This window comes from Panthera tigris, chromosome C2 (assembly GCF_018350195.1).
Source record: "Panthera tigris isolate Pti1 chromosome C2, P.tigris_Pti1_mat1.1, whole genome shotgun sequence".
NCBI lineage: Eukaryota > Metazoa > Chordata > Mammalia > Carnivora > Felidae > Panthera > Panthera tigris.
The window spans coordinates 123,129,845-123,201,933 of NC_056668.1; the positions used below are offsets into that span (position 1 = coordinate 123,129,845).

The 72,089-nt window shown below is 41.2% G+C and overlaps 3 protein-coding genes across 3 annotated transcripts; all 3 read left to right on the forward strand.

The window, feature by feature from the left end:
- The first annotated feature begins 21,425 nt into the window (after positions 1–21,425).
- Positions 21,426–22,552, forward strand: LOC102957701 (proline-rich protein 23A-like). Its single transcript, XM_042956685.1, has one exon. The coding sequence runs from the start codon at positions 21,426–21,428 to the stop codon at positions 22,176–22,178; it is 753 nt and encodes a 250-aa protein (XP_042812619.1). The 3' UTR covers positions 22,179–22,552.
- Positions 22,553–45,579: 23,027 nt separating this feature from the next.
- On the forward strand, positions 45,580–46,332 carry LOC122230733 (proline-rich protein 23A-like). The gene has a single exon (XM_042957106.1). The coding sequence runs from the start codon at positions 45,580–45,582 to the stop codon at positions 46,330–46,332; it is 753 nt and encodes a 250-aa protein (XP_042813040.1).
- A 9,965-nt stretch (positions 46,333–56,297) lies between these two features.
- LOC102957411 (proline-rich protein 23A) lies at positions 56,298–57,050 on the forward strand. Its single transcript, XM_042957118.1, has one exon. It carries the CDS (start codon positions 56,298–56,300, stop codon positions 57,048–57,050), a length of 753 nt encoding a protein of 250 aa, XP_042813052.1.
- Positions 57,051–72,089: the final 15,039 nt, after the last annotated feature.

Here is a 72,089-nt window from a genome sequence, read left to right on the forward strand (position 1 = left end):
TTTCTGCATGTCTTATAAACAGAGACGCTGACACTTTTTGTTCCAGACTATCCTAGTCAAATAAAGGATGCATGAATAGAGAATAGCCTTAGAAGACAGTGTCTCCCTCCAGGAGTAGAGAGCAAGTTTGGCTGGGTTCAGTACAATAAAAACAATGTCAGGGGGCCTGGGTGGCTCAGTTGGTTAAGTGTCCAACTCTAGGTTTCAGCTCAGGACATGATCTCACAGTTCATGGGATCAAGCCCCACATGACACTCCACGCTAATAGCTCGGAGCCTGCTTGGGATTCTCTCTCTTCCTCTCTCTCTCTCTGCCCCTCCCTCACTCCAGCACACTCTCTCCCCTTCTCTCTCAAATAATACGTAAACTTTTTTAAAAAGCTTAAAAACTTTAAACAACTTTAAATAAATTTTAAAATAAATAAACTTAAAAAACAGAAACATTAAAAAATAAAAATGTCTCCCTTAGGGGCAAAGACTGAGCAAATTTGCTTGTAGCCATTATAAAAGATTGGGGCTCCCTAAGTACATGGTTCTTTAGCTTTGACACCAACCCACTACTGGGCAGCATCCACGTGAACCAACAGGACTTGGGAAGTGAGGGGGAGAGGCAAAAGAGAACTGGCATGCAATGTAGTAAAGCCATTTGTCTCTGATTTAGGAGTCTCGTGTTTTCTGCAGCATCCATGAGACTGTGGCAGATTCACTTGTGAGCGTGTAAGTCGGGTAAAATCTCAGACCTTCCCAGTTCTTGACAAAGAGGCTTGAAGCAATCATCTGGGTAAATGGTCAGGGAGGCCAAGGAAAGAGCAGCCAGATGTGTCGTCCTCTCCTTCATCTTTTAACCTGCTAGTACCAGGCAGTGAGTGACACCTGGCCCAAGTGGGGTCAGTGAGGGAGACCACAAAAAGAGGACAGTACAGAGAGTCTGGAGACTCTGAGGAAGAAGTGGAAGCTCCAACAGCTAGAGACTAACAGTGACACATCCCCTGAATAGCACCCTCCTCCCACATAACCACAAAGTGCAGTTACAAAACTCAGCATCCACAGGCTAACTCAGCCTCAGACGAGGGAAAGGGAACAGGAAGGAAGGAGATGCAAGCAACAGCTTTCCTTTACACCTGAGAACATGAGAACATGTAATAGAAAAAGAAAATGTCTTATTCATGAAAGAAATAAATAAAATAAAATAAAATAAAATAAAATAAAATAAAGTAAAATAAAAACAAAACCATAAAAATCAATCTAAAAAGAAATTCACAAGACCTATATGAAGAAAGTTTTAATACTTTTATATTAAAAAACTAAATAGGGGTGCCTGGCTGGCTCAGTCAGTAGACCATGCAGCTCTTGATCTCAGGGTTGTAGGTTTGAGCCTCATGTTGGGTATAGAGATAACTTAGAAATAAAATCTTTAAAAAATTTTTTGGCTGAGTCACTTAAGTGTCTGATTCCACTCAGGTCATGATCTCGTGGTTCATGGGTTCAAGCCCCACATCCGGCTCTGTGCCAACAGCTCAGAGCCTGGAGCCTGCTTCAGATTCTGTGTCTCCCTCTCTCTCTCTGCCCCTCCCTCGCTCATGCTGTGTGTGTCTCTCTCTCTCTCTCAAAAATAAACATTAATTTAAAAAAAATTTTTAACTAAAATTGTTAGGTGTACTGTTCTTACACAGGAAGATTTGAAATTATAAGGACATCAGTATCCTCAAATTAACCTATCAACAATGCAATCTCACTCAAAATTATAACAGGCTTTAAAAAGAAGCTAATAAGCTGACTATAAATTCATCTCAAGGAAAACACTGCAGAATAGTCAAGACAATTTTGAAAGAGAAGACTAATAAGCAAATTTGCCCTACCTGACATCAAAAAGTTAGTAACATGGGCACCTGGGTGGCTCGGACAGTTAAGCATCTGACTCTTGATTTTGGCTCCGGTCATGATCTCATGGTTCATGGTATCGAGCCCCACATCAGGAGCCCTGCTTGACATTCTCTCTCACTCTCTCCCTCTCTCTCTGCCTCTCCCCTACTCATGCACTCTCTCCTCTCTCTCCCGTTCCCCCTCTCAAAATAAGTAAATAAACTTTAAAAAGAAAAAGAAAACAGTTAATAATACAAATAGTTTGGTAATTAGGAAAAATACATTACAGATTAATGAACATAACAGCCTAGAAGCAGATCAACAAATATAAGAGAATTTTATATAAAATAAAGATAGTAACTCAAATAAATAGAGAAACATTTCACTATTCGACAATGGCGTAGGGATGCCTGGGTGGCTCAGTCAGTTAAGCGTCCAACTTCGGCTCAGGTCATGATCTCACAGTTCATAGGTTTAAGCCCCTCATCCAGCTCTGTGCTGTCAGCTGAGAGCCTGGAGCCTGCTTCAGATTCTGTGTCTCCCTTTTTTCTCTGCCCCTCCCCTGCTCACACTCTGTCTCTCTCTCTCTCTCTCTCTCTCTCTCAAAAATAAACATTAAAAAAAAAATGGTGTAGAGACAATTGGCTATCCATTTAAAAAAATAAAGACAAAATATTTGTACACAGTATTAATTAAATTTTGTTTCAGCAAATCTACCACCTAAAGGTAAAAGGGGGGAAATTTTATGATGTTATTAGAAAAAAATGATTAAATATATATTCATAAAACTGGTATGGGAAAAATCCTATCAAATAAAGTGAGATCAAAATGTAAAACCAGTGCATGGCAAAAGATACCATACTCTAAGGTAACAGCGAAACAACAGATTTGAGAAAATAATTAGCAAGGATTAATGTCCACAACAAAAAAAAATTGTACAAATCACTCGAAGAAAGTCCACATAATAAAAAACTACACAAAGGATAGAATTGGGGCAGGTTAGGTACAAGATGAGCCTGAAATATCTTGTTGTGTCAGAAAGTAAGGAAGTGCTTGTTGGTGGGAATGCAAATTGGTACAGCCACTCCAGAAAACAGTATGGAGCTTCCTCAAAAAATTAAAACTAGAATTATCAAATGATCCAGTAATCTCACTACTTGGTATTTACCCAAAATACTAATTCAAAAGGATATATACACCCCTATGCTTACTGCAGCATTATTTACAATAGCCAAGATATGGAAGCAACCCAAGTGTCCCTCCATGGATGAATGAATAAAGTATATGTGGTACACACACACACACACACACACACACACACACACACACTGGAATATTACTTAGCCATAAAAAGGAATGAAATCTTGCCATTTGCATAACATGGATAAACCTAAAGAGTATAATGCTAAGTGAAATAAGTCAATCAGAGAAAGACATATACTATATGATTTCATTCATATGTGGAATTTAAGAAGCAAAACAAATAAAAAAACAAAGAAGGAAAACACACACAAAAAAAAACCCAGATCTTAAATACAGGGAACAAACTGGCAATTGCCAGAAGGGAGGTGGGTGGAGGAATGAATGAAATAGGTAAAGAGGATTAAAAGTACACTTATCTTGATAAGCACTGAAAAGTGTATAGAACTGTTGAATCATTATATGATCTAATGTAACACTGTATGTTAACTATACCTCCATTAGAAAAGTAAAGGAAGTAAGAAAGTGTTCCAAAACAAAACAAAACAAAAATGACAGAGACATATCAAAAAGACACAAGGCACAATCTGAAGAAACTCCCAGTGGCCAAATCTGAACACTTTTAGCATCCAAAAAACAAAAGGTAGTAATAAGTTATAACCCAATGAATAGAATAAGAATGTGTGCATCCATACTGATAACAGATGGAGACATGGATGGAAAGGGAGAGAGAGAAAACTCTTCCTCACAATACAATGCCAAGTAGAAAAGTCACCATTTTGCTGCCATAACAGTAAAATTGTATCAGTCAGAAAATACTAATGAATGCTAAATAAAGGAGGGGTTTGATAAGGAACAAAATCTGTATATATTCTCAAAGTCTCTGTACACAAATTACTTAATTACATGAGAAAAACAGTAAATGTACAGTGAAAAAACATTTTGGCGAAAGACAACATCTTAACCAACCAATGAAAATTAATATCATCATTAGACTTCTGGCTATGATGGCAATGGCTCTGGCTTCTGGCTATGATTGGCAAATCCTCTCTTCTCCCCCAAAAGCACCTTTAAAGTTAGACAAAATTGACATAAACAATCATTGCACTCTAAAAATTAACATAGGGCATACAACAATCAGAAGTTTTTATGATTTTTAAATTGCTGTAATTTGGATAAGAACAATGGGTATCCATAGCATTCTGGTCTAGGGCTTCTCTCCCTCCTCCTACAAGTTCAGATGACGGAGGTCCAGAGTGGCACAGACTAGAACAACCCACAGCTTTTCTACTACAATCAAAGGAGGCTCACTAAATCTAGCGTGGTAGGTGACAGCCCTGCCCAACAGCTGTCAGCGGAAGTAACAATCTCAGAGGTAAACAAGCAGGGAGGGCTAAATGCTCTACTAGTTAAGTCTCCACTCATGGTCAGAATAAGCAAATTCCTGGCTGAGCCTCCACATGTGTACAGCAGAGACTAGAGGGAGCCCAGTTTTGCCACATACTCCTGGCCAACCCTAAGGTTGTGCACATACTCAGAAGAGATTTGAAATAGTCTAGTGGAATTAAATGCCAGCTGCTTGAAGACAGCCTGAATATGGAATCTATTCTCCTACCGACACACATTCATAAAGAGAAGATGGAAACATTATTGGCGTGAGGCGTTAGAGAATAATTTCTGTCTAAGAAGACAACAAAGCTATTCAGAAAGAGAGGAAACTCTTAGGAAGCAAGTCTTAAAAGGAAAAAATAAAAATTTTAAACACATTTTTTTAAAAAAAGAGCAGACACATCAGTAGCCACACCACAAGGGAGAGAAATTTCACAGATTAAGCCCTGGTGAGTTACTAAAGAAAAAGCACACAAACATACAAATAGCAACCACAAAAACCTTCCAAAGAAAAAATAAGAATCCAAAGACGGTACAATATATTATTTAAATGTTCAGTTTTCAAAAAAAAAAAAAAGAGAGAGAGAGAGAGAGAAACAGAGAGACATTCAAAGAAACAGGAAAGTGTGACCCATATTTGAGTTGAGGGAATGGGAAGCAGTCAATAGAAATTGCCTCTGTGTGACCCTAGACATTGGGTTTAGCAGACAAATATTTCAAAGTGGCTAGTATAAATATGCTCAAAAAGCAAAAGGAAATCATGCTTAAATAATAAACTAAAATGTGACAATGAACCAATACACAGATATTTTCAAGTAAAAGACAGAAGGAACCAAAATGGAAATTCTGGAACTGAAAAGTACAACTGAAAAGAAAAATTCACTAGACAGAATCAACAGCAGTGTCAAGATAGCAGAAGAAAGAATCAATGAATGTGAAAACAGATCAGTAGAAATTATTCCATCTGAAAAGCAGATAGAATAATGATTTCAAGAAACATGAACAGCATCTCAGAGATCTGTGAGAAAATAGCAAATGTACAAAAATACATGTAATTGAAGTCCCAGAAGGAGAGGGAAGACAGGAAAAGGGGAGCAAAATAACTTCTCAAACTTGATTAAAAAAAAAAAAAAAGAACAATCTACACATCCAATAAGTTTGATGAACTCCAAGTAGGAAAAATACAAAAAGTCCACACTTCGATACATCATAGTCACACTCCTGAAAGCCAAACCCAAAAAGAAAGTTTTGAAAGCAGCAAAAACAAAAATGACTTTTTACCAATTTTATGCCAATTTACAAATGGCATAAAAATATGATAAACAGCTAATTGCTCATATTAATCAAGGAGTCCAGAAGACAGTTTAATGACATATTCAGTGTGCAAAATGAAAAAAAAAAATGTATCAAATAAGAATTCTATATTCAGTAAAATCATACTACAAAATTGAAAGCAAAAAAATATATCCCTTATAAACAAAGACAGAGAATTTATTGCTGGCAGACCCACCTTACAAGAAATCCTGAAGTCTTTCAAGCAAATGGAAATAACAGTGGACAACAACTCAAATCCAAAGAAAGAAATAAAAAGCACTAAGATGGTAAGTATCTAGATTAAAATTAAAACACCACAGAGAGACTTCCAGTTTCCTATCCAACATACTAGAAGCTTAGAAGTTGTTATTCCACCCTAAAAACAAGTAAAAACTGAACAAAATGAAAATCAACAACTCTTCTTAAATCCATCAGAGAAGTCACAGGGAAACTGCTGCCACCAAAATTGGAGAGAAAGAAAAATACAGAGAATCACAACTTAGGGAAGTGAATCCACATTTTTGTGGGTTTTACCTCCAAGACCTCTATCGGTAAAAATTGGAGAAAATTCCCCTCCTGCTTCCAGCAGAAGTAGGGGAAAATAAACATTTTTAAGTATCCCAGAGCATTCTATTCTTAACAAGGCATGACCTCAAAGAAACTATTTTACCAGAGCTTAACTTACTGCATTTCTCTCAGAGCTTGACTAACCTGGAGAAAGGGAAATGCCCAGCTCATCCCCCTCTAGCCATCCTGTCCCACCCTGGAGGAAATTGAAAAACATGTGTGGAGTTCACATCCCAGGAATACAAGCTCACTAAAAGATTGAGATCTTAATCATAGGACGATAGCATGCTTCCCATCCTCCCCACACCTTACCACCACATCACTGAAGGCCTATTTACTATAGTTCCTTTTACGTAGTATATCATGCCTGGCTTTCAACAAAAAATTACAGGACATACTAAAAGGCAAAAACACAATTTAAACAGGACAAACATCATAACCAAACTCAGATATAGTAGTCATGTTGGCATTATCATACCAGGAATTTAAAACAATTATGGTTTATATACTAAAGGCTCTAATGGGGGGAAAGTAGACAACATACAAGAACAAATAAGTAATGTAAGTAGAGAGAAAACTAATAATCAAAAAGCAATAGGTAGAGAGGCTGGAAAGATGGCAGAGTAGGAGGACCTAAGCTCATCTTGTCTCATGTATATAACTACATAACACTCACATCAGCATAAATCAGGAAATGACCCAAAGGTAGAAGAAACTCCACAACTGAAGACAGAGAAAAGGCCACATCAAAGAAGGTAGGAAGGGCAGAGATGCAGTTTAGGAGCAAAATGGATCATGGCTGTTCATGGTTGGGAGTCAGCTGGGGGCACAGTGAAAGGCAAGAAACAGACTCGTACAACAGGGAGCCCTCACAGGGAAGACGAATCCCCATAACATTTGGCTTTGAAAGTGAGAGGGGCTGAATTTCATGAGTTCTTACAACCAGCGGGACTTAAGCCTGGAAATTTCAAAACCAGAGGCTCGGTAGAAGACCATGGGGGAAGGGAAGGGGAAAAAAATAGTTTCAAACAGAGAGGGAGGCAAACCATAAGAGACTCTTAAATACGAGAACAAACTGAGGGTTGAGGTGGGGGGCTGGGGGAAAGGGGAAATGGGTGATGGACATTGAGGAGGGCACTTGTTGGGATGAGCACTGGGTATTGTGTGTAAGCGATGAATCATGGCAATCTACTCCCGAAGCCAAGAGCACACTGTATACACTGTATGTTAGCTAACTTGACATTAAATTACATTCAGAAAAAAATAAAATAAAAACAAAAACCAGAGAGAGGCTCAGCTCTAAGAGAGCCTGGAAGGCCATAGGAAACTGAGCTCTTGCCCTTAAAGAGATAATACTGCAAATAGCCCACGGAGATACAGCAGTTAGAAAAACGACCAGAGCATGTGGGAGGAAGAGTTATTTACTCAGCTCAGAGTGTGGCTGGAGAGGCAGAAATCACAGGGAATGCCCCTTCAAGAACAAAGGAGCTGGCAGGCACCATTTCCCTTTCCTACCCCCCAGCATAAACACCAGGCTACCTGCAGGAACCAGCACTGTGCCAATGCTCCCCATATAACTTGCTTACACCAAGCCCCGCCCCTTTGTGCTTCAGCAGATCCATCCTTCCTAGTCACCCTTGCTTCAGTCCAGGTGTTGCAGGTCCCCTTCCTCAGAAGACCAGAACAAACCCCACCAACACCCCATCTTCAACCCATGCATTCTGTGGGGCCTCGGTTCTGGCAATAGCCAAGGCAGGTCTCATTTCACAAGCAGACCAGCATGCACCTTGTTAACACATACTCCAACCTGGCTAGGATAAAACACTGCCCACAACAGGCAAAGAGGGCCTTTACAGATGACTGAAGGAAAAAGCAGTATACACAACAGCAGGGCACAGACAACACACATAGAAGACACTCCCGAAGCACCAGGTCCTGAGGAACAGGGAACACTGCACTACAGAGCATTATAGAACCTCATCTTTATACAGACATTATCTTCAAGAGCATGAGATATAGCTCACTTTCCTAGCACACAGAAACAGATACAGAGAGTTAGACAAAATGAGGAAACAAAGAAATATGTCTTAAATGAAAGAATAGGACAAAACCACAGCAAGAGACCTAAGTGAAACGGATATAAATAATATGCCACATAGGGAATTTAAAGTAATGATCATAAAAACACTCACTGGACATGAGAAAGAGTGGAGGACATCACTGATACCCTTAACAAAGAGATTTAAAAAGAACCAATAAAAGATGAGTTGACCATATAGTTGTGGGTCCATTTCTGGGTTCTCTATCCTGTTCCATTGATCTATGTGTCTGTTTTTGTGCCAGTACCATACTGTCTTAATGACTACAGCTTTGTCATATAGCTTGAAATCTAAAATTGTGATGCCTCCAGTTTTTCTCTTTTTCAGGATAGCTTTGGCTATTCGGGGTCATCTTCTGGTTCCATACAAATTTTAGGATTGTTTGATCTAGCTCTGTGAAAAATGCTGGTGGTATTTTGATAAGGATTGAATTAAATATGTAGATTGCTTTGAGTAGTACAGCCATTTTTTTTAAACTTTTTTTAATGTTTATTTATTTTTGAGAGAGAGAGAGAGAGCAGGGGAGGGGCAGAGAGAGAGGGAGACAGAATCCCAGGCAGGCTCCATGCCGTCAGCACAGAGCCCGACGTGGGGCTTGAACCCATGAACCACGAGATCATGACCCAAGCCGAAACCAAGAGTTGGACGTTTAACCAACTGAGCCACCCAGGCGCCCCTAGTACAGCCATTTTAACAATGTTCTTTTTTCCAATCCATGAGCATGGAATGCTTTTCCATTTCCTTGTGTCCTCTTCAATTTCTTTCATAAGTCTTCTATAGTTTTCACAGTATAGATTTTTTACCTCTTTAGTTAGGTTTATTCCTAGGTATCTTATTGTTTTTGGTGCAGTTGTAAGTGGGATTGGTTCTTTGATTTCTTTTTCGGCAGCTTTGTTATTGGTGTATAGAAATGCAACAGATTTCTGCATGTTGGTTTTATATCCTGCAACTTTGATGAATTCATGTATCAGTCCAGCAGTATTTTGGTGGAGTCTCTCAGGTTTTCTACACAGGGTATCATGCTGTCTGCAAATAGTGAAAGTCTGACTTCTTCCTTGCTGATTTGTATGCCCTTTATTTCTTTTGTTGTCTGAATGCTGAGACTAAGGTTTCCAATACTAAGTTAAATAGTAATGGTGAGAGTGTGCATCCTTGTCCTGTTCCTGCCTGTAGGGGAATGGCTCTCAGTTTTTCCCCATTGGAGATGATACTAGCTGTGGGTCTTTCTTATATGGCCTTATTGATGTTGAAGTATGTTCCAACTATCGCTACTTTCTTGAGGGCTTTTATCAAGAATGGATGCTCATCACTGGATTCTACTCCTGAAAGCAATACTGTACTGTATGTTAACTAACTTGAATTTAAATAAATTATGTACTCTAAAAAAAAAAAAAGAATGGATGCTGTATTTTATCTAACACTTTTTCTGCATCTATTAACAGTATCATATGGTTCTTATCCTTTCTTCTATTAATGTGATGTATCACATTGGTTGCTTTGTGAATATTGAACCAGCTCTGCAGCCCAGGAGTAAATCCCACTTGATCATGATGAATAATTCGACAAAGCAGGAAAGAATATCCAATGGAAAAATACAGTCTCAACTGAGAACAAACTGAGGGTTGATGGGGGGTGGGAGGGAGGGCAGGGTGGGTGATGGGTATTGAGGAGGGCACCTTTTGGGATGAGCACTGGGTGTTGTATGGAAACCAATTTGACAGTAAATTTCATATATTAAAAAATAAAAAAAAGAGAGAGAGAAAAAAAAGAAAGAAAGAAAGAAAGAAAGAAAGAAAGAAAGAAAGAAAGAAAGAAAGAAAAATACAGTCTCTTCGACAAATGGTGTTGGGGAAACTGGACAACAACATGCAGAAGAATGAAACTGGACCACTTTCTAACACCATACACAAGAATAAACTCAAAATGGATGAAAAACCTAAACGTGAGACAGGAAACCATCAAAATCCTAGAGGAGAACCCAGGCAGCAACCTCTTTGACCATGGCCACAACAACTACTTACTAGACAGGGCACCAAAGGCAAGGAAAACAAAAGCAAATATGACTATTGGGACCTCATCAAGACAGAAAGCTCCTGCACAGTAAAGGAAACAATCAACAAAACTAAAGGCAGCCTACAGAATGGGAGAAGATATTTGCAAACAACATATCTGATAAAGGGTTACTATTCAGAATCTATAAAAACCTTATCAAACTCAACACCCAAAAAACAAACAACCCAGTTAAGAAATGGGCATAAGACATGAATAGACATCTTTATTTCCAAAGAAGACATCCAGATGGCTGACACATGAAAAGATGCTCAACATTACTAATCATCAGGTAAATAACAAACAGAAACCACAATGAGCTACCACTTCACACCTGTCAGAATAGCTAAAATTAACAACACAAGAAACAACAGGTGTTGGCAAGGATGCAGGAAAAAGGGAAATCCTTTTGCATTGCTGGTGGAAATGCAAACCAGGGCAGCCACTCTGGAGAGCAGTGTCGAGGTTCTTCAAAAAAACTAAAAATAGCACTACCCTATAATCCTGCAATTGCACTCCTAGGAATTTATCCAAAGGATACAAAAATACTGATTCAAAGGGGTACATGCACCCCAATGTTTATAGCAGCAGCATCAACAACAGCCAAACTATGGAGAGAGCCCAAATGTCCATCAACTGATGAATGGATAAAGAAAATGTGGTAAAGGGGCACCTGGGTTGCTCAGTCAGTTGGGCATCCAATTTCAGTTCAGGTCATGATCTCATGGTTCATGAATTCGAGCCCCATATTGGGCTCTCTGCTGTCGGCACAGAGCCGCTTCAAATCCTTTATCCCCCTCCCTCTTTGCTCCTCCCCTAATCTCTCTCTCTCTCTCAACAGTAAATAAACATTTAAAAAAATAATAGAAGATTAACCAAAACACTTCTAGTTAATATATGGGTCAAAGACAAATCTCAAAAAAAAATTTAATATTTTGAACCATGTGAAAATAAAAATACAACTTATCAAAAAACTTGTGGGATGCAGGGAAAACAGTGTATAGAAAATTTATAGCATTGAATGAATATGTTAGAAAAGAAGAAAGATCTAAAATCAAAAATCTAATCTTCCATTCAGAAAACTAAATAATAAGAGCAAATTAAATCCAAAGTAAAAAGAAGAAGAGAAAAAATAAAACTTGGGTCAGAGATCAATGAAATTAAAAACAGGAAATCAATAGATGGGGTGCCTGGATGGCTCAGTCAGTTAAGAACCCAACTGTTGATTTTGGCTCAGGTCGTGATCTCATGGTTTGTGAGATCAAGGCCCACTTTGGTTTCTATGTTGACAGTGTGGAGCCTGCTTAGGTTTCTTTCTCTCCCTCTCTCCCTGCCCCTCTCCCACTCTCTCTTTATCTCTCTCTCTCCCTCTTTCTCAAAAATAAATAAACATTTTTTAAAATAAATTAATTAAAAAAATAAAAATAGGAAATCAGTAGAGAAAATCAACAAACCCAAAAGCCGGTTCTTTGAAAAAAAAAATCAATAAAATTGGCAGACCTCTAGCAAGACTAAGAAAAAGAGAAAGAAGGTACAAATTACTAACATCAGAAATAAAAAAGGGATATCATTACAGAGTTCATGGACATCAAAAGAATAATAAAGAAATATTATAAACAACTCTATGCCCACAAATCTGACAACCTAGATTAAAGAGACAAATTCCTTGAAAGAAACAATCTGTCGAAACTCACCCACAAAAAAGAAATAGACTATCTAAATAGACCTGTATCTACTAAAGAAATCAAATCTATAACTAACCATCCCAGAAAGATAGCACCGGACCCAGATTGGTGAGACCTACCAAACATTTAAGTAAGAAATTATACCACTTCTCTATAATTTGTTCTGGAAGATAAAAGCTGAAGGAATACTTCCTAACTCATTCTATGAAGCCGGCGTTACCATAATAGCAAAACCAGGCAAAGATATTGAAATAAAACAAGAAAACTACAGACTTATGTTCTCTCATGAATATAAATACAGAAATCTCAATCTAAAAATTACAAATAGAATCTGACAATGTATTTTAAAAAAGGAACTATAGACACACCTGGGTGGCTCAGTCGGTTAGGCATCTGACTTCAGCTCAGGTCATGATCTCACAGTTCATGAGCTCGAACCCCACATCAGGTGAGCTTGAATCCTGCTTCAGGTGAGCTCCAGCCCCGCTTCAGGCTCTGTGCTGACAATATGGAGACTGCATGGGATTTTCTCTCTCCCTGTCTCTCTCTGGCCCTCGCTCACTCACAACCTCTTGCTCTCAAAAATAAGTTTTAAAAAAATCACACACACACACAAAAAAAAGTATACACCATGGCAAAGTGGGATTTATCCCACATATACAATGCTGGATGAACATTTGAAAATCAACCAATGTAATCCACATCAAAAGCTAAAGAAGAATAATCACATGACTCCATCAATAGATGGAGTAAAAGCATTTGACAAAATTCAACACCCAGTCATGATTTTTTTTAAACTCACAACAAATTAGGAATAGGGAGGAACCTTCTCAACTTAATAAGGAACATCTACAGAACCTACAGCTAACATCGTAATTGTGGGTTAGAAACTAGAAGCTTTCCTGCTAAGGTCAAGAACAAGACAAGGCTGTCCCTTCTCACCACTCCAATTCGACATCATATTGCAAGTCCTACCTAGTGCAATAAGGCAAAAAACTAAAATGAAATGAAATAAAAGGTATACAAACTGAGAAAGAAGAAAAAAAACTGTCTTTGTTCTCAGATGACATGATTGTCTATGTAGAAAATCCCAAAGAATCAACAAAAACACTCCTGGAACTAAAGAGCTACAAAACTCTGATGAAAGAAACCAAAAGAGAACTAAATAAATGGAGAGGTATTCTATGTTCATAATGAGGAAAATTCAATACTGTCAAGATTTCAATTCTTCTCAATCTGATCTATAGACTCAACAAATCCCAGTCAAAACCCCAGCAAGTTATTTCATAGATACAGAAAAAATGATTCTGAAGTTTAAATGGAGAGGTAAAAGACCCAGAATAGTCAACACAATGCTGAAGGAGAACAAAGTCAGAGGACTGACACTACCCAACCTTAAGACTTATTATAAAGGGGTGCCTGGGTGGCTCAGTCAGTTGAGCTACTGACTAACAATTTTGGCTCAGGTCATGATTCCAGGGTCATGGGATCAAGCCCCATGTTGGGCCCAGTGCTGAGTGTGGAGCCTGCTTAAGATTCTCTCTTTCTCTCCCTCTTGCCCCCTTCCCTGCTCACGTGTTCTCTCTCTCTCTCTCTCTCTCTAAAAGAAATAAATAAATTTAAAAAAAAATTTTACTGTAAAGATACAGCAATCAAGATAGTGTAAAACTGGCAAAAAGAGCACACATACAGATTAATGGACAGAAAAAAACAGCTCCAAAATACTCACATACAGTTAACTGATCTTTGCCAAAGGAACAAAAGCACTCAAAGGAGAAAACACAGTTTTTCAAGAAATCGTGCTGGGACAACCAGACATCCACATGCAGGAAGAAGAAGAAGAAGGAGGAGGAGGAGGAGGAGGAGGAGAAAGAGAAGAAGGAGAAGAAGAAGGGGAGGAGGAAGAAGAAGAAAAGAGGAAGAAGGGGAGAAGCAGCAGCAGCATGTAGACACAGACCTTACACCCTTCACAAACACTAACTTACTAAACATAGACCTAAGCATAAAATGCAAAACCTATAAAACTCCTAAGAAGATAACACAGGAAAAATCTAGATGACCTTGGGTTTGGTTACGATTTTTTAAATAAAACACTAAAGGTGTAATCCATGAAAAAATTGATAAACTGGACCTCATTAACATTAAAAATTTCTAGGGTGCCTGGTGGCAGTCAGTTAAGTGTCCGACTCTTGATTTCCGCTCAGGTCATGATCTCATGGTTCATGATATCGAGCCCCACATTGGGCTCTATGTTGTCTGCCCAACACTGACAACAACAAAACATTGATGAGATAAATTAAAGAAGGTCTAAATAAATGGAGATACATTCATTAAAGTCGTGTTCATGATTGAAAGACTCAATATTGTCAAGAGAGCAATTCCTTTCAAATTTATCTATACATTCAGCAAAATCCCTATGAAAATCCAACAGGTGTTTATTAGAAATTAACAAGCGGATCCTAAAATTCACATGAAAATGAAAAGGACCTAGAACTGCAATAACATTTTTTAATTATATATTTTGAGAGACAGTGTGAGCAGGGGAGGGGCAGAGAGAGAAGGAAAGAGAGAGAAACCCAAGCAGGCTGTGCACTGCCAACGCGGCCAGCACTGCCACCACAGAGCGAGTAGGGCTTGAACTCACCAACCATGAGATCATGACCTGAGACGAAATCAAGAGTCAGACGCTTAACCAACTGAGCCACCCAAGCACCCGTGCAATAACAATTTTTAAAAAGAACAAAGTTGAGGGGCGCCTGGGTGGCTCAGTCGGTTGAGCGTCTGACTTCGGTTCAGGTCATGATCTCACGGTCCATGAGTTTGAGCCCCACGTAGGGCTCTGTGCTGACAGCTCAGAGCCTGGAGCCTGCTTCAGATTCTGTATCTCCCTCTCTCTCTGTCCTTCCCCCACTCACGCTCTGTCCCTCTCTGTCTCAAAAATAAATAAAATCATTAAAATTTTTTTTAAAACAACAAAATTTTTCTTAATTTGATAATGGTAGTAAAGATATGTAAGAGAATATTCTTGTTAGGAAATATACACTGAGCAGCAACTTCTTACTCAACACATCTCTAGAGGCAAGGGAAACAAAAGCAAAAATGAACTATTGGGATCTCGTCAAGAGAAAAAGCTTCCACACAGTGAAGGAAACGATCAGCAAAACTAAAAGGCAACCAAAAGAATGGGAGAAGATATTTGCAAATGACATATCAGATAAAGGGTTAGTACCCAAAAATCTATAAAGAACTTATCAAACTCAACACTCAAAAAAAAATAATCCAGTGAAGAAATGGGCAAAAGATATGAATAGACACTTTTCCAAAGAAGACATCCAGATGGCTAACAGATACATGAAAAGATGCTCAACATCACTCATCATCAGGGAAATACAAATCAAAGCCACAATGAGATACCACCTCACACCTGTCGAATGGCTAACATTAACAATTCAGGCAACAATGGATGTTGGTGAGGATACGGAGAAAGAGGATTACTTTTGCACTGCTGGAGGGAATGCAAACTGGCACAGCCACTTGGGAAAACAGTATGGAGGTTCCTCAAAAAATTAAAAATAGAACTACCATACAATCCAGCAATTGCACTCCTAGGTACTTATCCAAAGGATACAGGTGTGCTGTTTTGAAGGGACACATGCAACCCAATGTTTACAGAAGCACTATAGACAATAGCCAAAGTATGGAAAGAGCCCAAGTGTCCATTGACAGATGAATGGATAAAGAAGATGTGGTATGTATATACAATGGAGTATTACTTGGATATCAAAAAGAATGAAATCTCGCCATTTGCAGCAACATGGATGGAACTAGAGGGTATTATGCTAAGTGAAATGAGTCAGAGAAAGACACATACCATACAACTTCATTTGTATGAGGAATTTAAGATACAAAACAGATGAACATAAGGGAAAGGGAAGCAAAAATAATACAAAAACAGGGTGGGGGACAAAACATAAGAGACTCTTAAATATAGGGAATAAACTGAGGGTTGCTGGAGGGATTGTAGGTGAGGGGATGGCTAAATGGGCAAGGGGCACTGAGGAAGACACTTGTTGGGATGAGTACTGGGTGTTATATGTAGGGGATGAATCACTGGATTCTACTCCTGAAATCATTATTGCACTATATGCTAACTAAATTGGATGTAAATTAAAAAATATAAATAAATATTTTTTTTAAAAAAAGGAGGGGTTCCTGGGTGGCTCAGCGGTTAAGCGTCTGACTTCAGCTCAGGTCATGATCTCATGGTTCGTGAGTTTGAGCCCCACACTGGGCTCTGTGCTGACAGCTAGGAGCCTGGAGCCTGCTTCATATTCTGTTGCCTCCCTCTCTCTCTCTCTGCCACTCCCCCAATCATGCTCTGTCTCTCTCTCTCTGTTAAAAATAAATAAACACGAAAAAAAATTTTAAAGGAAATATACACTGAAATATTATGAAGTAAAGAGGCCCAATATATACAACCTACTGTCAAGTGATTCAAGGAATATATACATATTAATATATATGTGCATATCTCCTGTGGTCTTTCTGAGAGACAGTATACAGCAAATGTGGCAAAATGTAAAAAGTTGATGAAGGATAAATGGTAGTTTTTTGTATTATTTTTGCAATGTTTCTAGAAATTTGGAAATATTTCAAAATAAAGCATTAAAAAATTAACAAAACAGAAAAAGACTAATACTTCTTTGACATGACATGTATTTCTGAGCAACAGCCAGTGTCATGCTTAAGGGGCAAACACCAGCAGCATTCCCACCAAAGTCTAGAACAAGAGAAAGATGCCACTTTCTCACTAATACTTAACATTGTACTAGAAGTACTAGCCAACAAAATTAGAAAAGACAAATAAATCAAATGTATAAAACTTCAAAGGAAAAGAAAACAAGACCATTTGCCGACCATATGATTGTAAACTGGAAAAATAAGACAATTCCATAAGAAATATGAATACAAAGCTACTATACAGAAATCATTGGGAGGATGGCAATGGAGTCAGTCTTTGAAGCCGTCCCTAGAGCTGTCGTGTCCCCTCCTCTTCCACTTCCCATTGCAAACAATAAAGGCCATTTGTACCGTAAAATGTAAAAAAATAAAATTTAAGATTACACACACACACACACACACACACACACACACATACACATACAGAGAAATCATTGGCTCTCACTTATAACAGAGAAACCTAAGTATTTGGTTTAAAAAAAATGTAATTTAGCTTCAGCCTCAGCCTTTAAAAGGCCAAATACCCGAATAACAACTTTATGTCAATTTAGGCATTCTTAAAATAGTAAGGTATTAATAATTTTATGATCACAAAGACCATGATCATAGCTAATCACTATAAGAGCATCATAATTGTAAAATGCCATTCACCCCTCAGAAACGTGTTCAGGACATATAGTACAGCATAACATACCGGAATTACCAGAATTATTGGGAGATAAGCAGAAAGTGAATGGGCCATTGTAATCCTTCTCGAGGCAAAGACTAAGGAGTTTCTATACAAGAGATATTTGAAGTCACCTTTTCTTGTACTTATGCAAAATTTTCAAACAAGATACAAACGCCAGTATTGCATGTTGAAAAAGATCTCTTCATAAAAGACAGAAGAGATCATGTACTTTGAAGATAACAATAGAAAATTGTTATCTTAACAATACTACAGAAAAATACCCACAATGCTTGGTCATTCCAGGAAGAAAACAAATCCCCTATGTTTGTAAGCAGAAAGAAAAGGATCTTACCACATCAATCCTAAATTGGGGGTTGGTGGGGAGTTGAAGGGAGAGCTACACTATTTATATTTTTTTGAAAATGTATTCAGGTATTATTACTTATAGAAACATAATTTTCTTAAAGCCAGTTATTCATTCTAGGAGATAACAGAACAGCCAATGCCAAGAGCATTGTCAGGGACCGGAGCGCAGGACCTGGGCCTCAGAGTCTCGAATGAAGCAATGAAAGAGTCACAGTGCTCTGATGCCTAATGCGGAGGAAACTCATTGAGTCCTCTTCATTGCGCCTAACTTCCAGTACCCAAGTTACCTCCGCTTTCTTCTTCCAATGGAACTGTCGGTGGCCACCTTGTTCCAGCGCAGACCCTGAAGCTATAGTTGCTAATTCCACCTCCATAATGGATCAAGCACTTCATGCTGATTGGTTAACCAGTATTGATTGACATCAAGGAAACCCAATGAATGGCCCTGAAAGTCCCTGGGACTCCTGCAGGAAAGTCAGGCGGGATGAAAGATATCTGATCTGGTGCCTAGCGAGCCATTCCTGAACCGTATAAATATTATGTCATAAAAATAACTGGAAAAGTACTTTCTAACATATCAGACCCTCTTTTAGGATGATGATCATGATGATAAAGATGACGGTATTTTTTTTTTACCATTCATTCAACACCTGCTTTATGCCAAGACTCTGGGGAACAACGCTGACATTATCAAGTGGGAGAGACAGATTCTAAACATAATAAACAGTAAACAGCTACTACTTACTAAGCACTTACCATGTTCCAACAACATTCTACTTACATTACCTCACAAACGCCCTGCACAGGGGATGGCATTCTCCCATTTTACATGTAAGGAAACTGAGGCTGAGAGAAGGTGAAATGACTTGTCCGTCATCACCCAATTAGAAAGTGGATGACCAGAAGAGGAAATCGGGTACATCTACTCCAGGAACCCTGCTAACTGCTTCGGTCTCAGGACAGGTCCATATTCCCTTGGAAGGGGAGCTCACAGTGAGGATCCACAGGACTAAGGACAATGTTGAGCTCCAAAGTGGAATTGCTGAGGTCAGGGCAGCAGCGGACATCAGGTGGTACCAGTCAAGGCCCGATTCCACCTTGCACAGAGCCCCACTACTGGCCAGACCAAGAGCCCCAAGCCCCCCCCCCCCCACCGCGTGTCCTGGACAGCTTTAGGCCAGTCTATCTGTCACTTACACCAGGGCACGTCCACTTTCACTCTCCTTAGTGGAACCCCCATTATACTCTGAGCGTGGAAATGTCAAGGGTCAAAGCAGTTGTTCCTGCAAGTTCCTTCCCTCATCCCCCACCCCCAGTCCCCCGCACCACCACCACCACCTTCTGCCTGGACACCAGCAGCACAGCGGTTGCTCCCATCACCTGGCACCCTGGGCGTAGGTTCCAGCGGCGTCCACATTTACCCCCACGGAGACTGCAGCTTCCCGGCAGCCGGCACTCTCCTCTCCCCCTCTCCCCCTCTCCCCTCGCCCTCATCGCCGCAGCCCCGCGGAGCCCTTGCGAGTTCACGCAGCCAGTGCCTCGCTCCAGGTCGCACCTACTCATGGGAATTTCCAGCCGCAATGCCAGGAACACCGGAAACGCAGCGGTGAGAGCTGATGCCCGCCAGCTGAGCAAGGAAACACCCTGACGCAGCCCAGGAAATCTGAGTTCTCTTCATAACTTTGTCACCAACAATCAGGGCCCTGATCGAAAGTATAACTACCCGGGTACCTGAACCTCTCAACCGCTAAATGAAAACAAACTTAGTGATCGATCTTAAACACTGGAAAACAGGGGCTCCTGGGTGGCCCAGTCGGTTGAGCGTGGGGCTTCAGCTCAGCTCATGATCTCTGGGTTGGTGGGTTCCAGCCACACACGGGCTTACTGCTGTCAGTGCGGAGCCGGCTTTGGATCCTCTGTCCTCCTCTCTTCTCTCGATGCCATTCCCTCTCTTTTCTCGATGCCACTCCCTCTCTCTCTTTCTCTGAAAAATAAACTTTAAAAAAAAACTTTAGGGTAAAACAGTTTGGGGGGCGGGGAGGTACTTACAGAGAATTCCTAGGTTTCATGCCCCAGGAATTCTGATTCAGTGATTCTGGGATGGAGGAAAGCATCCGCATTTTCCATAAATTTGCCAGGGAATGGCAATGCCACCAAGTCACAGACCAAGAGCTTACATGTCCATTAAGAGAGGTCTGACTTAAGTGTAATTCCATACAAAGGAATGCTATGCAGCTATAAAAATGAAAATATAAATATGTTATTTTGTAAAAAGGAATAAGACGAGCAATTGCGGGGTTAAGGAACAGGGGTGGAAGGAAATGTTTCGTTGTCCTCTATAACCCCATTAGGAGTATCACCTATTCCAAAATCAGTGTTTGGTGTTTCTTCCTGTTAACACTAGATAAGGAGTTGAGCCACACCTTCCTTTTTGCACCCATGATACATCACGCAAATGCGCTTTTGAACAGACACTCAGATCAAAGGCGCTGATGCTGCATCATCTTATGTGGGCCTTAACATGTCAGACCCAGTTCTGCTAATTCCAGGCTTCCGAGCAAACTGAGTAAAATTCTGCACAATATTTTCATCATTGTAAATTGGACTAAAACAAACATTTTCTGACTGTATTTCTGGTCAAACTAGATAAACTCTTACTTCTGACGACGGCAGTGTAATAAATTAGTATGAAATGGTATGTATATAGTATAGTAGTAAATTGATCATGCGCACCTGCTTACACACTCAATTCTAATCTTATGTCGTCTTTCAACACCAGTGAAAGATTCCGACAGTGGTTTACAACTTCCGCACAGACGTAAGGATATAATCTAAAAACTCTTCCCACTATTCAACTGAAGGAAAAGCGATATTCACTTCCGGGGCGGGGCTTCGGAGGAGGAGGGCCTTACATCTCGCTGTCCTGGTGCAGCGTCACACTGTTGGGACTTGAAACTTAATCAGTTTTCCAATTAAGGTCGTCCTCATTTGAGATCCACTCAAGGAAGGTCAAGATCTTGACACTGGAAGCCAGCCCCTAGAGTGGCATCATTGTTCTGCCTCCTAGTGGCCTATAAAAGTATCTCTTTACGCAAAGCTTCGGCTACCGGGCGGCACAGATACCGCGAATTCTAAGGGGCGAAGCCTCCGTGGGGGCGGGGCTTAGCGTGACATTTTGCGACTTTGGTTCCGCCGGCGTCACTTGCAATATCATTGGCGCAAATCCGTCCGTGTGAGGAGCCTGGGATTCCAACGCCTGAGGCCAAGCCCTGCGCCGCGTGCTGCGCCACCAGAACCTGGACTGAGGGTCTCCCGGGAGGCGCCCCCAGAACTCCCGGGCACTCACTCTGCGTCGCGCCGTACCGCACCCCGCCGCGCCCCGCCGCCTCACCTGTCGTCGAGACCTGTCACTGCGTGCAGGACCCAGCCCCTCACGCCCTCCGCCAGGCCCCCCGGCAGCGCCACCCGCAGCGCCGTCCAGGTGATGGGCAGCCGGCCCCGCAGCCCCAGCGCCTACCCTGCGCCCTGTCCCGGACCGCCGTCCGGAGGACCCGGCCCCGCCAAGCGCAGCCGAACCGAGGAGCTTGCAGGCCTGGAAGGCCTGGAGGGGCCCCCGGCCGCCGGCGCCCTCACCTCCGTGGTGGTTCTGGCCGAGGGCTGTGCCCTGCAAGTGCCCCTGGACGACGTGGACCTGGTGCTCGAGCCCGAGCCAACGTCGGTCCTGCAAGTGTCTGTCGGAGAGCTCACCCTGCTGCTGGTCCCCGAGGCCCTCCTGCGCTCAGGAGGGCAGGGCCACTCGCTTGTCGGCCTGGAACCCTGCGCTTTCCTGGGCGCGCCCGGGCACGACGTCGCCGTCGAGCAAGGATTCTTCTACGCATCTGTCCCACAGATGGCCCCCCAAGAAGAGGCCTACGAGGAAGACGCGGACCCCGCGTTCCTGTCGCCTCGGATGGACCCTGCAGCCGGCTCCGTTGCTGGGCTCCGCCCCTGCGCGGGAAGCGTGACCAACCCCTACCCTGTGGGCCAGGTACCAGAGCCTCGGTCTTGGGCCCCCACTCCTAGTCCAGAGAGACGCTCTTCTTTCCGCTACTTCAACCTGGACGTTCACCTTCTGGAGCCCTTCCCCAACTCGCCACTCCAACCTCTACCTCCCTCTCCGAGTCCAGGTCCCCACGCGCGCCCCCAGCGCCCTCCGGGTCCTTCTCGCAAGGCCCGGAGACGCCTGTTCCAGGAATGAACTGTACCCACAACCCCTAGCCACCTGGTAGAGACCTTAAAAGAGTCTTTTAAGAGCGCTGTGTGTACTTTGCACAACCTGCAAGAATCACCAAGCATGAATAATGGACAGATGCTCTTTTGATGGAAGCTGCATTGCAAAATTGTGGATCAATGGTGGTGGAACAAAACATCTGGAAGGAAGTCACAGAAGCAAAGAGATGCTGTTTTAAGTACAGTGTACTTTTAGACATCTGACATGCTGCTTAGGTTGTTTTCTCTATAAAGGTTGCCCTTAAGTAGCTGCATTCTCCCTAGTTTTGCTTCAAACCCCAACTTCAGCACTTTTTCTAAAAACCCATCCTTTCCACAGCACTCTACCACAGCACCTCTTCTTTCCAAATTAAAGTAATTACTTTTGTTTTGTTTTGGTTTTTGCCTAATGTATTTTGGCCCTAGTGTGCATGCTAGTTTATGACAACTTTGCCATTTTGACCTCTCAGTGGCTGTAGACGCTTTTGGAGAATCTAACAAATAGGTGTATGTGGACAAATGTTTGTTGGCTACAAACACACAGAATGAGGAGCGATGATATGTGCCCTCCTTTTTTTAATGAGAAGGCTATCAAATGGTTTAACTCTACTGCTAGGTTGGGGGGTGGGGGTTCCCCAAAGGAACCAACTCTTTTCCATTCTTCCTATATATTTTTCATATAATTCTCCTGTGCTGGAAAAGTTTAAGGACTATAAACTTTGTGTTGATAGTTCTAAGATCCTGAATATATTTTGTACATTATTCCTGGCATATAGAAATAATTTGTTATGTTGATCTGGTATCCAGAAAAATGATTTCATTTCTTTAATGGCCTATCTATAGATGTTTTACTTAACTAATAAAGACAATAATATCTCCAAAACAATGAGAATATTATCTCTTTTTTTGACAAGTCTCTTACATGTTATTTTTCCTTAATTTTTTTATTGGATGTTACTCCAAGTCCAGGTTGAATAGTGTCGTTGACGGGGGCATCCCTATCTTGCCCCTTGTATTGATGCAAGTGCTTCTAAATTTTACCATAAAGCATGATTTTTTTTTTTCCTGGGAATAGTTGGTAGATAACCCTTATCCTGTTGAAGACGTTAGTTTTCAGTCTTTCTAGTCATGAACAATCTTGGGATTTTTGTCTTGTCTGTTTTGACAGACTACAAAGACTTTCTCAAATTATTGTAAATGTTGGCATTTAATTGTGTATATACATAAAATAGCTGCATGGAACCTTTGGGTCACAGAGTAGCTACAGAAACCTGCCTACAGACGAAATGAGACCAAGCTTGGGGCTTCAGGGATTTTAAAAATTGGATGCCCTCCTGAGGCCTTGAGAAGAAAAGGTGGAAGGGGAAAAGCAGTAACTGCTGGGTCACATTAAGAGTTTTAAATGTTAAATTTTAACACAAACTCTTCTGTATGTGTAGATGACTTCTGTACTTTCTTTTTTAATCTATTGGTGTGGTGATGTCTTATCATTTTTCTTATCATTTTTCTGTCACTGGTGGTGTGACAGTGTCTTATCTTTGCCTTTCTGCTATTCCACATTATTTTAGACAATTTGAATTCTACCCAGGGTTCCTTTTTCTTTGTTTTTAGTTTTGTTCTGTTCTCACAAACAACCATATACACACAACTTCTCATTTTAAAATGTCATTATTTTGCCAGGTTTGCCTCATATTTTTAAATAAATAAACTATTCATGATAAAGTTAACGTCAACAAGATACTCCTTTTTTTCTGTTGAACATTAATAATTATTATTCAGATTTGCCAATGTGCTTTGCCAGTATCTTTGCTCACCTTCTATTCTCACGTTCCACTCATTCATCCATCCTCGTTTTTCTTCTTGCCAATGTATGTTCTTTAAAATTCTTTCAGCTGTGGCCTATGTGTAAATCTTAGTTTTGTATGTCTGCAAATATTTCAGTTACACCTTCTCACTTGTGTAACATTCTAGCGAGGGTTCAAATTCTAAAATAATGACTATAGTCTCTCATTACTTCAAAGATACTGCTCAGGGGCACCTGGGTGGCTCAGTCGGTTAAGTGCCTAACTGGCTCAGGTAGTGGTTTCACAGTTCGTGGGTTCAAGCCCCTTCTAGGGCTCTGTGCTGACAGCTCAGAGCCAGGAGCCTGCTGCAGATTCTGTGTCTCCATCTCTCTGCCCCTCCCCTGCTCTCACTCCCTCTCTCTCTCTCAAAAATAAACATTTTAAAAAATTAAACAAAATAAAAAGTAAAGAGGATGTGGTATATATGCACAATGGAATATTACTCAGCCATCAAAAATAATAAACTCTTGTCATTTGCAATGACATGGATGGAACTAGAGTGTATTATGCTAAATGAAATAGGTCAATCAGAGAAAGACAAATACCATATGATTTCACTCAGATGTGGAATTTAAGAAACAAAACACATGAACATATGGAAAGGGGAATAAAGAAAAAGAGGGAAACAAATAATGAGACTATTTTTTAAATTTTTTAATGTTTATTTTTGAAAGAGAGAGAGAGAGTGGGTGAGGGGCAGAGGGAGAGGGAGACAGAGGATCCAAAGTGGACTCTTTGCTGACAGCAGAGAGCCCAATGTGGGGCTTGAACTCACAAACCGTGAGATCATGACCTGAGCTGAAGTCAGGCCTTTAACCAACTGAGCCCCCCAGGCACTCCCTTTAGTATTTTTCTTGACTTTGATATTCTACAGATTCAATGTGATGTGTTTAGTGGTAGAAATTTTGCCTGCTGCAACTCAATGAGATTTTTAAATCTGGAGATTTAACTTTAAAAAAAATATCTCAGAGTGCCTGGATGGCTCAGCCGGTTAAGCAACCAACTTGGGTTCAAGCTCTTGGGTTCAGCTCTTGGGTTCAAGCCCCACATCAGGCTTTCTGCTGTCGGCACAGAGCCCCATTCAGATCTTCTGTCCCCATCTCTCTGCCACTCCCTTGCTTGTTCTCTCTCTCTTTCTCTCTCCCTCTATCAAAAATAAATAAACTTAAAAAATATTTTAAAATCTCAGAAAAGAATGAGTATCTTTTGGACCATTGAATCCCTCTCCAATATCTGGAACTTATAATAAAAAATGGTGATACTGCTTAATCAATCCCTTTACCCTCCTGTCTCTTAGTATCTATATTATGTTTTTGGATCCTTTATAATAATCCACTTTCTTCTAATTCACTGATTCTTTCCTTTTCTATTTTCAAAATTATGTTTATGTTCTTTATAAGACACTGTACATTTCAAATATTGCATTTTTCCTTTTCAAGACTTCTAGTTATTTGTTTTTCAAAAATAGTTTCTCTCTTTCTCTCTGTCCCTCCACTGCTTGCAGTCTCTCTGTTTCTCTCAAAATGAATAAGTAAACTTAAAAATTTATTTTAAAAAGGGGGGTGCCTGGGTGACTCAGTCAGTTAAGCATCTGACTCTCGGTTTTGGCTCAGGTCATGATCTCAGGCTTTCATGAGTTCAAGCCCATGTCAAGCTCTGTACTGACCCTGCAGAGTCTGCTTGGGATTCTCTCTGTATATATCTCTCTTCCCCTCCCCTGCATGCACTCTCTCTGTCTCTCTCAAAACAGATAAATAAAACTTAAAAATTACTTTAAAAATATCTATCTGCCCTTATTTCACAACTTTTAATCAATGCAATATAAACTTTCCTTACTTAATGGGTATCTCCTTATTTATCTCTAGAAGAATTTAAGCCTTCTTATTTTAAGTTCTGTATCAATTAGCTCAATAATTCCATTTCCTTGGACATGAAATCTCCAATTATTTGGCAACCATTAATGAGACTGGTTTCCTCCTGGGGAAAGAAATCTTGTTTTGGGGACACATTTTGAATGGGAATTCATTTTCTCTCCATATTGGAATTTTGCATGTGCTTCATCCTGGCTCTCTAAGATCCAGAACTCAGAGCTAAGCATATGGAGCTTAGCTAATTTGCCACTCGAAAATCATAGTTCTCATCCTCAAGCAATCACACATGACCCAATTTCCTATTTCATTGCTATAGTGATGCTGGAGTGGACTATCCCTATGCCACTCCATCATGACTGCTGGGCTAACTCAGTTGAATTGCTCTCCAAGAATTACCCTAGGGGCACCTAGGTGGCTCAGTTCATTAAGCATCCGACTTCAGCCTAGGTCATGATCTTGCGGTTCGTGAGTTTGAGCCCCATGTTGGTCTCTGTGCTGACAGCTCAGAGCCTGGAGCCTGCTTCGCATTCTTTGTCTCCCTCTCTCTCTCTCTGCCCCTCTCCCACTCATTCTCTCTCTCTCTCTCTCTCTCTCTCTCTCTCTCAAACTATAAACATTAAAAAAAATTTTTTTAAAGAATTACCCTCAACCTCCACTCCAAAGATTATTCAATTAGGGGTTGCAAAGGCTGAGTTCACTTGGTTCAAGACAACTCTGAAGGACTATCCCAATTCTAGAGCTCTCCATGGGTTGGCTGAAGCTTTTGTTGCAATTTCATCCAAGTTCAAGCTCCATCGGCCCAGTCATATTTTCCTTGTTCCTCCAAATTCCTGCATTAAAATCCCCATTGAAGTCTTCCCAAACCAATTCAATACAGCTGGTGCCAGGAGTTATCATAGGAAGCAGCCACTAAAATGGATTTCAGAGCTGAATTATGGAGCATGAGTAGCCTATAGCATGCTACAGCAAAGCAGATAAGATCTTAATCAGTGGTGAACTTATTGACATACTGTAGAAAGGAATACACTGGCATTAGCAGTATCCCAGGCATTTGAGAAATTTGGGGGACAGAGTAATTATAAGAAGTAATATTTATAAGCATCATGGAATTAAATGACTACTGCTGGGATGATCCATACATTCATGAAAAATAGTGAAAGGGGGTACATGCACCCCAATGTTTACGACAGCATTACCAATAATAGCCAAACAATGGAGAGAGCCCAAATGTCTATTGACTGAATGGATGGATAAAGTAGATGTGGTATACACATACAATGGAATATTACTCAGTCCTCAAAAAGAATGAAATCTTGCCATTGGTAATGACATGGATGGAGCTAGAGTGTATTATGCTAAGAGAAATAAGTCAGAGAAAGACAAATACCATATGATTTCAGCCATATGTGGAATTTAAGAAACAAAACAGACGAACATATGGAAAGGGAAAAAAAGAGGAAGAAAAGGAAACAAACCATAAAAGACTCTCAACAATAGAGAACAAACTAAGGACTGATGGAGCTAAGTGGGTAGGGAATGAGCAAAATGAATGATGGCTATTAAGGAGGGCACTTGTTACAAAGAGCACTGGGTTTCATATGTAAGAGATGAACCACTAAATTCTACTCCTGAAACCAATATTATACTATATGTTAACTAGGATTTAAACAAAAGTTTGAGGGCAATCTGGGCGGCTCAGTTGGTTAAGCATCCGACTTTGGCTCAGGTCATGATCTCACAGTTTGTGAGTTCGAGCCCTGCATCAGGTTCTGTGCTGACAGCTCAGAGCCTGGAGCCTGGAGCCTAGTTCGTTCTCTCTCTCTCTCTCTCTCTCTCTCTCTCTCTCTCTCTCTCTCAAAACTAATTAAACATTTTTTAAAAATTTTATTTAGAAAAAAATAAAATAAAATCTATGCAAGCAAAAAACAAAAACAAACAGAATGAAAGCCTGAGGGCGACTAATTACCAATAAAACCTAAATATGAGATTCAAACAGTCTCCTTGGCAGCATACAAATAGACTTTTGTCTCTTGAAGCTAAAGGAGTCATTGGGAGGCCTAAGAATCCAACCCAGGATTTGCTATGCAGATAATGGAGTACCATAAAAGACTGAATTCCCAAACTAGGCAAGTCTGTAATGGTGAGATCACAGCTTAACTGAGCATGAAGACATTGCATGGAGACAACCATACAGATATAAATGAACATTTTAAATTCCCAGATCCCTCTCAAGCCTCTTGAACCACAGAAGTGGCCCACTCCTCTCTGTAAAAAGTTGGTACTTCTCCCTTGCTTAAAATGATGCAGAAGCCTCTGCCTGGCAAGATAACACACACCAACTTCAAGATCTTCCCTCATCTCTCTTTGCCACCAGACCAGTGTCTAAAGTTATATACAATATAATCCCAGCCAGGAAAATGTGAGGCCTGTACATATGGAAAGGGACTGCATATGCCCTGAAAGAGCTGCAGACCTCACTCAACATATACCAGCAGGAGCCAAGTATAGGACTAAGGGTGCTGGATATCAGCCTGGATAAGGGAGAGTCTATCAATGTAGAGGCACTCTCTCATGATACAGGATTGAACAATCCTGGTAAAGACCCTGTAAGGCAGTGTTCACAGTTAGGCAGGTGGCTCTTGGAGGCTTGGAGAGAAAATGACATCCCACACAAAGTTAAGTAAAAATACCATAACTGCCAAGGCAGACAGTAGAATAATGGATCAAAAGGTTCAAGCAGTAGAAATGATACAGTGGATATACTACCTAAGGCTGAATATTATGTCAGCTATTATGAAGTCCTTTAGCTCTTGATCGGAAACATTTCTTCCTGTTCTGTGATAACACACCTGTAAATTTAACAGGAAGAGACTTACTTTGCACGTAGAATTGTTATGCTATAATCACACCTGAGAAACTTTCTTGAGGTTTCAGAGGACTTCTCTATTCATAACCAGTTGTGTCATTTCTGAATATACCTTCGCATTCTCCATATTTAATACATATTCAAATAAATATCTTGACACCCAACCTGACCCTCTATGGGCTAGAAATTCTGTTGACATAGGAAAGGTAATGGAAACAGAATCCATTAAGTTCAGCTACATTCTACTAAACCACTACCCAAACTTCCCCAACATATCTTGAAGCCAAAGGAAGAACTAAACCTACAGGCAAAGGCCTTATATACAAAGGTCTTCTCACACCCTGCCCTTCATAACATTCTCATCCCAATAGAAAAGAAACCAAACAGACAAGGATATAAATTTGTTCAAGACCTCAAAGCCATCAACAAAATAGGTATACCTCACTTCCTGGTAGAAATTAACCCAAATACCAGCCTATCACCAACTGCACCTGAAACCACTTGCTTCTCTATAATGGATCTTCACCTTTATTGAGTGTACTTCTAGATCAGTACATTTTGCCTTCACCTGGAGAGGACAACAATCTATCTGGACAGTCATGTCTCAGGAGTTCACTAGAGCACCCTCTTATTTTTCCCAGGTCCTCAACCAAGACTTAAAAGATCCAAATTCCCTTGTGATTTGGTTCCAATACAATGTGTAGATAATCTCCTACTTTGTTCAGAGAACAAGGAAGCCTACAAAAGGATTCAATTTACTTGCCCCCCAGTCTTAAAAAAAAAAAACATAAAGTTTGAAAAGATAAGTTATAATTTTGCCAAACTACAATCCTGTATTTAGAACATGGTCTATCTTAAGTGGGGAAAAAATTCTCTCCAGATAGGCTAAAGACCATCCAAACATATCCTAGACCCCTCATAAAGAACAATTAAGAGTATTCTTGGTTTTAACTGGATATTGCAAACAATGGGTGCCAAATTTTTCTGAAATTGAAACACCCCGTTATGAACTAAGTCCTCAGTAATAAACCCTCACCTTTGTAACCTAAAGAAAGCCATTCAACAGCCTCTTTCTCCAGGCATCTCTAACTACAAAAAGCTCTTGTATCTATTTATGCATAAGCCATCTAGACAAGACCTTGAGATTTTAATTCAACTTGATAAGAACCACCAAAAAACCATTGTTCCAGAAACTGGAAGCAACTAAGATGTCCTTCAACAGGCAGACAGGTAAACAAACTATAATATATGCATACAATGGAATAGTATTCAGTGTGAAAGAAAGAAAGAAAGAAAGAAAGAGAGAAAGAAAGAAAGAAAGAAAGAAAGAAAGAAAGAAAGAAAGAAAGAAACTAGCCATGAAAAGTCGTGGAGGTACCTTAAATGCATATTGCTAATTGAAAGAAGCCAGTCTGAAAGGACTACATACTATGTGAATCCAACTACATAATGTTCTGAAAAAGGAAAAATTATAGAGACAGTAGAAAGATGAGTGATTGCCTAGGTTCAGAGGGAGGGGGGTGGTGAAACACAAGGGATTTGTAGGGTGGTGAAACCATTCTATATATTAATGAATGCATGACATTATGCATTGTCAAAACTCCTAGAACTTTACAACACAGGGTGAACCTTAATGTAAACCATGGACTTGGGTTCATTATAATGTACCAATAGTGGCTTATTAATTGTAATAAGCATTCCATAGTAATGCAAGATGTTAATAATAGTGGAAACTGTGTGGGAGAGGTGTGATTTATGGAAACTCCCTGCTATCTGCTCAATTTTCTGTTAACATAAAACTATTCTAAAGAAAATAAATCTATTACTTTTTTAAAAGGTAAGGAAGAAAAAGATCCATTAGAGAAGTTAACTTCAAGGATACGATTTTTGGATGAACATACATTAAAAAACAAGTTGATAGCTTCATGACATAAAGGGAAGTAGAACATGACTCATGTACAATAAATGAGGATTTTGTTAGAAGTCTGTCAGAGGCAAGTTCTAGAGATCACTAAATGCTCAATTTTTATCTACTTCAACCTCTAAAAACAAATTACCACAAACACTGGTTATTATAGCCTCACCTTTGATGCACCTGGAAAGGTTTATCCCCTTTATTTTAGGGTGGTAGCTATCATTGAAAAAAATTGAAGATTCTGCTGAACTATTTCCAGCCTCCCCACTTGACTTTATGGTTTCTCATTCAGTACAGATATTACTATTAACAGAACACACATTTTTCTTTTTTTTTTTCAATATATGAAATTTATTGTCAAATTGGTTTCCATACAACACCCAGTGCTCATCCCAAAAGGTGCCCTCCTCAATACCCATCACCCACCCTCCCCTCCCTCCCACCCCCCATCAACCCTCAGTTTGTTCTCAGTTTTTAACAGTCTCTTATGCTTTGGCTCTCTCCCACTCTAACCTCTTTTTTTTTTTTCCTTCCACTCCCCCATGGGTTTCTGTTAAGTTTGTCAAGATCCACATAAGAGAACACACATTTTTCAACCAGCCAATTAATAACCTATGAGATGCCGCTACTCTTTCCTTTTCATATCATACATAACTCACCCATGCAATATCCTGAATCCTGCCACTCTCCTCTTCTATTAAAAGAAGAGGAAGCCCATGATTGTTTTACCTCAGTTAGGGAACTCTCTGTGTCTCACTCCAATTCATTAGAGACTCCTATTGATAACCTTGACCTAATATTATTTGTTGATGGATCATACCTCAAAACTGGGACTATAGGTTATCAAGCAGTATATACTATCACTAATCTAAACTCTCCTTTAGAATATAGTCCTCTCCCTCAGGTAAAATCAGCCCACATGGCAGAACTTATTGCACTTACAGCAGCTTGTCAATTAGTCAAAGACCAGAAAGTAAACATATACTATAGCAGGCATGCTTTTGGAGTAGTATATGACTTTGGGACGTGTGGAAGCAAAGGTAATTTCTCACCTCTGCTGGTATCCCCTCAAAAACAGACAAGTTAAACAACTTTTAAATGCACTCCTATTTTCTAGAGGTGGCTACTAGAAAGGTGGAACCCCATGCAAAAATAGATAATATGCAAACTAACAAAAATGTTCTAGCAGATCACTATGTCAAACAAGCAGCCTTAACCAAAGCTACAGTGGTATAAATCCCTGGAGGGGCTCAAATGAGCCATTAAAGAACATCCCAAATAAGCCCCTAAAAAAGGAAGAGTGAAAAAAAATCTGGTTGTCCTTTTCACTCAGATAATCTCTGATGCTCTCAAGACAGATGCTTGATGGCATCAGAGTATTTCATATGGATATTAGCTAAATTTCTCCACAAAACTACTCATTGGTTACTATCTTAAATCAACAATGGTGGGTAACCTTTAAAAGGGCAAATGATTACAATAGCACCAAAAGGAATAAAATGTTTTAAAAATTTTTTTAATGTTTATTTATTTTTGAGACAGAGAGAGACAGAGCACGAATGGGGGAGGGTCAGAGAGAGGGAGACACAAAATCTGAAATAGGCTCCAGGCTCTGAGCTGTCAGCACAGAGCCCGACGCGGGGCTCAAATTCGCAGACCGAGAAATCATGACCCGAGCCAAAGTCGGCTGCTTAACCGACTGAGCCACCCATGCGCCCCAGGAATAAAATATTTAGCAATAAACCTAATCAAGGAGGCAAAAGACTTGTACACTGAAATCTATCAAACATTGCTAAAAGAAACCAAAGGTAAATGGGAAGGCACCCCATGTTCACATATTGGAAGACTTAATATTGTTAAGATATCAATATTACTAAAAACAATCTACAGATTTAATGCAACCCCTATCAAAATACCAACAATGTTTTTTTCATAAACACAAAAATCCATCCTAAAATGCATATGGAATTTCAAGGGACCCCAAATAGCCAAAACAATCCTGAAAAAGAAGAATAAATTAGAGCTCTCACATTTCCTGATTGCAAAACTTTATGCAAAGCTACAGTAATCAAAAGAGTGTGGCATTGGCATAAAGACAGACATAAGACCAATAGAATACAATAACGAGTCCAGAAATAAACTCTTGCAGATATGGTGTAACGATTTGCAGCAAGAGTGCCAAGACTATTCAATGGAGAAAGGACAGTCTTCTCAACGAACTTTGTTGGGAAAATTGGACATCCACATGTAAAAGAATGAAGTTGGACCTTACTTTATACTACATACAAAAGTAAGTCAAATGGATAAAAGACTTCAACATAAGACCTAAAACTATAAAACTACTAGATAAAAATATAGGGGAAAGTTTCATGACATTAGCTTTGATAATAATTTCTTGGATATGACACCAAGCCCAGGCAGCAGAAGTAAAATAAGCAAATTGGACTGCATCAAAAATGAAAACTTGTATGTATCAAAGGACACAACCAATAGAGTGAAAAGGCACCCTATGAAATGGGAGAAAATATTTGCAAAATATCTACATATGTGATGTGATGTTAATATCCAGAATAATAAAGAACTCCTACAACTCAATGGCAAGAAAAAAATCCTAATTTTTATTTATTTTTTTAATGTTTATTTATTTATTTTGAGAGAGAGAGGGAGCATGAGCAGGGGAGAGGCAGAGAAAGAAGGAAAGAGAATCCCAAGCAGGTTCTGCAAGGTCAGAGCAGAGCCCAACATGGGACTCGAACTCACAAACCTCAAGATCATGACCTAAGCTGAAACCAGGAGTTGGAGGCTTAACCTATGAGCCACCCAGGCACCCCTAGCCTGATTTTTAAATGGGAAAAGACTTGAATAGACATTTCTCCAAATATAATCTATAAATGGCCAACAAGCATATGAAAAGATGTTCAACATCACTAATCATTAGATAAATGCAGATCAAAATTACAGTGAGATGTCACCTCACAGCCGTTAGGATGTTTGCCATTTGAAAGAAAGAAAGAAAGAAAGAAAGAAAGAAAGAAAGAAAGAAAGAAGAAAGGAAGGAAGGAAGAAGAGAAGAAGGGAGGGAAGGAAGGAAGGAAGAAAGAGAAAGGAAGGAAGGAAGGAAGGATGGAAGGGGAAGGGAGGGAGGAAGGGAAGAAGAAAGAAAAAGGGGTGCCAGGCTTAATTGGTTGAGTGTCCGATTCTTGATTTTGGTTCAGGTCATGATCCCAGAGTTGTGGGATCAAGCCTCATGTCCGGCTCTGCACTGAGTGTGGAGCCTGTTTAGAATTCTCTCTCTCTCTCTCTCTCTCTCTCTCTCTCTCTCTCTCTCTCTCTGCCTTCCTCTGCCCCTCTGCCCCACTTACTCTCTCTCTCTCTCTCTCTCTCTCTCTCTCTCTCTCTCAAAAATATAAAAATAAGAAAGAAAGAAAGAGAAAAAGCACAAGTGTAGCCAAGGAGATGGAAAAACTGAAACCACTATGCACTATTGGGCATAATGCAAAATGGTGCAGCCATTATGGAAAATAGCATGGCAGTTCCTCAAAAAATTAAAATACGACTACCATATGATTCAGCAATTCTACTTCTAGGTATATAACCATAAGAATTGAAAACAAGTCCTTGAAGGGATATTTGTATACCCATGCTGATAGCAGCATTATTCAAAATAGCCAAAAAGTGGAAGCAACAAAATGTACACAGAAGGATGAACAGATATACAAAATATGGCAGAAGCATGCAGTAGAATATTATTCAGCCTTAAAAAGGAATAAAATTTGGGACCCCTTGGTGGCTCAGTCAGTTAAGCATACGACTTGGGCTCAGGTCATGATCTCATGGTTCATGGGTTCCAGCCCCACATCAGGCTCTGTGCTGACAATTCAAAGCCTGGAGCCTGCTTCACATTCTGTGTCTCCCACTCTCTCTGCCCCTCCCCTGCTCGCACGCTCTCGCTCTCTCGCTCTCTCAAAAATAAACATTTTTAAAAAAGGAATGAAATTCTAACACACACTATAACATGGATAAATATTGACGACCTTATGCTAAGTGAAATAATCCAGTCACAAAAGACAAATACTGTATAACTTTACTTATATCAAGTATCTAGAGGACTCAAACTCATAAAAAACAGAAAGTAGAATGGCGGTCTCCAGAAGCTGGTGAGAGGAGGCAATGGGGATTTGTTGTATAAAGGATATAGACTTCCCATTTGGCAAGATAAAAAAGTTCTGAAGATTGGTTACACAACAATATGAATATACTTAATACTATTGAACAGTACACTTAAAAATGGTTAGGGTGGTAACTTTTATGTTGTGTGTATTTTAACTCAGTTTTGTTTAAAATTTTTTTTTTAACGTTTATTTATTTTTGAGACAGAGAGAGACAGAGCATGAACGGGGGAGGGGCAGAGAGAGAGGGAGACACAGAACCGGAAGCTGGCTGATGGCCCAGAGCCCGACGCGGGGCTCGAACTCACGGACCGCGAGATCGTGACCTGAGCTGAAGTCGGGCGCTTAACCGACTGAGCCACCCAGGCGCCCCTCCCTCAGTTTTGTTTAAAAGACACCTGAGGTTATTTCTAGTTCACGCATCATCTGTCAACAACATAATCCTGGGAACACTATAAAGATGGCACATAACCAGGAACCAAAGTTTCAGTGGGTCTTTGAACACCATCAGATAGATTTTATCCAGCTTCCACCCCCATGAGATATGAATATGTTTTAGTTTTTGTATGTCTACTTTCAGGATGGGTTGTATCATTTCCAGTCTGAAAATCTACAGCCCTTATGGTAATTAAAAAGCTGCTTGATGTTGTGTTTCCAACCTGAAGTATACCACATTTTTTATCAATGACCAAGGCATATACTTTATGGGAATCATTATAAAAGAACTCTGGGAACGCCTGGGTGGCTCAGTCGGTTGAGTGTTCAACTTTGGCTCAGGTCACAATCTCACAGTTTGTGGGTTCGAGCCCTGCATAGGGCTCTGTGCTGATAGCTCAGAGCCTGGAACCTGCTTCTGATTCTGTATCTCCCTCTCTCTCTGCCCCTTCCCTGCTCACTCTCTGTCTCTCTCTGTCTCTCTGTCTCTGTCTGTGTGTGTGTCTCTCTCTCAGTGATAAATAACATTTAAAATTTTTTAAATATAAAAATAAATAAGAGATCTCTGGAAGGCATTGCCTCTTACTCAAAAACTATACTGTCCTTACCACCCACAATCTCCTAGAAAGATTAACAGTAGCAATGGCATCCTTAAAATAAAATTAGCAAAACCTTAAGAAACCCTTACACTCCCTTGGCCAAGTGTATTACTACTAACTCTTATGAGGCCTTACACTCCACTCCCTTGGGGACACATTGGTTATCTCCCTATGAATGGGTAACTGGAAAGCCCATGCATTTAGAGATTTACCTCCAATACTAGAATCTGCCCTATTATATGTAGACATGGCAAAATATTGCAGGAGACTCATATATTATACCCAGTCCAATCACCAACAAGGGAAGTCCACATTCCAACCATATCTTCCTAAAAAGCCTCTTCATGATTTTTGGTTAGGAGATTTCATCTACTGGAAGAGATATCAAAGAAAAACTACTCTTGAACCTCATTGGAAGAGACCCTGACCCTATTAGATACTGTTAACAATAAATAACAGCAGTGAAACTCCAGGGAATCAATCCTTGTGTTCACATTTCACAACCAAAAAGCAACTCAGAATTCCATAAAATGTAAAGTCTCTAAGGGACATCAAATTGAGTATTCTCAGAGATCCTGTAGAAAAGCCCATCTTTAGAACCAAACGGCTAAGGAGTGACATCAGCAAGAAGGCAGAATAGGAAGTCCCCAACACTCTTCTCCCCATAGAAACAATGATTTGACAGTCATTAATGACCTTGCAGGCCAGTAACAAATGGGATGCTTTATTCAAAGTACTTAAAGAAAAAACTGCCAACCAAGAATATGATACCTGGCAAAACTGTCCTTTAAAAATCAATGATTAAAAAGTTTTAATTAAAATAATTAAAAATAAAAATCAAAGGGGTGCCTGGGTGGCTCAGTTGGTTAAGTGTCCAACTTTGGCCAGGTCATGATCTCAAGGTTCATGAATTCCAGCCCCATGTCGGGCTCTGTGCTGTCAGCTCAGAGCCTGGAGCCTGCTTCAGATTCTGTGTCTCCCTCTCTCTCTCCCTCCCTTGCTCATGCTCTGTCTCTTTCTCTCAAAAATAAATAAACATTAAAAATTTTAAAATAATAAATAAATAAAAATCAAAGCTAGAAAAGATTTTTCCAGGGGCTCCTGGGTGACTCAGTTGGTTAGGTGTCCGACTTGGGCTCAGGTCATAATCTCACATTTTGGTTTGTGAGTTTGAGCCTCATATTGGGCTCTCTGCTGTCAGTGCAGAGCCTACTTGAGATCTTCTGTCCCCCTCTCTCTCTGCTCCTCCCCCACTCACATGCACACTGTTTCTCTCAAAAATAAATAAACATTTAAAAAAAGGAAAGAGTTTCCCAAGCAAAAACGGAGGGAGTTCACCAACATTGGACTTGCCTTAGAAGAAGCCCTAAAGGAAGTTTTTCAAGTTGAAATGAAAAGATCTAAACAACAACATAAAAGCCTATGGAAGTATAAATCTCACTGCTAAGGGTGAATATAAGGACAAACGGAAGGTTGTAATAATGTAATAGTGGTGCATAAATCACTTTAACAGTAGTATATAAATTAGAAGACAAAAACAGTAAGGATAACAATAACCACAAAAATATGTTACTAGAAACACAATATAGAGAAAAGTAAAATCTGTCATCAATTACATAAAGTACAGTGGGGGGAGTAAAGTATAGAGTTTCTGCAAACAATTGAAGTTAAGGTGTTATCAGCTTTTAAAAGATTGCTATGGGGTGTCTGGGTGGCTCAGTCATTTAAGCATCTGACTCTTGATTTCAGCTCAGGTCAGGATTTCAAAGTTCATGGGATCAAGCCCTGCATTGGGCTCTGTGCTGATGCTGCAGAGCCTGCTTGGGATTCTCTCTCTCTCTCTCTCTCTCTCTCTCTCTCAATAAATAAAGAAACATGTTTTTAAAAGATTGCTATAACTACAAAATGTTCAATGCAAACCCCATGGTAATCACACACACACAAAAAAAAAGTACAGTAGATACACAAAAGGTAAAGAGAAAAGAATCAAAACACGCCACTAAAAAAAAAATCAAACCATGAAGAAAGAGAACAATGGGAGAGAGGAACAAGAGAACTACAAAAAAGACAAAACAATTAACAAAACGTCAGTAGTAAGTCTTTACCATCAGTAATTACTTTAAATATAAATGGAGTAAACTCCCCAGTCAAAAGACATACTGAATGGATAAGAGGACAAAATTCAATTATATGTTGTCTACAAGAGACCCACTTTAGATTTAAGGAAACACAAAGGTTGAAAGTGAAGGGGTAAGAAAGTCCATGCAAATGATAACCAAAAGAGAGCATACCAAAACTTAAGGGATGCAGCACAAGTAGTATCAAGAAAGAAGTTTGCAGCAATAAACACCTACATTAAAAAAGAAGAAAGATCTCAAAGAAATCAACCTAACCTTGTACTTCAAAGAACTAGAAAAAGAAGAGCAAATCCCAAAGTTAGAAGAAGGAAGCAAATAGTAAAGATTAGAGCAAAAGTAAGCCAAATAGAGAATAGAAATCAATAGAAAAATCAACAAAACTAACACTTGGTTTTGTTTGGGAAAAAAAAGCAAAATAAACAAACCCTTAGCTTGACCAGGAAAAAAAGAGAGAGAAGAGGGGTGCCTTGGTGGCTCGGTCAGTTACATGTCCAACTTCGGCTCAGATCATGGTCTCGCAGTTCATGGGTTTGAGCCTACTTCAGATTCTGTGTCTCCCTCTCTCTCTGCCCCTCCCCCACTCATTCTCTCTCTCTCGCTCTCTCTCCCTCAAAAAATAAATAAACATTTTAAAAAGACAGAAGTTTCAAATAAAATCATAAATGAAAGAGGATACATTATGTAGATAACTAAGAAATAAAAAGAATTTTAAGGAATTATCATGAAGAATTATACACCAATCCATTGGATAACCTAGAAGAAGCCAATAAATTCCCTGAAACCTACAACCTACTAAAACTGGAACAAGAAGAAATAGAACACCTTAACAGACCAATAACAAATAAGGAGATTTAATCAATAATTAAAAACCTCTTAACAAAGAAAAGCCCAGGACTAGATGGCTTCACTGGTAAATTCTACCAAACATTCAAAGAAGTATTAACACCAATCTTTTTTAAACTCTTGCAAAAAATAGAAGACGAGGGAATTCCAAAGCCATTTTATGAGGTCAGTATCACCTTCATACTAAATCCAGACAAACACACCACAAGAAAAGAAATACTAGAAAATCAAATTCATCAACACGTTAAAAGGATTAAGTATCAGGACCAAGTAGGATTTGTCCCTGGGATGCAAAGATGATTTAACATATACAAATCAATCAAGGTCATACACCACATTAACAGAATGAAAGATTTAAAACCATGTGAACTTCTCAATAAATGCAGGAAAAGCATTTGAAAAAATTCAATATCCATTCATGATACAAACTCTCAACAAAATAGATACAAAAGGAAGTTACCTTACCACAATAAAGACACAATTGACAATCTCACAACTGACATCATGGTCAATGAGCAAAAACCGAAAATTTTTCTTATAAGATCTGGTACAATACAAGAATACCCACTCTCACCACTTCAATTCAACATAGTACAACACCATACAACTATCAACATAGAGCACTTAAACTAGAAAAAGAATTTACACACGCAAACACACACACACACACACATACACACACAAACACTATAATTTGTGCCCTCCTATATGCCAGAGAATAAAGAATCAGCACTTAATCAGCCTCAAGTCCCAGCCTAAGACGATTTTATTTCCACAAGTAGTGACTTCTATTTCTCCAAAGCATCACACCCTACACATAAAGAAATACCTGAAGACAACCACTTTGGTCTATAAGAGCCAAAAAAAAAAAAAAAAAAAAAAATCCCCAGAATCAAAACAGGTAAAAGTGTTGGATACATTTTTAAAATATTCCTATAATTTATCATAAAAGAGCACAGCCATAAAAATAATTAAAAGAAGGGAGCTTGGGTAGCTCAGTTGGTTAAGTATCTGAATTTTTATTTCAGCTCAGGTCATGATCTCACAATCATGGGATCAAGCCCTGCATTGGGCTCTCCGCTGACAGCATGGAGCCTGCTTGGGATTCTGTCTCTCTCTCTCCCCCTCCCCTCCCCTGCTCATTCTCTCTCTCTCTCTCCCTCTCTCTCTCTCTCTCCTTCCCTCCCTCCCTCCTTTGCTCATTCTCTCTCTCTCTCCCTCCCTCTCAATAAATAAATAAACTTTTAAAAATAAGAAGAAGGATGAGGAGGAGAAGGAAGAGGAGGAGGAGGAGTTATTTGAGGAAAGGAATTCCAGAGGGAGGAAATAGAGAAAATGGAATGGAGGGCAATATTTGAAGAGCTTCATAATGAATAAGAATGCTCATGGTGTGAGTGGCTGGCTCAGTCAGTGGAGCATGTGTTTTTTGATCTTGGCATTGTGAGTTTGAGTCCCATGTTGAGTGTAGAAATTACTTAAAATAAAATTCTTTTAAAAAATGCTTATTATTGATGAAAGAAAAAAATCACATACATTTGTATATATTGTTGAGTGTCCACTATGCAGCTGACAGTGTTCCAAAACTGAAGATATAGCAAAAAGCAAAACAGGTAAAAATCACTGTCATCATAAGCTTACACTCTGGTGAAGATAATACAGAGGGTAAACAAGATAAATAAAGAAAATGCACGCCATGTTAAATACTGGTATGTGCAAACGATTTACGGGAAGTAGAAGGTCAGAGATTACCATTTTAGATAGTGTACTCATGGAAAGCCTCAGAAATGGAGCATTTTCAGTAAAGTCTGAAAGAAATCAGGAACCATACAGATAGGTAGGAGAAAGTAACTGCAAAGTTTGTGAGTATGCCTGTCCATTTTTAGGAGAAGCATAGAGGCAGCCAGAGAGCTGTAACCGAAGGAACAAGTGGGAGAATCACAGGAAATACACTCTGATGTGATGGGGATAGGAAGTCCAGATCACACAGAGAGAGCTCTGCAAACCCATATAAAAATATTGGCTCTGACTCTGAGTGAAAGTGGAAGAGTCTGACATGGTCTGACTTACTGTTTAATAGAATCACTCTAGCTCACGTGTGGAGACTAGCCTGAAAAGAAACAAAGAAAAGATGTAAGGATGGGGTGCCTGGCAGCCTCAGTCAGTACAACGTGCGACCCATGGTCTCCAGTCAAGAGCTCCAGCCCCACATTGGGCATAGAGATTACTTTTAAAAAACAAAGATGCAAGGAGACCACTTAGGAGGCTTCCACAGTAATTCACTAAAGGGATGAAGATGATAGCAGGAGGTAGCAGGAAGGATGGTAAAAACGGCTACGGCCCAGAATATCCAGGTAGAATGCATGTGATACATGAAAGAAAGATTCTCAAGGATAATTTCAAGTTTTTGTCTTGAGCAACAGAAAGGAATTGCCAGTTACTGTGATGGAGAACATTTTGAAAAGATCAGGTTTGGGGAAATATAAGGAGCTCAAATTTGGACCTGAGGTTTGGACTGCCTATTATTAGACTGACATACATAAAATTGGCAATATACAACCATTCTTACCTACAAAAATGAAAACTGCATGTGGCTCAACTTAATAGATATCCAGGAGAAAATGCTGACAATGCAGTTGGATGTTGGTGGTAAAAGTACAGGAGAGAGACTCATGTTTGGGGGTCATGAACATACAGATGGCATTTAAAGGAAGGCAATGCAGGTTGACAGAAAAAAAGATAAGGCCAAGAAAGGGGTCCTGGGATATTCCCACCTTCAGAATGAGGAGCAAACAGCTAAGGAAACTTGAGAAGAAGCCAGAGACAGACTGGGAAAGTAAAAAGTCTTGGATGCCAAGGGGGGAAATGTTTAAAGGAAAGAGTGACGGTGGCAAGTATTGCTCATAACTCAAGAGAAGAACTGACAATTAACCACAGGATTTCATAACGTGGGGATCATTAATGACCTTAATGAGAGCGCTTATAAATGACTGGCCTGGGAAGACGTCTGATTAGAGCGTGTTCAAGAGTGAGTGAAACATGGAAAATTAGAGAATGCAAATATAGTTGACTAATTTGAGCGTTTTGGTGTACGAGGAGGGAGAAAATTAATGTCGAAATTGGAAGACAGGGATGGTTGGGTGGCTTGGTAGGTTATGCTTCCAACTTCAGCTCAGGTCTTGATCTCATAGTTTGTGAGTTCAAGCCCCGAGTTGGGCTCTGTGCTGACAGCTCAGAGCCTGGACCCTGCTTTGGATTCTGTGTCTCCCTCTCTCTGCCCCTCCCTCCCTCTGCCCCTCCTCTGCTCATTTTCTCTCTCTCTCTCTCTCTCTCTCTCTCTCTCTCTCTCTCTTTCTCTGTGTGTGTCTCTCGTTCAAAAATAAATAAACATTAAAAAAAAGAAGAAGAAATTGGAAGAGAAAGTCACATCAGCAGAGTTTTTGTTGAAGATGGAAAACTTTACCTCTCAATTATATATTAAAGATACTTAATTGATGGAGGTAGTAAAATTTGTTCTGGACAGAGAGAAGGGGATTCTAGACTGATGTTCTTGAAGAGCCAAAATGAGAGGAGATGAACTGCACAAATGGAGGGAATAGACTTTGCTAGAAGCACAGACATTTCATGTATAGGAAGAGGACAAAAGGCACAACATATAATCCCAATTAAGCTTAATGAGATGTGATTATGGGAATTTGGGGAAATATTTTTTTATTGTTTCTATCGTCTCAGTGAAAAAGAAAAAGGTGACCATCTAGGTGAGAAAATAAGGGATGAGGTATCAGAGGTTTGAAGAGAGAAGAAAGTATGCGGTGTTCACCTGAAAGAATGAAAAAGTGAATGAAACATATTAAGATCACTGGGCAGCAATTAGTAGCCTCCTTGAGGTTGGTGATTATGAATTTAAAGTAAGACTAGTCAGTGGGGTTGAGTGTTTTCCTCCAGCCCCCCTCAGCTGCACAAATGCAGCCACAAAATACCAAATATATTAACCAACAAAGCAGGAAACAAGAAAGGGAGAAAAAAGATATAAACACGACAATGATTATGATGACTGCCCATGGAATTTAAGTTCTAGGTAAGGAGGGAAGTAAGGACCTGATGGTGTCCGTTTCAGTGAAAAGGTGGTAGGATCGATGGATTTCATCAGAGGGATGGAAGGACCAATAGAGTTTGGATATTTGAAGGACTAAGCTAAAAAGTTAGGAGGTGGTGCTCTGAGAATAAAATGTTTCAAATTGTGATTATGGAAGGGCTTCAATTTGGAGTAAAGGCAAGGTCAAGAGTATGGGTCAATGAGGAAAGAGGACAACATTTTTGAAGGGAAAAAGAAGTCAGAAGCCAACATCTGGAGGGGTGGGGGGGGGGTGGAGAAGAATCCATGAGAATATTAAAATCACCACACATTACACTGAAGATAGAGTGAATGAGGATTGTAATGGATGAAGCACTAAAGTCTTCAGACCATAACAGAGATATGTGCAACACATACATTTGATAAATGGTGGGTATACAGTATGTCTGAAACCCAAGTTTTTTAAACAATATTTTGATTATTTACAGATTGTGATAATACTATGAAGGTCATAAAGAGAGTGATGAGATAAAGTGAATGGAGAAAGCCATTTCAAATAAAACAGTCAGCAATGGCCTTTTTCTGAAGGTGCTATCTGGGTTGGTGTTTGACAAGGAAGGCACCAGCACTGCATACAGCTGAAGGAAGTGCTGAAACCCATTTTTTTAAATAAAAAAAAAAAGAAGATAGGAACATTTCAAAGAAGAAAATAAAAGAATGGCCAAGAAGCATATGAAAAAAATAATCAACCTTGACTGGCAATCAGAAATGAAGAATGTAAACACAATGAGAGTATTTTACTACACCAGGTTGGAAAAGATTTAGAGTCTGGCAGTAAGAAATGTTTAGGGGCGCTTGGGTGCTTGGGTGGCTCAGTGGTTAAGCCTCTGACGCTTGATTTCAGTTCAGGTCATAAACTCGCGGGTTGTAAGATCCAGCCTCACCCCAGGCTCTGTGCAGACAGAGCGGAGCCTGCTTGGGATTCTCTCTCCCTCTCTCTGCCCCTCCTCCACCCGTGCATGCGGGTTCTCTCTCTCTCTCTCTCTCTCTCAAAATAAATAAACATTTTCAAAGAAAGCTCTGCAAGGATGTAGTGAAATAGAAGCACACTTTGCTCAGGAGTGTGATCTATGAAAAACATTTGGGGGGAAAAAAGAGAGGGAAGTATTACCTATTAATTTGACAAGGCACACATAATACCAGTTAGTTATCCACTCCTAGGTATATACAATAAACACATGAGTAAACAGCCCATGATCTAAAACCCGATAAGTCTGCATTTGATTCCCACATCTAACCCAAATTAGGTATTTAATTTTGGATAACTTAGCTGACCAATCCCAGTGCCAGCTATTGTGAAGACTGAAAAGATCATTTGTTTTAAATAGGGCAGGAGGAAACTTTTGGATGTGGTAGATATGTTTATGGCATTGATAGTGTGATAGTTTCATGGGTGTTCACTTCTCCCAAATTCAAGTTGTATAAATTAAGTACATACAGTTTTTTGTATGCCAATCATACCTCATTAAAGTGCTAGGTTTTCTTTGGTTTTGTTAGAAAAAGATCACTTTTTAAACACTCAGTACAATGGTGAAAATGTCATAATAATTTCTCAAACAACGATTTAATTATATTATTTTTTATTTTTATTGATATTAATAATAATTTTACAACAGCCTTAACCTTCAGGAAGAACCTGCCACAAATATTTTACTTTCATATTAAAAAAGAAGTTTTTCGGGGCTCCTGGGTGGCTCAGTCGGTTAAGCGTCCTACTTCGGATCAGGTCATGATCTCATAGTTTGTGAGTTCAAGTCTTGCCTTGGGCTCTGCTCTGACAGCTCAGAGCCTGGAGCCTTTTTCATATTCTGTGTCTCCCTCTCTCTCTGCCCCTCCCCTACTCACACTCTGTCTCTCTCTCTCTCTCTCTCTATCTCTATCTCAAAAATAAATGAACATTAAAAAAATTTTTTAAAGAAGTTTTTCTAAAGAGAAATCAGTATTTTCCATTTACTCCTGCAATGATAGACCAAGCCCTAAAGAAATTTTATGGAGCATTTGGGCAAGTCCATTTTATGGGGGGGGGGAAGTGATCTGTTTGAGTGGTCTTTTCTCTACAATGGATAAAATCACAGGAAAACATTGGTCCTAGAGGGGAACAATATTTGTAGTTCTATTACCAGTATATCTTTCCTTTGTTCTAATAATGAGTTACACAAGTGTTCTCCCCCTTAAAGTCCTATAAAAGTATGTTCTTACCCCCTTCCTCGGATATTGGGTTGCACCGATCTCTACAGGGCGGAGCCTCGGAAGGGGCGGAGCTTAGTGTGACAGATAAAGACTGGTTTCGCCCTGGCACCTGCCATATCAAGGCTCAAGGCGGTCAGCGAGAGGAGCTTGGGATTTGAATGCCTGAGGCCGATCCCTGCGCCACCAGAACCTAGACCGAGGGTCTCCCGGGAGGTGCCCGCAGAACTCCCGGGCACTCACTCTGCGTCGCGCCATACCCCGCCCCGCCGCGCCCCACCGCCTCACCTGTCGTCGAGACCTGTCACTGCGTGCAGGACCCAGCCCCTCACGCCCTCCGCCAGGCCCCCCCCCCCCCCCCGGCAGCGCCACCCACAGCGCCGTCCAAGAGATGGGCAGCCGGCCCCGCAGCCCCAGCGCTTACCCTGCGCCCTGTCCCGGACCGTCGACCGGAGGACCTGGCCCCGCCAAGCGCAGCCGAACCGAGGAGCTTGCAGGCCTGGAAGGCCTGGAGAGGCCCCCGGCCACCGGTGCCCTCACCTCGGTGGTGGTCCTGGCCACAGGATGTGCCCTGCAGATGTCCCTGGACGACGTCGACCTGGTGCTCGAGCCCGAGCCAACGTCGGTCCTGCAAGTGTCTGTCGGAGAGCTCACCCTGCTGCTGGTCCCCGAGGCCCTCCTGCGCTCAGGAGAGCAGGGCCACTCCCTTGTCTGTCTGGAACCCGGCGCTTTCTTGGGAGCGCCCGGGCACGACGTCGCCGTCGAGCAAGGATTCTTCCGCGCATCTGTCCCACAGATGGCCCCCCAAGAAGAGGCCTACGAGGAAGACGCGGACCCCGCGTTCCTGCCGCCTCGGATGGACCCTGCAGCCGGCTCCGTCGCTGGGCTCCGCCCCTGCGCGGGAAGCGTGGCCAGCCCCCACCCCGTGGGCCAGGTACCAGAGCCCCGGTCTTGGGCCCCCACTCCTAGCCCAGAGAGACGCTCTTCTTTCCGCTACTTCAACCTGGACGTCCACCTTCTGGAGCCCTTCCCCAACTCGCCACTCCAACCTCTACCTCCCTCTCCGAGTCCAGGTCCCCACGCGCGCCCCCAGCGCCCTCCGGGTCCTTCTTGCAAGGCCCGGAGACGCCTGTTCCAGGAATGAATTGCCCGCGCTCCCTGCGCGCGCGCCCCCACACACACGATTCTGGCAACCCGCCTGGAGGCCCTATGGCATTCCCAAAACCCTGTGCACTGGATATTCCGCAACCTGGAAACTGTGCACCTCAGGTACAAGCAATTCCTTTTTCCGTGCAGACTGACCATCGTAGCAGATGAAGATGTCAGAAAGAGAAAGGATTCTGGATCTTATCTTTGAAGTCGAAAATCTGCCCAGAGATACCAATGTGTTTTCAGAACTCTGGGCTTCTTTACAAGAAAGACCCCTCCATTCCCCTTCGTTTTACGTCAGTTATTTTCTGTCAAACTCTACTCTTTCTCCAGCACTACACCGTTGGTCTCCTGGTTCTGCCCAAATCAAGAAATCACTGGATTTCTCATGTTGTGAGATTTAGCCATGGCTTTTCAATTTCTTGGTGTTTCCACATGCTTTTCTCGAAAACTGCAAAATAGTATGATGGTTACCATACATAATAGTATAATGTTTGTTCATAGCTACATCTTAACTGCCTGAAGTTCTCTTCCAATCAGTTCCCTTTTCGTTGTGAGTAAATCTTAGATCTTATCAGATGTTTTCAACATGCATTGGGATATGTATTTCTCTTTTAAATCTCGTCATCAGTAATTTCAAGCAATAGACTGATGTAAAATGTTTGCATTCCTGCTATTCCACATAGTTTTATACCTTTCCAATTCTACCCTGAGTTTTTTCTTATGTAAATCAAACTTTTAATTTTTTTAAATTAATGTATTACCATATTTGTTTCATCTATTTATAAAATAAAGTACTACTGGTAATGCTGAAGTCAACAAAATGACTGTTTTTGAGAGAGAGAAAGAGAGAGAGAGAGAGAGAGTGTGTGTGTGTGTGTGCGCAGGGGGAAGGGGTTAGAGGAAGATGGAGAGAGAGAATCTTAAGGAGGCTCCACCTACAGCAGGGAGTCTGAGGGAGGGGCTAGATCTCAAGATCCTGAGATCCAGACCTCAGCCGGAAATCAAGAGTCTGAATGCTTAACTGAATGAGCCACTCAAGGTCCCCATTTCATTTTTAAACATCAATACTCTTTCAGTTTGCCAACATGCCTTATTAATTCTTCTGTCCCCTTTTATTCTCCTACTACATTCTCAATTCTAGCCTCAATTTTCTTCTTGCTAAAGAATATCCTTTAATAGTTCTTTCCACTAGATCCTATGTGTAGTAAAACTATCTTGATTTTGTAAGTCTGAACATGCTTATGTGTAGTAAACTCTATTAGTCTTACATGTCTGAAAATGTTATAGTACACATTCATTCTTAATTCTAAAGTGATATTTAACTACTTTGAATATATTAGTTCATTGTTCTGCTTTTTTTGTTGCCATTGTAGGCAAGAAGTCTTCTGCCAATCAAATGGTTATTTTTTTATATTTGATTCTGCTGTTCATTTTAGCATATTTTTTAATGTTTTCTTTCCCTCTGGTGTTCTACAGTTTTACTGTAATACCTGTGGGGTATATTCTATTTTTATTTGGCTTGATGAAATTTGATTAACCATCATTATGGGAAATGTTCTCTTGCCTGGAATCCCACAAAATCTTGGACTCTATCTCTTGAAATATCCCATATATCCTTCTGTATGGAAATCTAATCAGATATATAATGGCATCACTCAATCTCCCATGATTCTTAACATATTTAGAGTGTGTCAATTTCAGATTTCTTTATTCTTTAATCTAATTAACTGGTCTTTTTTTCAACAGCATCCAGTGTTCTGTTTATACATCTGCAAGAAAGTTCTCATCTCAAAGACTACATTTTTTTCTTTTAAAGATTTTTACTTCCTTTCCATTTCAACACTTCCCCGTTTGGTATCATAAACTTTTGTTTTTATTGCATAGATGGTATTCCATCTTTTATATTATAAAAATTTTTAACATTAATTTAAAACTCAATTAACTCAATTCCCTCACAGGTGGAATCTCCTATTTGCTTTTAATAATGTGAGATTGCCTCATGTTCTTGGTAATTTTCACTGGCGGGCACATTTCAAGTGGAAATTCATCTTCTGTATCCCACAGTTAGAATTTTTAGTTTCTACTTCCTGGTGGACCATAACTCAGAACCAAGGATTGTGGGACTCTTATAACTTGTCTCCCTGAAAAGTCACAGGTCTAATCCCCAAACAATCACACAGTGGCAATTCTGAGTTTCAATCTCTCTTTGATCAACTACAGACACAACCATGGAATGGTGGTCAGTGATTCTTCACCCTCTGAGGATTGGCCATGGGCTGGTTTTCAGTCCCCTCAAAGGAGCAGAAATCCTAGTTGCTACTATAGATTTTAGTTTCAGTACCACAAATACATCAAAATATCAGCTGTCCATTCAGAAATTGGATTTTCTACTGTATGTCTGGCCCCTGGATTCTTGAATCTTTCTTTTAAAAGTTGATATCTCTATTTAATATGGTTTAACACTTCCTTTCAGTGCTCTCTGCCTCCAGTAGAAGGAACCCCCCTATTCTACCATTTTGTCCACAATTCTCACCACAATCATGCCTCCTCCCACCCCCTATAACACAGAAATTAATCAGTCACAAGTCCTAGCCTAAACTCCTGATTATTCTAAAGACAGAAGATGGCCTTGTTTGCAAAACTAAGTCTTCTATCGCATGACTCTCCTCATCTACACTAGGAAAAACTGAGGACATCCATTTTCAACAGTATGTGAGCCAAATAGTCCAAAAATCCTCAAGAACAACACTACTGAAACTGGTGGATAAAAATTATTTTAATATTTTTAAAATCATATCACAGCTTGTAAAAGAAACTGTAAGAGAGGGGCTCAGTCAGTTGAGCATCCAACTCTTGATTTCAGCCCATGTCATGATCTCATGGTTCGTGGAGCCCCACATCAGGCTCTGTGCTGACAGTGAGGAGCCTGCTTGGGATTCTCTCTCTCCCTCTCTGTCTTCTCTTTGCCCCTCCCCAACCCCTGCTCGCTCGCTTGCTCTCTCTCTCTCTGTCAAAATAAATAAATAAACATTTTAAAATGTAAGAGAAATCCTCAAAGCAAAAAATAGATGACATATCACAAATCCAGAGAGGAAAATGGGTGCTGAAACAAGAGGGTACACAGGGGTACCTAACATCCTATGGTGACCTAAAGCTTTGGTATTAATGGCCCGTTTATAAAGGATATAAAATAAAGTTCAGTAGTCACATAGCCCTGAAAAAAGCTCCAGGCTTCCAGAATGTGATGCCTCCAATAGGTAATCTAACAAGCAAAAGGGGGAAAAAATACATAATAAAAAGGAGATGGGATTTAAATGTATTTGTCTCAGCTTTGGCTCCAGGTAGAATGAAACACAATCCACTGAGGGGTGGAAGGACCCAAGTTTAAAAAGTTCTCTGGTAGGGGTGCCTGGGTGGCTCAGTCAGTTAAGGCTAAGCGTCCAACTTCGGTTCAGGTCATGATCTTGGTTTGAGCCTCGCATGGAGCTCTGTGCTGACAACTCAGAGCCTGGAGCCCACTTCAGATTCTGTGTCTCCCTCTCTCTTCCCCTCCCCCACTCGCACTCTGTCTCTATGTCTCTCCAAAATAAATAAACATTTAAAAAAATGTTCTCTGGTAGATGGTGAACCTGGCAAAAGTAAAACAAATGTTCTCCAAGAAGAATACACCTTATTCTCAGACATAACCCTCCAGTGATTCTAAACTCATAATTCAAATCAAAGAACATGTAAGAAAACAAACCACTATAAGTGAGAATAAATGACATAGATCCAAAACAAGAAAAAGGAGAATCAGCTCTTCAAATCATAGATGTTCATTAATTATAAGATATAAAAATATTTTTCAATAAATTTAATTTGACTGGGTACATAAAAAAGGGCAACAGAAGTGTAGCTGAGAAAAAAATACCAAAAGATATGGCAGCTTTAAAAAAAGAACTAAAGAAAATTTCTAAGGATTAAATATGTAAACCTGGAAGTAAGAAATACAATAAATGGGCTAAACAACAATGTAGACAGAATTGAAAATGGAAATACTGGACTAGATAAATCATCCATAAAACTAAAGACAATAAAAACATAAGATATGAAAGGGAGACTAAGAAACATTGTCAGAAAGGGAGCAGTTCTGGGGCACCTAGGTGACTCAGTCAGTTAAGCATCCAACTCTTGATTTCAGCTCAGGTTATGATCTCATGATCAGTCAAGAGATCAAGCCCCACATCAGACTCTGAGCTGACAGCGCAGAATCTTTTTGGGATTCTCTCTCTCCTTCTCTCTCTCTGCCCCTCCCCCTGCTTGTGCTCTCTCTCTCTCTTTCTCTCTCTCAAAATAAATAGTTTTTAAAAAGAAAAGAAAAGGAGCAGCTCTACATGATTGTTGGAGATAGAGAGGGAGAACACAGAGAATAGGGAAGTACCATTATTCACAGAGATAATGAATGAGAATTCTCCAGATGTGATGATAGAAGAAAATCATTCATTCATTCATTCATTCAACAAATATGTACTAAGTGCTAGGTATGTACCAGGCATTTTCCAAACTCTGAGAATACAGCCAAGAATAAAACAGTTAAAAAATCACTATCTTCAGGGCACCTGGGTGGCTCAGTCGGTTGAGCATCTGACTTCAGCCCAGGTCATGATCTCCCGGTTCGTGGGTTCAAGCCCCGTGTCAGGCTCTGTGTAGAACGCTCAGAGCCTGTAGCCTGCTTTGGATTCTGTGTCCCCCTCTCTCTCTGCCCCTCCCCCGCTCATGCTCACTCTGTCTCTGTCTCTCAAAAGTGAATAAAGATTTTTTTTTAATTTAAAAATTAAAAAAAAAAATCACTATCTTCATGGAGCGGTGCCTGGGCGGCTCACTCAGTTAAGTGTCCGACTCTTGGTTTCTGCTCAGGTCATGATCTCAGGGTTCATGGGGTCAACCCCGCGTCTGGCTCTGCACTGCAGTGCAGAGCCTACTTGGGATTCTCTGTCACCCTCTCTCTCTGCCCCTCCCCCAGTCACGCTGTCTCCATCTCTCTCAGAAGAAATAAACTTAAAAAGAAATTTTTTTAAAAAATCACTGTCTTCATGGAATACAATTCACACAAGAAATAATGCTGCCTTACATTAAAGTAGTCCATAGTCATAAGAGGAGAGGTATGAAGCAGTATGTAGTTGGTTGGATATATTTTGAAGATAGAGAAAACTAGATTTCTTGATGTAAAAGATGAGAAAGAGTCAAGGGTAACAAAAAGGAAAACTCGAGAGTTTGGGGCCTGAGTACAAAAAGGATGGAAGTGTTATTCTCTAAGATTTGGAAAGACCCTGAGGGAACAGGTATAGAAAAACTGAGATACATTTAGTTTTGAACATGTGTCATTTGAAGTGCCTCTTACATATCCAGGTAGAGATGCTGACTAGGAAGTGAGATAGGGGAGTCTGGATTGCATGAGAGTTGAATAGGATGGAGACATACCAGTATTCTGGAAGAACGACCTAAGTATATTTTGAAATTGCCAGGAATTATGAAAGCATCAAAATGGGAGAGAGTGACAGAAAGCCAAGAGTAAATACCATTTAAGGAGGAAGGAGAGGAGCCCTGTTGGGAGGTAGAGGGGAGTTGGGAGGGTAGAGGACTGCACCAACACAGGTTAGACGCTGGCTACACTCTGATGACATGAAATTCAGGAAGGATGAATAAATGTTTGGGGAGCATCAATGAGGAGCAAGAAGAACATGTATCAGACGTCTAGTCATCAGTACTAAGGGTGTGGGAGAAAAACAGGTTCCACTTCAGAAGCCTCCAGGGAAAGCACGGTACTCAGAAGATTTCAGTTATAGTAGAAAGTTAAAGGTAATATCAGGGGAGTTGAAGATTTTTCACTGTGATTAACTTTGGACTCCAGAAGGCAAAATGAAGAAAAAGTGTAGGAGACGTAGAAGAGTGGAAGGTAGAAAATACCATATACTGGGTGTTTGAGGATTTAAATATGGGATATGAGGGATGAACAGATCCTACCATGAACAAAAGTAAAATGAGATTATTCTTCATGACCCTAAGGCAGATAGCAGTAGCAAGACTTTCAGCACTGAAGACGGAGAAAAAGAAACATTTCCAATAATATACACAGTTCTGGCTACAGTATGGTGTCCTCATTCAGAAAGAACAATAACTTTCAAGATTGATACGTTTAAAAAAATGCATATTTAGGTGGATTCTTGTAAGCCCAAAAATTCAAAGAGAGTACTTTTTGTACACAGAAAGAAAAGACAATTACAATGAAAAGGCAATCAATCAGACAACTCAAAACCAACAATGGAAGCCAGTAAATAACAGCAGCAAAGTACTGCTAGAAAACATTTGTTTTGACCTGGGATTTTTCATTTAATGAAATTATCTTTCAAAATAAGCATAAACAGGGGCGCCTTGGTAGCTCAGTAGGTTAAGCATCCAACTTCAGCTCAGGTCATGGTCTTGCAGTTTGTGAGTTCGAGCCCCACATCGGGCTCTGTATTGACAGCTCAGAGCCTGGAGCCCGCTTCAGATTCTGTGTCTCCCTCTCTCTCTACCCCTCCCCTGATCTCTCCCTCTCTCTCTCTCAAATAAATAAACATTTTTTAAAATTTTTAAATGAGCATAAACAAAGATTTTGTAGACCCAAAAACCTTATGATGAAAACATACCAATTTCATTAGCATTGTGTTAATTATTATATTTTACTAAATGTATCAAATTTAAGTATTAAAAGTATTAATTGTGTGAAATTGCCTCAGGCTAGGCAATTAAATCAATGCAACAGAATAGAAAAATCAAACCACAACAACAGGTAGGATAGTTCATTCAGCTGAAGGCCCCAGAAGATTAACAGCTTTTTTTCCTGAGTCCTATATTGCCACCAAAACAACAATATTCCAAAAGAAATGTAATGTTGGCTCTGTTAAAAATCCATAAAACCTAAAAAAAAAATAAAGGAAAATTGAAGACAGACCCACACAAAAAATTATGTAATGCAGGAAGTGATGCAGTTCAGTGGGGAAAGAATTTTTCAACTAAAAAGTATTGGGACAAATGGTTACAGACCAATATCTCTGATGAACATAGATGCAAAAATCCTCAGTCACCACGGTTAAGTGGGATTTATTTCAGGGATGCAATGATAGCTCAAAAACTACAAATCAATCCATATGATAAACTACATTAACAAAATGAAGGATAAAAACCATAGGATCATCTCAACAGAGACAGAAAAAGCATTTGACAAAATTCAACCTCTATTCATGATAAAAACTCAACATAGTAGGTTTACAGGAAACATACCTTGACATAATAAAAAGCCGGGGCGCCTGGATGGCGCAGTCGGTTAAGCGTCCGACTTCAGCCAGGTCACGATCTCGCGGTCCGTGAGTTTGAGCCCCGCGTCAGGCTCTGGGCTGATGGCTCAGAGCCTGGAGCCTGCTTCCGATTCTGTGTCTCCCTCTCTCTCTGCCCCTCCCCCGTTCATGCTCTGTCTCTCTCTGTCCCAAAAATAAATAAAAAACGTTGAAAAAAAAAAATTTTTTTAAATAAATAAATAAATAAAAAGCCATCTATGATGAACCCACGATTAACATTATACTCAGTGGTGAAAAGCTAAAAGCTTTTCTTCTAAGATCAGGAAGAAGACAGGGATGTCTACTCTCACAACTTTTATTCACATAGTACTACAAGTTCTAACCACTGCAATCAGACAATATAAATAAATAAAATGCATACAAAATGATGAGGAAGAAGTAAAATTGTCACTATTTGCAGATGACAATATACAATATGGAAAACAAAACGCTAAAAACACTAAAAAAAAACAAAAAAGAAAAACCTGTTAGAACTGACAAATGAGTTCTGTAAAGTTGCAGGATATAGGAATCTCATATTAGTTGTACATCTATACACTAATAACAAAGTAGCAGAAGAAGAAATTAAGAATTAAATACCTAAGGGTAAACTTAACCAAGCAGGTGAAAGACCTGTACCCTGAAAACTATAAGAAATTGATGAAAGAACTTGAAGATGACACAAATAAATGAAAAGATATAAATGAAAAGAAAGAAGATACATTCCTCATGGATTAGACGAATTAATATTGCCAAAATATCCATACTACTCAAAGAAATCTACAGATTCAATACAATGCCTATCAGAATGCCAATAATATTTTTCACAGAACTAGAACAAATAATCCTAAAATTTGTATGGAAGCTCACACACACAACACACACACACACACACACACACACACACACACACACAAAACCTGAATAGCCAAAGCAAATGTAAGAAAGAAAAACAAAGCTTAAGGAATCACAACCCCATGTTTCAAAATATACTACAAAGCTACAATAATCAGAACAGTATGGTACTGGCACAAAAAAGGACACATATATCAATAGAACAGAATTAAGAGCCCAGAAAGAAATCCACACTTACATGATAAATTAATCTATGATAAAGGATGAAAGAATATCCAATGGCAAAAAGACAGCCTCTTCAATAAACAGTGCTGGGTAAACTGGACAACTACATAAAAAAGAATGAATCTGAAGTATTTCCTTGTACCACACACAAAAATAAACTCAAAATGGATTAAAGACCTAAATGTAAGATCCGAAACAATAAAACTCCTAAAGGAAACATAGGCAGTAAACTCTTGAACATTGGCTTTAGCAGTACTATATACCAGCCATTCATGCCACATCTTCTGTGTAATGTGTGTTGATGTTTTTGCCACCTTTGATATTATTGAGTTTTGGGACATTTTCTATTTAACGTGTTGAAATCATCTTTTTCCATTTTGTTTCCTTTGCCTGAGGAAACAGATCCAGAAAACATACTATTTCATTTTCTGAAATTCCTTCTTTCCTGTGAGTTTTACTAGTGAGGACTGAATAAACTAATTTTTTAAACAAGTATAATACAAGTCAGGTAGTAAGTTTGAATATATACAGTTAACCTTAGGATATATTTTGCTACCGTTATTAATAATTACCACAGTCTGGCTTCCAACAACAACAACCAAAACTGCAGGTAGGAAAAACAAAACTGCAGTTAGTTTGCCTTGATCATTTTTTTAAAGCTTTTTTTATCACAGAAAATTAGGATTTCTAATTTCTCTCCCGAATGAGAAGAATTTCAAGGACCATGTGAGTGGGGCAGGGAAACAAGTGATCCATGAGGAAGTAAAGGCTTTTCATATCTCCTGTAAAATCTTAGAGGACATTAGACACAGACTACTTTTTTTTTGGTAAAGTTTATTTATTTATTTTGAAAGAGAGAACGTGCGAGTCAGGGGGTGGCAGAGAGAGAGAGAGAATTCCAAGCAGGCTCCTCAATGCCAGCACAGAGCCCCATGCGGGGCTCCAACCCAGGAACCACGAGGTCATGACCTGAACCTAAGTGGGAAGCTTAACGGGCTGAGCCACCCAGGCGCCCCAGGCAACGACTACTTCTTAAAGTAAACAAGCAGTTTTTGATTCTGTGCTCTGGCTCTCCACCCCTCACCCCACCCCACCCCCCAAAAGAAAGGCAATAAAGGCCAGTGGAACCCACAGGCACATCCAAGGGGTATTCTCCCTACAGTTTCTTAAAAACCTCCCGCTACTGCACGTCACTAAATCTAATCCCCCGTTAGGCAGGAGGCGGGGCTTATATTGAAACCGCCTCTGCCGGTCACCTGACTTCTCCTATTAATAATTCAATGCTTACCCTGACGTGTGAGGGCCTACTCTGCGCCACCAGAACCTGGACCTAGGGTCTCCCGGGAGGCGCCCCCAGAACTCCCGGACACTCACTCTGCGTCGCGCCATACCGCGCCCCGCCGCGCCCCACCGCCTCACCTGTCGTCGAGACCTGTCACTGCGTGCAGGACCCAGCCCCTCACGCCCTCCGCCAGCCCCCCCACCCCCGCCCGGCAGCGCCACCCGCAGCGCCGTCCAGGTGATGGGCAGCCGGCCCCGCAGCCCCAGCGCCTACCCTGCGCCCTGTCCCGGACCGCCGTCCGGAGGACCTGGCCCCGCCAAGCGCAGCCGAACCGAGGAGCTTGCAGGCCTGGAAGGCCTGGAGGGGCCCCCGGCCGCCGGCGCCCTCACCTCCGTGGTGGTTCTGGCCGAGGGCTGTGCCCTGCAAGTGCCCCTGGACGACGTGGACCTGGTGCTCGAGCCCGAGCCAACGTCGGTCCTGCAAGTGTCTGTCGGAGAGCTCACCCTGCTGCTGGTCCCCGAGGCCCTCCTGCGCTCAGGAGGGCAGGGCCACTCGCTTGTCGGCCTGGAACCCTGCGCTTTCCTGGGCGCGCCCGGGCACGACGTCGCCGTCGAGCAAGGATTCTTCCGCGCATCTGTCCCACAGATGGCCCCCCAAGAAGAGGCCTACGAGGAAGACGCGGACCCCGCGTTCCTGCCGCCTCGGATGGACCCTGCAGCCGGCTCCGTCGCTGGGCTCCGCTCCTGCGCGGGAAGCGTGGCCAACCCCCAACCTGTGGGCCAGGTACTAGAGCCCCGGTCTTGGACCCCCACTCCTAGTCCAGAGAGACGCTCTTCTTTCCGCTACTTCAACCTGGACGTCCACCTTCTGGAGCCCTTCCCCAACTCGCCACTCCAACCTCTACCTGCTTCTCCGAGTCCATGTCCCCACGCGCGCCCCCAGCGCCCTCCGGGTCCTTCTCGCAAGGCCCGGAGACGCCTGTTCCAGGAATGAACTACCCCCACAATCTCTCACCACCCGGCTTCGGCACTAGTGATCCTCCACTACACGCTGTGAACACATACCACCACTCTGGATCGTAGACAATGGGCAGCTGCAGTTTTTGTTATGTTAGTTTTTGTCTCATTTTGTTTAGCTAAATGCCTTGATCGGTAGCAGGCATGGATGGGTGGGTGGATGGATGGATGGGTGGATAGATAGATAGATAGATAGATAGATAGATAGAGTCTGGTAAGGACCTTTAGCAGGGAGAGTAGACCACACATAATCAACGATGGATTTTCAGGTCCCTTGCTTGTGGTGCATGAGCTGTTTCTTCCACTTCTGTCATCTTCAGCCAACCCTATTCTTCTTGTTTCACCCCTACTCTTGCTTCAAAGTCATCTCATTTTTTTTCCAATTTATCCCCTTTTTTCATCACCTCCCAATGCCTGTCTCCTTTCTCTCCACTTCAGGTTGTTTTTCCTTACCTTTGTAATTGTGAATTTACCTCTATGAATTTTCCAATGTCCTTGGAGGTGCTTCTGATCACCAGTTTTTGTTTGTTTGTTTCTTTGTTTGTTTGCTTGCTTTTAGCATGCTCAATATTTATTAAGAAGAGCTTCGTGAAAAAAAGGCCAAGTAAACAGTAGGGAGACGAGGAGAAGTTAAAGTGCTGCAGATCCAGTGACAGCCTCAGCAACCTCGTTGGGAGCTCGGGAGTCAGAATGGCTGGTCAGCGTTGTCCCAGGGAAGGCTGAAATAGCCCTCTTCCCTCATCAATCAGCCATTGGGTGTGACAGACCAGGGAAGGACCAAAGCCCAGGGCAAGGCCACTTTCTTCAGGTGAGACAGTTTCTAAAGGGCATGGCAGCTGAAGGCTGTCCATAGCACTTCTTCTAGCACTTATGGAAAAATTTCTCATAAAGAGGATCTAGGTGGTGCATTGCACTGCCCACTGCAACATCATAATATTGATTCCTTTTATCTTAATATTCGTCTGTTCACCTCCACTTATTCTGATCTTTATGATTAGCAGTAAAGAAATTATAATTTTTTTCATATAGGTCTTGAATATTTGGATAAAATCTAATCACTAATTTTCTTTCTCTCTTCTTGCTTTCCAAACTCCTTTCCCTGGACCTGGTCAATCAAGATAAATGCATAGTGAATGAATGAATGAATGGCACACAAATGTAATGCATTGGGCTTTGGGGAAGTATTTCTAAAATTAGAATAAAAAAACAGTGAAAATAATGTTTTCTTAAAGTTTACTTATTTTGAGAGAGAGCACAATTAGGGGAGGGGCAGAGAGAAAGAGACAGAGAGAGAATCCCATGCAGGCTCTACACTATCAGTGCAGAGCCTGATATAGGGCTCAAACTCACCAACTGTGAGATCATGACCTAAGCTGAGTCAGATGTTTAACCAACTGAGCCACCGAGGCACCCCTGAAAACAATATTTAATGGAAGGAGGAAAGGAAAAGCCATGACATTGTTTCATTACAGAAGCAGACTGTACACTATTCTCCTGTATTCTCCTGTAGCTAAACAGTCAAATGGGTATTTCTTTGCTTTTAAGCTTTTATTTAAATTTCAGGGAACATACAGTGTAATATTTCTTATTTAAGTTTATTTATTTATTTTGAGAGAAAGAGAGAGAGAGCATGACTGGGGAGAAGGGGCAGAGGGAGAGAGAGAGACTCCCAAGCAGGTTGTGCACTTGTCAGCACAGAGCAGAGCTCAATGTGTGGCTCAAATTCACAAACCAAACCGGGAGATCATGACCTGAGCCGAAATCAAGAGTCAGATGCTTGACCAACTGAGCCCCCCAGGTGCCCCAACACACAGTGTAATATTAGTTTCAAGTGTACAATATAGTGATTTAACACTTTGATACAACACCAGTGCTTATCACAAGTGCACTCCTTGATCCCCATCACCTATTTCACCCATCCCCCCCATCTCCACATATGAGTGAAATCATATGGTATTTGTCTTTCTCTGACTGACTTATTTAGCTTAGCCTAATACTTTCCAGCTCCATCCCTGTCATTGCAAATGGCAAGATTTCACTCTTTTTTATGGTGAATAAATATATACATATATAACACATACATATACACATACATATAGTGCACAAAATATGTGTTAAATTGGCCGTTCATGTTATCAGTAAGGCTCTGGTCAACAGTAGGCTATCAGTAGTTAATCAAAGTTACACACAGATTTTTTACTGTGTGGGGTCAGCACCCCTAATGCTCTCATTGTTTAAGCGTCACCTGTATATATATGGCTCATTTCTCCCAAAGATTTCCAGTTCCATCACATGGATATACCATATTTTATTCATTAATTTATTAATGGATATTTGTGTTTATAGTTTTTAATATTACAAACAATACTGTAGTAAACATCCTCACACTTGTCATCTTATGCACCTAAGGAAGAGTTTCTGTAGGAAATATACCTAGAAATTATATTTATGGGTAGTATGGCATGTACATATACAGTTTTGTAAGATATAGCCAAATTGTTCTCTAGAGTGGTTGTAACAATTTAAACAGCTTCTAGCAGTCTTTCACCACACTGTAGCACCAAACTTTAATGTTCATTTATTTTTGAGAGAGAAAAGAGAGAGTGCAAGTAAGGGAGGGGCAGAGAGAGAGGGAGACAAAGAATCAGAAGCAGGCTCCAGGCTCTGAGCTGTCAGCTCAGAGCCTATCACAGGGCTCAAACTCATGACCCACGAGATCATGACCTGAGCCGAAGTCAGACGCTTAACCAACTGAGCCACCCAGGCGCCCCCTGCCAATGGTACCTCATTTTTTAAAACTGCAATTCCCCAATTACTGGTAAGACAATGAAATTTTTCATGTGTAATTGGAATGATACTTTAAAAATAATTTCAGATATATTTTCATATACTGCAAATCTTACTCTCAACTTCTCACTCATTAAATCTAATGTCTTTACCTTTTCAGTGGATAAGACAAGTACACCCTAGATTAAAGCAGTTAGCTGTCAGTCCAGAGTTTCAGGCTGACTCTTTTTAGCCCATTACTAGGTAAATATGAGAATCAGTTTTCTCCAGGCAGAAAAATTGTTATCTTAATTTCCTAAGTAACCTTTAAATATCAACAGCCAATTTTGGAAATTGGAACATAGAGTTTTAATAGAAACCATTAAGCACAGAAGACAGAGGAGTTCTAACTGGGCAAGAATGGAAAGAAAAAAAGGCCAGTCTTACCTAAGAGTAGTATGTGGAAAGGAAAAGAGGGACAGATTTAAGAGTGTAAGCACTCATCACTCACATGTCTCATGACTTTCAGCTTCTATAAGTAAAAACTCTTCACAATGGTATAGGAGAAGGCCAATAAAAAGGAGGTTTTGGGGGTGCCTGGGTGACTCAATCAGTTAAGTATCTGACTCTTGACCTCAGTTTCAGTCATAATCTCACGGTTGGTGAGATTGAGCCTTGAGCCCCCGCATCCAGCTCCATGCTGTCAGCTTGGGATTTCTTCTCTCCCTCTTTCTCTGCCCTTTCCCCCCTCAAAAACAAATAAATAAACATTAATAAAATAAAATTATATATGTGTGTGTCTGTGGATATATATATGCAGCTGGCTGACTCCGTCAGAAGGGCATGCAACTTTTGATTTCAAGGTTGTGAGTTGTTTGAGTCCCATGTTGGGTGTAGAAATTACTTAAATGTAAAAAAAAATTAATAAATAAAATGAAAATTGAAAAATAAAAATATATATTAAAAATAGTTCTTTTGGAATACTAGAGTATTATTTAGTTTCTTCACTCTATTGCTGGATATGTTTTAGTTTGAAGGTACTGCATCCATTTGAACTTCTTGCTGAAAAAGAAAACAGAATCCTCAAATTCATCCTTTTAAAAAATGATCACATCTAACTTGGTTTACCTATGGTCAGAGTGAGGGAGAAGCGAGGATGGTGGGATTGGACAGGGGCAGAAGATGGAGATATTGTAGGACAGGATAATCATGCTATGGAGAAGGTGGGGGCCAGGGCTACAGTAGCACATTAGCCCATGTTAACAATGAGGAAACAAAATTTTGCTGGATGGGCAGTCCTGCTGGGGCTTTTAATTCTGACATTAGTCATAGGTACTTCATCTCAAAAACTCTGCTTACCAAGAAGCTATTGTATCAAGAAGTATTACAAAGCAGTAATCATCAAGACAGTATGGTACTGGCACAAAAACAGACAGTCAGATCAATGGATCAGAATAGAGAACCCAGAAATGGACCCACAAACGTATGGGCAACTAATCTTTGACAAAGCAGGAAAGAATATCCAATGGAATAAAGACAGTGTCTTCAGCAAATGGTGCTGGGAGAACTGGACAGCGACATGCAGAAGAATGAAACTGGACCACTTCTCACACCATACACAAAAATAAACTCAAAATGGATGAAAGACCTAAATGTGAGACAAGAAGCCATCAAAATCCTCAAGGAGAAAGCAGGCAAAAAAAAACCTCTTTGACATCGGCCGCAGCAACTTCTTACTCAACATATCTCTGGAAGCAGGAGAAACAAAAGCAAAAATAATCTATTAGAATCTCATCATAATAAAAAGCTTCTGCACAGCAAAGGAAACAGTCAACAAAACTAAAAAGCAACCAAAAGAATGGGAGAAGATATTTGCAAACAACATATCAGATAAAGGGTTAGTATCCAAAATCTATAAAGAACTTATCAAATTCAACACCCAAAAAACAAATAATCCAGTGAAGAAATGGGCAAAAGACATGAATAGACACTTCTCCAAAGAAGACATCCAGATGGCTAGCAGACACATGAAAAAATGTTCAACATCACTCATCATCAGGGAAATACAAATCAAAGCCACAATGAGATACCACCTCACACCTGTCAAATGGCTAACATTAACAACTCAGGCAACAAAATATGTTGGTGGGATATGGAGAAAGAGGATTTCTTTTGAACTGCTGGTGGGAACGCAAACTGGTGCAGCCACTCTGGAAAACAGTTTGGAGGTTCCTCAAAAAATTAAAAATAGAACTACCATACAACCCAGCAATTGCACTACTAGGTATTTATCTAAGGGATACAGGTGTTCTGTTTTGGAGGGGCACATGCACCCCAATGTTTATAGCAATGCTATTGACAATAGCCAAAGTACAAAAAGAGCCCAAATGTCCATTGACAGATGAATGGATAAAGAAGATGTGGTATATATATACAATGGAGTATTACTCAGAAGTCAAAAAGAATGAAATTTTGCCATTTGCAACTACGTGGATGGAACTAGAGGGTATTATGCTAAATGAAATTAGTCAGGGAAATACAAATATCATATAACTTAACTAATATGAGGAATTTAAGATACAAAATGGATGAACATAAGTGAAAGGAAGCAAAAATAATATAAAAACAGGAGGGGGACAAAACATAAGAGATTCTTAAATATAGAGAACAAACAGATGGTTGCTGGAGGGATTGGGGGGTGGGCTAAATGGGTAAGGGACATATTAGACAAAGGGCTAGTATCCAAAATCTATAAAGAACTCACCAAACTCCACACCCAAAAAACAAATAATCCAGTGAAGAAATGGGCAGAAGACATGAATAGACACTTCTCTAAAGAAGACATCCAGATGGCCAACAGGCACATGAAAAGATGCTCAACATCGCTCCTCACCAGGGAAATACAAATCAAAACCACACTCAGATATCACCTCACGCCAGTCAGAGTGGCTAAAATGAACAAATCAGGAGACTCTAGGTGCTGGAGAGGATGTGGGGAAACAGGAACCCTCTTGCACTGTCGGTGGGAATGCAAACTGGTGCAGTCACTCTGGAAAACAGTGTGGAGGTTCCTCAAAAAATTAAAAATAGACCTACCCTATGACCCAGCAATAGCACTGCTAGGAATTTACCCAAGAGATACGGGAGTGCTGATGCATAGGGGCACTTGTACCCCAATGTTTATAGCAGCACTGTCAACAATAGCCAAATTATGGGAAGAGCCTAAATGTCCATAAACTGACGAATGGATAAAGAAATTGTGGTTTATATACACAATGGAGTAGTACATGGCAATGAGAAAGAATGAAATATGGCCCTTTGTAGCAACGTGGGTGGAACTGGAGAGTGTTATGCTAAGTGAAACAAGTCATACAGAGAAAGACAGATACCATATGTTTTCACTCTAATGTGGATCCTAAGTAACTTAACAGAAGACCATGGGGGAGGGGAAGGGGAAAAAAAAGTTAGAGAGTGAGGGAGGCAAACCATAAGAGACTCTTAAAGACTGAGAATAAACTGAGGGTTGATGGGGGGTGGGAGGGAGGGGAAAGTGGGTGATGGGCATTAAGGAGGGCACCTGTTGGGATGAGCACTGGGTGTTGTATGGAAACCAATTTGACAATACATTTCATATTTAAAAAATAAATAAATAAAAATTAATTTTTTAAGAAAAAGAACCTATTGTACTTTCTTTGGACAAAGAATGCTTTCTGGGCATAACAATCACACACATGCACACACACACACAGACAACGTTGTTAAAATACTATATTTTTATAAGAACTAAACAATCAATTTTATGGCTTTCTTCAAATTAGCATAGTTCTTAAAATCTCATTTTCAAATGTCTGACGAAAAAGCATACAATAATGTTGAAAAGAATATAACTCTTTTAAATATTTTTTCCCTTCACCTCACTCACTTTTATTTTTCTTTAAAGATAATCTGCTTCATGAAGAAAGAACCATAGGTTCTTTTGACCTGATGAAATGCAAGATGATGGGGGGAATAGGGATGTATAGCAAGGCTTCTATCTAAAAATTTATTTAATTGAAAAAGTATTCCAAATGATATTCCTATCAAACAAATAGTCTTAGAAAGATTTGAACATAAGCTTTACAAAAAGTGCACTGTTTTGGTGAGGGGTATGAGAAGCAAACTCTATTTTGTGGGGAAGAAAGAAAGAAAGAAAGAAAGAAAGAAAGAAAGAAAGAAAGAAAGAAAGAAAGAAGAAAGAAAGGAAGGAAGAAAAAGAAAATAAAGGAAGGAAGGAAGGAAGGAAGGAAGGAAGGAAGGAAGGAAGGAAGGGAAGGCAGCTTTAGAGAATTATAGTCAGCCAAGGCAGAAATAAAAAGGTGAATTATAATTCAATACAGCTATCATTTTTTAAATGTATATTGGACCATCTCACTCTTCGGCTTACAATAATGGTTCCTCAGTGTTTTTAGAATAAAAGTCTAATTTCTTCCAAAAAGAAAAGAAAGGAAGAAAAGATGAGTCCACAGACTTCTAGTCCAAGCTGCTCTATAACAGATTTATTGTCACTCAAACTGTCTGTGTCTCAGTTTTCTTTGCTCTAATGAGATATTATAGTGTGTTTCTCTGGAGGGATCCATCAGCTGGTGTGTGTGCCTAGAGAAATCCACGCAAGGAATCATTTGCCCCCTGCTCCGCAGAGACTTAACATGAACTCTGGCTCTAATATGAACTCTGTTCTGAGCTGGGTTCCTTTTAAATCCACTCATCAAGCTGAGGCTGTCACAGGCTTAAAGCCCCCAAGCTAAGCCTGCATGGAAACCCCTGAAAACACAGGCAAGAATAAACAACTGAACCAACAGTCCCTGTCATGCTCATTAGTAGGGGCCTTTGGACATTTCCCACAGATTTCTTCCTTTTCCTGTCAGATTGGCAAAGGGTCCAGGACATTGTTGCTTATTACCCTGTGGCCCTCTAATTTCAGTCCCATCCTCCACTAACCTGTCCATCAAACTCAGGTAGGCAAGACTCACTTTCCCAGAGGCCTTGTCAGAGGCCTGGCCTCCCTTCCTCTCCCTCCTCTCCCCTCCCCAACAGACCTTTGGACACAGCATTCCAGAAGCTTCCATGCCTTCCCTGACCACTGACCATGACTATCTGGGGCAAGTCTGAACAGGGAACTGAAATAGTAGCAGCTGATGTTGGGCACGTGCTATGTACGGACATTTCTCAAACATGATTTCATTCAAGCTGCTACTAGCCCTATTGTTATCCTCATTTTACAGATAAGAAAACTGGGTGTGCCCAAAGTCTCACAGCTTTTACCAGTGAAGCTTCCCTCTTTCAGGAGAGATCAAGAAGGACAGCAGCCCAGAGGGCCCTCCCTGGATAGTCTCATGAGGCTCCCCTGTCCAAAAGCAGGAAAGCACTGAGACTTCTAAAAATCCCTCCCTGGGAGAATCAGGCAATGATGAAGGGGAAGAGCCCGGTAGCACTCAGAGGAGAGAACTGCTGTAAGCTTTAAAGAAAGCCTTCACATCTGGGAAGGAGTGAGTCTTAGGCACACGGACTCTGGAACGATACAAGTTACTAGTCATCTTGTTTCCTTGAGCGGCCTGACTGTGCAAATCCCTCCTGGTCTTGGGACTTCATTATCCCCAACTCTCAAAGAGGCAGGCATCAGGCTAGATTCCTTCAGGCAAAAGCCAGGAAACATCCATGATGGGCCAGAGTAGAGGGTGAAAAAAGTACGGGAAAGAGGATAAGAGGTAGAATATGGGAAAGAAGGCCAATCTCACCTGGCCAACTCCCACTCAGCCTGCCTCTCATAGGAAGCCTTCCCTGAACCTCACCCCTGTGGCCCTTTTCTGGGCTCCGCTCTAGCTTTCAGCCGGAGCCCAGCACAAGGCCTGTTCCCGGTGGAGGGAATGTTGGCGAAGTGAAGAAGCAAACTTCAAGGGAGAGGATACATGAAAAAAATGAGCGGCCTCCCCTGTGGGGCCAGCAGGTGCTGGGAAAGCCCCGTGGAATCGAGCTGACTCGGCATGTGGATCAATGATGTGTAAGTATATAAAAGAGTGAGTTGGTGAAAGAAGGACCAAGACTGGGCAGCTGCCTCCCCAGAAGGGCTTGGGAAGGGACACACCAGCTGGCTGGTTCCGGGGGCAGATGCCAGAGTCTGGGGCCCAGAGGCAGGTCCAGAAATGAAGTTCTGCAGTCATGCTAAGTTCCCCAGAGGCCTGAGTCAGGAGCTAAGGTTTGGAGGGACGCATGAAGAAGCCAGAAAGCCAGAGCAAGTGGGAAGACACCCCTTGACGCCCCAACTCTGCACCTTACTAACTCTTGCTCATCCTCCCACAGTCAGCTAACTGCTTCTGACGGCCTGTGCTAACATCCTTCCCCCATTATGAACTGCCAAACCCCAGCGTGGCCCCTCCCCCTCCTTCCATCAGAATTTTCATTAAACGTTCAGCATCTGATTGCTTTCCCCACAGGGTCTATTCACTCTGTGAGGGCAGGGACAGTGCCCTGTCCCACTGAATGGCCACCCCCAGCCTTGGGTCTGGCACATGGTAGGCACTCGGGAAGTACTTGTCGAATGCAAAAACGAGTGAAAGAAGGCAGAGGAGGTCCTCTCAGGGCCCTGATAGGAGGAGGCCTGCGGAGGACGGATGGGGGGCGGGGGGGGGGGGGGGGGGGGGGGCGTGGCACCCCTGCTACCGGTCAGGCATTTTGCCCCAGAAGCACACAGGAAGAAACCAAGCTGACAGCCGCTCAGCTACTCGGCATGCTCCAAGCAGCCTGTCAGGGATTCTTTGACCTGGCTTGAGCGCAGAGCTGGAAAACTATTTTAACCAACTTGCCTTGCTGGGGCCTGACATCATGCCACCCATTTTCCCGCCTTCTACTGTGGTTTGGTGATTAGGGAGTTGCCTGTGGCTCATTCTCCATCACACAAGCCCAAATGAGCCCAGCGTTCTTCCTCCAATTCGCACATGGAACCAAAACATCCTGGCCCTGGTTTTACTTTCCTTCATAAGCCCTTGCGCTGCCCTGACTGAGGGTCCTTCTGAAATCCTAGAGGTTTGTTCCCAAGCGGTATATTCCATACACAGCTTGAAGTGGGATTACAGTAGAGATAAATAAAAGATTAGTTTCCGAGTTTCGGGACTAAATAAAGGATCGGATTCTTGGTGATTGGGAGATAAAAGGAATTTTTGGGTTTGTTCATGGATGAACCGATTCAGAAGCAGTTTGGGGCAGTGGGTGGGACCAGAAGCTCAGTTTTCCCTGGGGTCTTTTTGTGGGTCTCCCGTACTACCCTCCCTGGCCATCTGTTTTCACTTCTGGGACAGGCTGAGCAAGCTAGGACAATAGGGAACCCAAGCAAGGAGGCTGGTTGGAGACTCTGACCGGGCCAGGTATTGAATCCGGAATGGCTGAGCATAACTGGTTCTTACCCTGGATTCGGAGGGTCTTCCAGGTCCCACCAGGATGTAATGTCCAGATAACAAACACTGTGCTTCTCTAGAAGCTTTTGGCATGACAATTATAACTCTCCGGGACATCACTAACAACCTAGGCTTCAATAAAAGCAGCCTTCTGGTATTGGAGATATTCTTATGTTTCACACACGTTTAGCATCATTGTCTGTCTTACTTGTCCCTAAGGCCTGGCAGATTTGGTGCAGCAAGATAGAAGGGAGAGGAGAGAAGAGGCCCTGAAGCAGAGACAGTTGAATATCAGAATGGGGAGGGGGCACCATAAAAAAACAAGGAGAAAAAGAACTCAAGAAGTACTTGCTGTGGACCTTCAAAGGCCTGACAATCACCAGCTGGTGTTTTGCATTCTGAGCCCAGCAAACCAGGGAAAAATTAGGCTGTGCCCATCTAGTTTATTTATAAAAGCAAAGAGTCCAGGATGGCTTCCATGTTTCCATAGCCCCAGGTGACTAATGGTACAAAGACCTTCTCTTTTAAAGTATAAGAGTTCAGGGGCACCTGGGTGGCTCAGTCGGTTAAGCAGCAGACTTCCGCTCAGGTCATGATCTCACTCTGAGTTTGGGCCCTGCGTTGGGCTCTGTGCTGACAGCTCAGAGCCTGGAGCCTGCTTTGGATTCTGTGTCTCCCTCTCTCTCTCTCTCTCTCTGCCTCTCTCTCTCTCTCTCTCTCTCAAAAATAAACAAACAGGGGTGCCTGGGTGGCTCAGTCGGTTAAGTGTCCGACTTCAGCTCAGGTCAAGATCTCACGGTCCATGAGTTCGAGCCCCACCTCAGGCTCTGGGCTGATGGCTCAGAGCCTGGAGCCTGCTTCCGATTCTGTGTCTCCCTCTCTCTCTGCCCCTCCCCCGTTCATGCTCTGTCTCTCTCTGTCTCAAAAATAAATAAAACGTTAAAAAATTTTAAAAAAAATTAACAAACAAATAAATAAATAAAGTATAAGAGTTCAGCTGACTGAGAAGTTAATGTCTGCCAGACATCCCATTGGTTGGAGAATCCCAATTCCCTATTGGTTTGGAATAATTAAGGGGTTGCTCTGGTTGGATTTATATTAAATAGTATTGTATCAGTAGTTGCAGTAGTAGTGAAGAAAAATGGGCATCATTTTATGAGAATTTACTAGGCACTGTTGCAAGCCCATTTCACATATTAACTTGTTTAATCCTTATAAGAAGCCCATGTAGTTAACAGAACTTGTTAGCTGTGGGGAAAAGGCTCTAGGAGGAAAAGGAAAGAATCATAATTTTTTAATTGAATTTATTTTGAATTTTTAACAAGAGCTCAAAATCCAACTATCTCTTAATAATTCATGAATTCAGTCTGAATGATGATGATGACAACAATGATGAATAGGACTGTGAAATCCTAAATCCAAAAATATGTCTTTATCAGTCATCTACTTGCAAGTTGCATTACCACCCTGAAACCTAAGGATGAAATATTTGCATGAATGTTTGCAAAGATCTCTAAGTTTAGCAACATGCAGGAAAAAAAAATCCCAAATATTTATCTGTTTTTCACTTTCCACTCAGTTGTTTGGGAAACTAGTAGGCAGCCAACACCAGGTCTCTCTCTCTCTCTCTCTCTCTCTCTCTCTCTCTCTTTCTCTCTCTCTCTCTCTCTCTCTCTCTCTCACACACACACACACACACACACACACACACACACATCACCACCATCACCTCAACCAGAGTACCCTGGCTGAGTCCCAGCCAACCTGCCCTTCCTGGAGGATCCTGATCTGAGGCTATGGATGGCATTGGGGAGAGCAACATATGATCCACACAGAATAATTGGTGATGGACAGCACTGACAGCCTAGGTCCCCACCACTCCCCTTTTACTTGAGATAAAAGGGAAACTGCCCCTGACCTGGCTGCTTTCTCTGTGGGCTTCCCAGGTCAGGGCACAGAAACCTGAGAGCATCAGTCAGCTAAGCATCGAGCCTCTGTGGCAGCCATGATGGGTGGATGGAACTGTCCTTCCAGGTGACTCCCTAACAGATGCTGGAGCTCTGGGACCTCCAAGTTGGAACTCAACTCCCAGAGAACAACTGGAAGCAAACCAAGGCCTCTCTCTGTTTTTTTAATTTCCACTCTGAGCCTCCCAACTCCAGAGCTATATTTCTCACTGAGTGGGCACCAGACCACCTGCAGCAGAATTCCCAGGACATCTTGTTAAACCTGTGGATTCCTGCCTCCCGCCGCAGGCATCCTGGAACAGTTTCCTGTGGTAGGGCCCAGGAATCTGCATGTTGAAAGGGCTACCTGATCAGCCTCATGCTCCACAAGACTGAGAGTTGCTTCTCTAGAAATGTATTTCACTAGGGTGTAGTTTCTTCCATTTCTATAGGTTTCATATTTTAGCGTGTTTCTATTCAACAAAAATTCATGGAAAGCCTGCTCCTGACAGGACTCTGTTCCAGGCACAGGGGGCACAGCGCTGACAGAGGTCCAGGGCCTTCTTTCAGGGAGGTTACAGTGATTTCAAACTCATAACAAAGCCAACAGCCAGAGCTATGGTAGGACTTTCTTTCTACAAATTAGAAAGCAGGGTACAGAGGGTATAAGCAACGTGCCAAGGTCACACAGCTGCTAGGCAATGTGGCCAAAGCTAGAATCCACTCTCCTCATTTCAGGTGCATGCTCTCTTGCATAGCCCCTCACAGTGTTAAAGACTCAGGTGGCATCATCAGAACCAGAAGGACCCTTAGCAGATGACTAATTGTTTGGGAATATCAAGAGGCTGTAATTATAATTTTGAATCTAACTGCGCCTCTACTGTGAGGGGGGGCGGGGAGGCTCTGCAGCCACACCCAGGATCACTGACAAAGATGCTACAATTGTTTAATCATATGTACCTTAGGTGCAGAACTAGGGAGTAACTAACTGTACATGGACTGCACAGGCACATCACTCCTACATTTCATTGATAGGGAAACTGAGGCCCAGAGACACAAAAGTTGTCCAAGTCTCAGACCAGGGGCTGAACTAAGAAGCAAGGTCTCCAAAATTCTAGCCAAAGTCTCTTCGCACTATCCAGTGCTGCCTTTCCCACGCAGCCAAGAAAATTAAACTGAGAAATGGATCAGTAAGGAATCAAAGACTTTCCGGTGTTGGTGAAAAGAGTCCTGAGCAGCCCAGGGGAGGCAGAGGAGGTGAAAATGGTAAGAGGACTGGCTAGGGAGATGTCCCTCCCATTTCTCCCTGTCCAAGGGCAGAAGGAAGAAACCCACATTACTGAGCTCTCACCTGTGCCAGGCACCATCCTAACTATATCACTTATCTCATATTAATCCTTGCAATTAACCTGTGAGGAAGCTCCATTTTGCAGAGGAAGAGACAGGCAGAGGATGTCTTAGTCTAAATGACTAAGCCAAGTTCACATTACCCAAGTGGCTGAGCCAGGACAGGCTCCCAGGTCTTTGTGGCTCTATAGCCGCCCCCCCCCACAACTGCACAGGGGGGTTTAGAGTATATGCTTTGGGGTCAGAAAGAGCTTCTCTTGGGGCACATGGGTGGCTCAGTTGGGTGCGCATCCAACTCTTGATTTCGGCTCATATCATGACCCCAGAGTTATGGGATTGTGCCCAGTGTCAGGCTCCACACTGAGCATGGAGCCAGCTTAAGATTCTCTCTTTCTCCCTCTACCTCTCTCCCCTACTTGCATGTTCCCTCTCTCTAAAGTAAAAATTAAAAAAAAGAAAGTCTTTGGAGTCCCAACTCTACCACACACTAGCTCTGTAACTTTTGGCAAGTGCCTTAACCTCTCCATGCCTTGATTTCTTCATCTATAAAATGGGGAGATAGCAGGGCTTAGCTCAGAGGATTGTTGTTAGTATCAAATGAAATAACACATGGGAAGTGCTAAGCCAGATTTGGCACATAGTAAATGCTCAATAAATGGTAGCTCTTACCATTATTGCCCTGGCACCACACTGCCCTGGATGTATATGACCTAGACACCTGCCACCCAGTGCTGGTCTGGATGTTCCACTTGAAGAAGATCCCCTTCTCAGATCATCTTGTTTGTTTCACTTTTTCCTACAGCTGGAGTTAGGACCCGAGAGTTCCATTTGCAAATGTATGCAAGAACTATATAAATCACAGGGGAGTGTGTCTTTGGAGAAGTTAGCAAACCCAGTACCCACAGGCAGACTCACCTCAGAGCAGCTGCCACAAGATGGCAGCCTAAGAAGTAGCCATAAGTTAGAAGAACTCCTCTAAGCCACTCCATATCCCACACCGTGGGCTCTCTGTCAGACGGGGTCTCTCTCAGCCTTGTTCACACCAGTGCCTGGAGGCCCTGGCTATGCACAGAACCTCTTTAAAGCTCTTGCTGAGGCAATTACTGCTTTCCTGACCTTCATTAGGGGTTGTTAGCACATCAAAGCAAGGTGGTTGGAGTTTTAACCTAAGAAAGTGAGGCGTTGTGCTTTTATTTACTCTTTGGTGCCCAAGAACAATTGATGAGTTTCTTTTAAATGCTTCTTTGATGGATTAAGTGTCCCCAAAATATATGCTTAAATAAAAAGAGTTAGTGAAAAGAACAAATAAAATTAACTGTGTCTGTGACACATGCAAATAAGGAAGCTGCTTGCTAGGGACACTGCAATCTGTTTTACGTCTTCTGATGACATTTAATCTGCAAAAGAAACAGTTTCTAAATCCAGGCCTTGGCAGTAAAAGGCAGTAGTCTCTATTTTCTATTTTTGGAAATCAGATCTAAAGGAGTAGTGAACTTAGAAGGCCTGAGATTCCACCTCCAATGGGTTCCA

Excerpts from the sequence above, each read along its gene's own strand:
- LOC102957701 (XM_042956685.1), top strand. The coding sequence starts at position 21,426 with ATGGGCAGCCGGCCCCGCAGCCCCAGCGCCTACCCTGCGCCCTGTCCC.
- LOC122230733 (XM_042957106.1), top strand. The coding sequence starts at position 45,580 with ATGGGCAGCCGGCCCCGCAGCCCCAGCGCTTACCCTGCGCCCTGTCCC.
- LOC102957411 (XM_042957118.1), top strand. The coding sequence starts at position 56,298 with ATGGGCAGCCGGCCCCGCAGCCCCAGCGCCTACCCTGCGCCCTGTCCC.